We start from the raw sequence: 72,089 nt of genomic DNA, 5'->3' as shown, positions 1-72,089 counted from the left end.
ATCTATCATATACTCCATATATAATTCCATTTTCTATCTAAATACTTATCTAGTTGTATCATCAAGACAATATCATAATATCCAATTTACTATCTATGTAAAAAAATCATCATATCTCATTTCTAATAAATAAATCACCTAAACCTGATAACCACTCAAAAGTTTTAATTTACTATTCTATTACATCCTCCGAACAAAGTCCACCATATATACTAAACAATTTAATCAAAATCCTTCTATAACATCATTAATATCACCTAATAATCATAATAAAATTAAGTTTGTATATTTTGTAACTAAAATTCATCACCCAAAATACACGATCGTCATGCTATAATATTTTTATCTAAATAAATACTCAAAACTAAATCAATAGTCAAATATATATTTTCACTGTCATACAAGATATGTCATGAGGCTATCAACTTAATGACTATCATCACTCTATATAATTCATTTTGTATCATTTTTTCCATCTAATCATATTCACATAATTAGCAACTTCTAAACTAAACATACTATCATGTCATCCAAAAATACATACAATAAGTCTCAGCTACTGAAATAATTCATAATCTAATAATTGTATCCATGTCATATTTCATATGCTTATTACTCTATTTGATAATCATCAACTTAAAGATTTAAAAGAGACGTTAATCTTCTAGCAATATTATTGGACAAATATATCCCTATTAAATTATCCATCTTGCCGTACACTCAAATTTTTTACCTACCAACACAAGTATCTTGCAAACATAATTTATCATACTAGTCATCCCAAAAATTCTTTTCAATATACAATCTACAATTATCTATATCACATCACCTAATATCTCTTCCACTATACAAAATCATCGTATGTGTAATAACCCAAGTAGTGTTAAAAAAAAATTGCTAGGCATGACACGACCGGCCACACTATGGCTGGCCTCATGCCCAGCATGTTATGCATGCCATCGCAGCGATGTGGCACCTCCACCGAGCCACTTTTCTCCACATCGCAGCGACGCGTGGAGGTGGGACCCAGCCCACCGGCCACTCCACCGTCGCCACATGACCATCTCTCTCTCTAATTTTTTCTCTTTCTCTTCCCCTCATTCTCTCTCTCTCTCCCTCTAGTTCCCTAACAGTCATCAACCGCCGGGAAGAGCTGTCGTCAACTCTTCTATCCATCGGTGAGCCTTCCTCTCTCTCCCTCTCTCTCTCTCGATTTAGTCTTGGGAACGCCGAAGGTTTGAGCCACCGGCAAGAGGTCGGCCACTGAGTGGCCACTAGCGGCCATTCCCCTCCCATGCGACCCACCCCTCTTTCCTTTTTCTCCTTCCTCTTCTTCTTCTTCTTCTTCTTCTTCTTCTTCTTCTTCTTCTTCTTCTTCTTCTTCGTCTCGTCCTCCTCTTTCCCTTCTTTCCTCCTCTCGGGTAGCACCCTACAACATGGTGAGCCCAGCACCGTGTTTACAGCTTCTTTTAAAAAAAATGTAAATATATAAATATATATATATATATATGCATATTATTGATTACTATTTAAATTATATCTGAATATGTTATTTGTTATTTAATTAGTTTACTTAATCTAATGTATATAATATATATGAATTAAATCTAATTATATCATAATTAGTAAATAAATCTAATTATATCATGTTTAGCAAAATACCTGCAACATAAATTACTATATTAATCCTAGATAGGTATGGTAATTATTAGGGTTATGTGCGTATATTCTTGCGTAATTATTTGCAGTAACTTAATTCTATTTTCTTAATTATCAAAGAGAATAATAGGCAGATAATTATGTTTTAAATATACTATTAGATAATATAATTATGGTTAATAAATAACAAAACAAATATAGGAATGAAGAGTATATAATTACAATGAGAAATTATCTTTTAGCCAGGTTAATTTTAATTAATAGAAAGACTGACATTATATGTTATAAATAATTTCAGATTCTGACCTCCCTTTCAAGACCCCGTGGACTTAGCTATCGAGGCTTGATCGTTGTTGTAGCAGTGTAAACGAGTGGTTGTTTAGTAATTATAGTGGTGGTGAGTAGTCTTATTCCCTAGACGCATTTCTCAAATTAGGATATATTATATAATTATGTATATGCATGGTTTGGCCTCCAGCATGGTTATATGACTTTATCTAAAGATGATTTTAGTCGAGCTTATTTTATCATGCATCTGATTAGGCTGATCTGGGATATGAGTATATTGGTGATATATAGAGATGATTGGAGATGACTATACTGTTATGGTTTTATGTCGAGATAATTTCTATTATGAGTGTGCATGTGATAAACTAGCAGGAGTATGTATGTGTTAGATACATGGTTGGAGACTACATTGTATCACTTTTCTCTTGATTCCTATTCTACCTAAATTCTTATTATGCAATGACTTATTATCATACTAGATATATGCATATAATTTGTCATTTAAAAGGAAAGCATAAAATCTGATTAATAGGATAGTTGATAGAAAACGTGAGGATACCCAAGTGAGGGCAAGGGTTAAAACGCGCTTGGTGGATGATTGATCGCTCGACATAGTCGCGATCCTGTGGCCTCACGAGATTTCTATTAGCTAGAAGGGTGCCCGGTCTGGATAGATGTTGATACCCTTAGCAGAAGGCAGGGTATGATTTTCTTTTGGGATACTCCTTACGCATTGTAGAGTATACTTTGAGTCTTCAGGCATGATATTGAGACCGAGTACCGAGTATTGACTGTGCATAGTGGTCTAATATGATGGTGGTATATCGAGAAATCAGTGATGATTGTGATATAGAGAGTTTCATATGATTAGTAATTATCATAATTTATATACCATTGCCTTTGACATCATGACATAGTTGGCATGCATCATATGTGTTATATTTGAGAATGATACGATGATAGTATGACATAGATGTTTATTTATACATTGTCAAGAGTTTGTGTTCTTGATCAGTTATAACATGACATTTACTATAGATCTGGGATTATCAAGGACTTGCTTATTGATATATTTAGTTAGGATATTTTCTTATTTTATTAGTTATTTATTTTTATTTAAATAAAATTCTTGTATGTCGTATTCGAATGTAGGAGGGGTCGCGTTCGAATGCCCTTACGAACGCCTGTATAAGATTCGCAAATATAGAGGACCCAAAAAGTACGTTCGAACGCAGTCAAGCGCGTTCGAACGCCTGCATCGCGTTCGCACATAAAGAGAACGTCTTTTGTGCATTCAAACGCGATCGAGCATGTTCGAACGCAATCTGTAGGGTTGCACTAGGATTAGGGTTAGTTATTGTATTACGGCTTGTTGGCTAGCCTCTATAAAGGTGTGGATGGTAGCTAAATTCATAATGCTATTGGATTATTAATTTCTTGCTTCCTATCTTCTCTCTATTCTCTCTCCTTCCTCCCTCTTCACCATCCTTCCACTTCTACCATTGGCAAGGTCTCTCCTAACTTCTAATCTCCCTCGTCTGTCGAGTACTCCCTCTTCTTTGGGATCTCGACTACTTCGTCCCTCTCATCTACATCCCTTAACCACACCCTACCATCCACTCCACCCATCACCACCACCATCACCCACGTTATTTCATGTTTTCGTCCCAGTTTCAGTTCGAATCTACGAAGGGCGTAAATACAAAAATTGTAGATCAGAGTTATGAATCTAATCCAATTGGTGTCGTAATTTTTTGACTACCACAAAATATTTGGTGAATATTTTCCCACGGTTGCACGAACTGATTCCTATAATAAATCCATATCTTAAAGGAATCATTCTGTAGCCAATCTTTTGGTACCGTAACCCATCAATTTGGTATCAGAGCCAGGCGAACCTCAGAGCTCCATTAATGGTTGAAACAAGGAAGATGACATCAACAAGGAAACCAATGAAGAGCATACCGATAAGAGAAGACTCAACCAATGATAACCCTAACCGTGAGGCCGATTCCTTTGAAGCCACCACGGTATGACTGAGTCAACCAACGTCCATGGGTGTGAATATAGACTTGGTGGATGAACTTAGGGGCATAATCCAAACATTGCTGCATAGAGTTGATGCAATGCAAAGGATCACAATGATTTAAAGGAATATGTCATGAACCAATCGGCTTTGTCATCTCCTCGACGACGATTGGTGCCTTAAAAAAGACCAGCAGTGGGACCTCATCGAACCGATACCCCACAAGTCCAGGTGTGATATATGAGTGTCAATGATCCCCTCTTACCCATGATTACACATCATCCCCCACCTTCGTTACAAAACCCAAGACCAGCGGTGGAGGTAGGGGGTTTACATGCAGATTTGGGACAGCGGCATATGAAGATTTTGCTGCCACATTAAGCAAGATGGTTTAGAGGACGACCGTATTAGAGTACCAAGCAGAATTTGAAAGAATTAGTAGTCGTTGTGAGCCACCTTGGTCTGAATCGACATTGATGAGCACATTTATTTTAGTGCTACAGGATGGGATACAAGTGGATGTTCGTACTCAATGTCCAGCCACTCTTGAGGAGACCTTTGAGAAGGCCGTGAGGACGGAGCAAAACCATAAGGGCAACAAAAACAAGTTGGGGCAACCAAGATGGGCGGTTTGCATCTAGAACGCCAGCTAAAAATTCTGCGAGTTCAAAAGCAGCGGCTACGAGCACTAGACCACGACCACTTTTGAGACCTTCTTTCGATGTTAGAGGAGGCACAAGACCCCCCCGTTCGAACTCTCACACCTTCCCAGGTGGAGGAGCGAAGAGCGAAAGGCCTTTGCTTTTGATGCGATGAACATTTCACCCCCGGTCATCGGTGTTCCAAACTGATTATGAGTGTGATGCTCATCAACAGTCTCGAGAAGGGTGATGAGGTTGTTGATGATGGTGAGTGTCCAGAGGAGCTCTATGAGGAGGCCGTTAAGGAGGGTGCGGAGGAAGATATCCAAGCTGAAATATCGATGCATGCATATTCGGGTACTTCCATGCTGAGGACGTTACGGGTAGACGGACTCGTTAGAAAGTATTGTGTGTGCACATCCTCATCGATTCGGGGAGTATACACAACTTTCTAGACGAGAGGTTAGTGAGGAGATTTGATTTGGATGCTGAACCGACCACGGGGTTTGACGTTGCTATTGGAGACGACATGAAGCTTAAGGCGGAGAGCTTGTGTCGCCGGGTCGGTATTCGGGTGCGAGGACACGACATAGTTGTGGACTTGTATCTGTTGGCGCTGTGAGAAGTGGACATATTCCTTGGCACTCAGTGGTTACAAAGCTTGGGACCCGTCACTTTTGATTTCCGGAGCATGTGGATGAAATTTAAGCAAAGAAACAAAGATGTGCAGCTTGATGGCGTTCGATCTCCGTCGATTCCTTTGATGCAGCCTATGGTGGGGCTGCCATGTGTGAGTGATTTGGCTTATCTTCTTCAATTAGGACCAGCAAGAGATGAGCTTCAAATGAGTCTAGATACTACCATTGAGTTGTCTAATTTATTAGATAAATTTGCTGGACTATTTGAGGAACTAAAGGAGTTGCCACCAAAGAGAACGGCGAACCATCGCATTGAGATTGTTGCCGGGGCTGCACCGGCGAATGTGAGGCTATATTAATATCCATATGTGTAAAAGGAAGTTATCTCCAATATGGTAACCGAGATGTTGGAGAAAGGCCTCATTCAACCAAGTCATAGCTCATACTCATCGCCCGTACTATTAGTGCAAAAGGACGGGACATGGCATTTTTATGTTGACTATTGGGCACTAAATGCTATCACCGTCAAGGACCGGTATCCCATTCTGGTTATAGAGGAGCTGCTGGATGAGATTGCAAGGGCGACTATATTCAGCAAGCTTGACTTGAGGGCTGAGTATCATCAAATTAGAGTTCACCCGGTGGATGTACACAAAACTATATTTCGAACTCCGGACGGGCATTACGAGTTCCGGGTGATGCCTTTTGGTCTCACCAATGCTCCAGCTACCTTTCAAGGCCTCATGAATGATATTTTTCTGCCTCTACTGCGAAGGTATGTCTTGGTATTCTTTGACTACATTTTGGTGTATAGCATAATTGAATTATAGCATTAGTGGCATTTGGAGGATGTGCTGAATTTGTTGAAGCAAAACCAGTTGAAAATCAAGAAGTCCAAGTGCTTATGGAGAGTACCACAAGTGGAGTATGTAGGCCACATCATCTCAGCGGAAGGTGTAGCGGTGGACCCTCAAAAGGTAGCATGCATGACCGCTTGGCCTATTCCTTCTACCACCACAAGATTGCAAGGATTTCTAGGGCTGACCGGATATTATCGCTGCTTCATCGTCGGGTATGGTAAGATCGCTGCTCCTCTCACTTCTTTGTTGAAGAAGGACTCTTTTAGATAGACGGATGAAATCCTATAACCTTTGAAAAATTGAAAACAGCAATGACGACAACGCCCATTTTAACGCTACCAGACTTCACTAAAGAGTTCATTGTGGAATGTGATGAGTCGGGAGTTGGTGTAGGAGTTGTACTAATGCAAGGAGGACGTTCCATTGCCTTTCTTAGTAAGACTTTATCACAAAAATCTCAGCAATTATCGACTTACAAGAGAGACATATTGGCAATTCTGCATGCGGTGACAAAGTGGAGACCTTATTTAATTGATAGGTGATTCATTATCCGAACCGATCAAAAGAAACTTCCATACTTTATGGGACAGCGTATACACACTCCGACACAGCAGAGATGGGTCATAAAATTGCTAGGGTATAATTATGAAATCCAATACAACAAGGGAACGAAAAATATAGCGACGAATGCACTATCGCGCCAACCCAATACCGCTGAGCTTGCAGCCTATTCTTCTCCCACTTTTTCTTTCCTTGATGAGCTGAGGTATGCATGTACATCTGACCCAGATGTTTTGAGATTGTTGCTGGAAGTGTTGAATGATCCGGAGCGCCATCTAGAGTTGGAGAATCGAGGCGGTTTGTTGCTGGACTGTGGATGCATTCGGGTGCCCACAAATGATGGATTGCGACAAAAATTATTAGAGCACTTCCACCATACTCCAGAGGGTGGTCATAAGGGTGTCTTGAGGACTTATAGGAGGATATCTCAGAGTTGCACGTGGTCAGGATTGAGGCGAAATGTGAGGAGTTTTGTCCGTGCTTGCGAAGTCTGTCAAAGAGCTAAAGCAACCACATTGAAACAGGCCGGATTACTTCAGCCTTTACCTATATCAGACTGTGTTTGGGAAGACATTTCTATGGATTTGATATAGGGTCTTCCACTGGTACATGGTTATTCCGTTATCTTTGTAGTAGTTGACAAATTGGGCAAGTATGCATATTTTTCGGCATTGTCACATCCATTTTCAGCCAAGTCGGTAGCTGAAATTTTTGTTAGAGATGTTGCTCGATTATATGGCATCACGCACAATTGTCTCGGATCGTGATCGTGTATTTATGAGCGACTTTTGGACTGAGTTTTTCATATTACAAGAGACTCGATTGAAGCAAGTTTATGATCACAGTCGTAGGGAGCAGGAGTTCGATATCGGCAGTTGGATATTTGTGATGGTGCAATCGTATCGACAAGTGACCCTACGTCTGATGCGAAACCAAAAGTTAGCACATCGTTACTTTGGTCCGTTTTGTGTGTTAGAGCGTATTGGTCTTATTGCATATCGTTTGGAGCTACTGAAGGAGTCAAGAGTGTATCCTATCTTCCATGTTTCATTGCTGAGGGAGCAGATTGGAGATCATGAGGTCGTTGGTAATTCTACTAAAGCCGTTAGAGGAGACCGAGATCGTAAAGCCAGTTTGTGTACTTGCTAGGTGCCAACGACGACATGGTACTAGATTAGAGATGGAGATTCTAGTTGAGTGGCTTGGCAAGCTATCCGATGAGGTGACATGGGAGTTAGAGACTAATATCTTCGAGCGTTTCCCTGACTTTACACCTTGAGGGCAAGGTGGGGGAAGTGTGGTGGGCTGATACATTTAGTTAGGATCTTTTCTTATTGCATTAGTTGTTTATTTTCATTAAAATTAAATTCCTGTAGGTTACGTTCGAATGTAGGAGGAGTCACATTTGAACACCTTTGCGAACGCCAACATTAGGTTCGCAAATACATAGGACACGAAAAGTGCGTTCAGGTGCATTCGAACGCCTGCGTCGCATTCGCACATACAGAGAACGTCGTTTGTGCATTCAAATACAATCGGGCACGTTCAAATGCAATTAGCGGGATTGCATTAGGATTAGGGTTAGTTATTGTATTAAGGCTTGTTGGCTAGCCTCTATAAAGATGTGGATAGCAGCCAAATTCAGAATGCTATTGGATTATTAATTTCTTGCCTCCTATCTTCTCTCTATTCTCTCTCCTTCCTCCCTCTTCACTATCCTTCCACTTCTATCGTTGGCAAGGTCTCTCCTAATTTCTAATATTTCTCGTCTATTGTGTCCTCCCCCTTCTTTGGGATCTCGACCACTTCGTCCCCTTCGTTAATATCCCTTAACCACATCCACCATCCACCTTCATCTCCATACCCATCCATAACCGAAGCATCCACTCCACTCGTCACCACCACTATCACCCATGTTATTTCGTATCGTAACCCATCACTTATATGTTCATTCACAGCATAATGCTTCTTTCTGATTCATATTATTCAGTACTTGATTTACTCTTTGTTTGGCTTCACTAATTCGGGGTAAGATCTATTCACTAAGCATTTAGCTCATGACTCTCTTTGTTTTCTCCTTTCCAAAAACCCAAGTGAACAAGTGGAGTAGGATACTCCCTTAGTGGTTTTGCCAGTGGGTGAAGAGTATGGTTAGTGTTATACGCTAAATGAGTTATATTATCTGATGTATCAGTTGACATCTTTCAAAGTGTCTTTATCCTTGTCTTATATTCTAGCAGGTGACTTTGTACTTGTATAATTATGTATATACCACCACTGTGTATATGTAGTTGTGAAAAGCTCTTAATGATGTGTTGTGACCTGTGTGGGGCCTAAGTAGGGTTATCTGTATGCTGTTGATAGTCAGACTTGAATTATTCTTAGTTTAGATGTTGTGGATAAAATTATGATGTTGATATAGGTTTATTTGATTGTCAGTAACTAACCAAATGGTCAGGTGCCACGCACGTGCCATGTGGGCTCGTGCCATGCACATGTTTAGGGTTTGGCTATTACAATATGTCTTACTCATTTATCCACAATCAATAATTATAACCCTCATAGAGACACAAAATATTTGCACATATATCTTTTTATATCAATCTCCTAATCTTAAGTGTATCCATAAAAAGATCAAAATTCCAAAAATATGCTATATTTGATCAGAATAACCTCAAATTTACTAATATTAATCCTTCTACATAAAATAAATATCTCCACATGTTTACGAATTTCTATACTTTACCACATCCACATGTTTAGAGATGTATACATCTCTAATATTATGCTCCACAGACTATAACGCCTTAACATCAATAATATCAATACATGATTTAGTAATATTTCTTCCTATTCATTAGTAGCCTAGATAAATTCTCAATATACTAATATCTCAAATTATTTCTATCAATATCGTCAAGCATCAAAATTTAATAACCTCAACATTATAAATTAGGCATCTAACTCAATCAATTGATATCAAACTCGTAGAGATCGACTACTAGCGTAATCCTAAACAAAATCGACAACTACTACACTTGATAGTTTGTCAGATTCTCCTTAAACCTGACTTTGATACCACATGAATTGTAATGCCCCCGCCCAGCACGGGCACGTGCACACCCACACCCGACGCACGCTACAAAATAGGCGGGGCCCGTCACGCACAGTTACACCTCTGCTCACATAATCCATCACAAAATAAATCATGACATTATCAAGATAAACTTGTAACATATCCATATCTAAATCCACAACAATCATACTATGCTGCTACATAATCTGACAGGGCTCACACAGGCATGACAAACCATCAAGATACAACTTAAAATCACTTATATAAGAGTACACTACAATTCAACCTGTATTATACAATTTATCGTCTATACGATGGATTACAAATATTAAATAATGGTATAACTCAATAACTAGATAAACTATCTTCTATGCCATTTTACGTCTATAGCTCACCTTATCTTTGTTCTAAAATATTTTTTCAGGATATCTCAAGTCGCTATCACATATTATAGCAATCTGGGGAGGGGTTAGAAAAAAAATAAAGAGTCATGAGTTAAATACTCGAATCAGTAATTTCAAACAATAAGTAAATCATGTACTAAATAATATGAATCACTTAGGAGTATCATGTCATGAATGAGTATATAAATATATCCTAAAAAATTTATAAATGAAATGTAGATATCATGTCATAACTGATCAAAGTATATAATTCTCGGCAATGTATAAATAATCTCCATGTCATACCATCATTATAACTCCCCCTCAAATATGACACATATGATACATGCCGACCATGACCAAATGCAACCACATATTATGCATATTAACCACTCGATAATTAGGTATATTCGATAATAAAATTATATGCATTCATCTCAATCATTAATGTCATCTCTGAATATCATCAATCATTGTGCATCAATACTCGGTACCCGGTTTCAACATCATGCCCGAAGGCTCAAAACATACTACAAAGAGTATCTCAAACATAACCATACCCTGCCATCCGGTAAGGGTATTAACATCCTTCTAGACTGAGCACCTTTCTAGCTGATTGAAATATGTGAGGATAACTCGCCACATGTGCCCTAGCGAACCTGTGTTTGAATGTTTGTTGTGCACACAGACTAACTACTTTAGATGTAAGGCTATAGGATCGCGACTACGTCGAATAATCAATCATCCACCAAGCGCGTCTTAACCCTCACGCCCGCTTGGGTATCCTCACGCTTTCTATCAACTATCCTATCAATTAGGTTTCATGCTTTCCTTCTAAATGATAAATTATATCCATTTTATCTAGTACTACAACAGATCATGCAACTCAGAAATTTAGGTGGTAAAGAGGCTAAAAGAATAATGCAATATAGTCTCTAACCCTATATCTAACATATGCATCCCCATACTAGTTTATCACATGTATACTCATGCTAGAGATCATCTAAATATAAAATCATAACAGTATAGTCATCTCTAATCATCCTATATATCACCAGCATACTTATATCCCAGATCAGTCTAGTTAAATAAATGATAAAATATGTTCAACTAGAATCATCTTTAGATAAAGTTATATAATCATGTTAGAGGCCGAAACATGCATATACATAATTATATTATATAACATAATTTGAGAAAGGCGTATAGGGGATAAGACTATTCACCTCAAATTAAAAGATGCAACACACGTATCTCTCACATCCATCAATCAATCGTCACTCATCACTAATAAAGTCCACAGGGTCTCATATAAGGGGTTCGGGATTTGAAAAATTTAGGTAATATAAAATTAGTTGTTTATTAAGTTAAAATTCGTTCGTGTAAAATATGATGATTTATTAGGTTTTAGAATTTCTACTTATCTTTATAACTAGTTAGATTTACATTATAAATAAACTTTTAGTGTTAAGAATATACTATTATTATAAAAGGTCAATAATGAAATAAGAATAAAAGGGTTGCTCCTTTTCAGATAAAAAAGATAGTTTCTAAGTATGACATTATAAAATAAAATATAATAAAAGGCTAAATACATAAATATATATATATATATATAATTATAAATAAACATTTAAATATAGATAAAAATCTAATTATAACTAAGTTGTGGTTCTCAATCTAGCCTGATTAATTAGGAATTATGTAGTCTTTACTTTATAAATAATAAATAAATAAAATAAATAAATAAGCCTAGTATTTCATATGTTACAAAAAAATATATATAATAAATTATTAGAATTGCATAAAATGTATATCATATGAATATTAGTATACATCTATAAATCTAATGATTATAATTTACAAATCTATCTATTAATCTAATACAAACATAAATAAAAAATAATTAATCATTAATTATACTAATTATAATTAATAAAAATCATATTGATGAATATATATATATATTATTAAAATAATATATTGCATTAAATAAGAAAAGAGATAGCTAAATAAAATAAAATAAAAATATAAAGAAGACCACTACGGCCCAGCACTGCCACATTACTAGCCTCGGCCCAGCACTAACAGCTATAGTGTTGGGCCAAGCCCAGCATTATAGTAGTTAGGGGGAGAAGAATCCAGGAAGAAGAAGAAAAGATGAAGAAAGAGAAGAGAAGGAGAAAGAGGAGGGGAGGGAAGGAGGAGCCAGGCCAATGAGGAGGGGCTTGGCCACTGCTGGCCAGTCAACGGCCAACCTCGCGCCGGCAGCTCAATTCTAGCAAACCCGAGAGAGAGAGAGAGAGAGAGGAGCTCACCTCGGTGGCGATGGCTAGAGGGGAAGAGAGGGGAAGAGAGGAGACTAAGAGAGAGAGAGACCAAAGAAAGAAAAATCGAGAAAGAGATAAAGAAAGAGAGAGAGAAACGTTAAGGAGGGAGGCTACGACGGTGGTGGGGCCCACTACGACCAGCTGGCTGGGCCTGCGCTGCGTGGCGCCCCCATAGCCTGCCATGGCAGGTGACAAAATTTTCGCACATGCTAGGCTTTGGCTTGGGCACTAGGCCGACCACAACTAGTCGCATATGCCCAAAATATAATTTTTTTTAGGGCTAGGTTGTTACAGTATTATAGTAATTCTTTCCATCATTTCATTCTACTTTATATCACATTAAAAATAATTGTTACACTATTATTCTAGAATACAAGTAAACATAGGAATAATTCCTAGAATACAACCATCATTTTATAATAATAATTTTGTTTTTGCTCTCTATTCCTCCCTATTCCTCCATATTCTTGATGTCAACAAGGTGGAATAAGGGTGGAAAAGCATAATTATTCTAATTTTAATACTAGAAGTATATGTTATTCTAATATGTAGTTCAATACTATTATAAGGAGTAATAATTATATTTAATGTAACGTCACCGCTCGGCACGGGCACATGCATGCCCACGCACCAACACGGCACACGCGACTCACGCGACAGGACGGGTGGGGCTCATCATGCATAGATACGCTCCTGTGCATATATAATCATGACATCATGAAATAATACATGCTAACATATCCATGCTCACATAATCTAACACCAAATAAATCATACTATCAACTAAATAAACCTGTTAACATATGAATAGCTAAGTCCACAATAATATACACTAGACCACTACATAATCTGGCAGGACCCACACAGACCACGACAAACCATCAAGATACAACTAAACAATTGATACACGAGTACATTATAATCTGACATGTATTATACAAATTATTATCTAATACAATAAATTACAAATATAACAAACAACGATATAACTTAATTTCTATACAAATAATCTATACCGTTTCGCACCTATAACTCACCTCATCAATCTAAAATATCTTCTCATGATATCTCAAGTTGCTATCACGTATCACATATTTGAGAGGGTTAGAAAAAAAATAAAGAGAATCATGAGTAAAAGGCTTAGTGAATAGACCTTACCCCGAATAAGTGATGCCAAACAGAGAATAAATCATGTACTAGATAATATGAATCAGAAAGAGCATCATGTTATGAATGAGTATATAAATGTATCCTCAATAATATATAAATGAAAAGTAGATAACATGTCATAACTAATAAAAGTATATAACCCTCGACAATGAATAAACAAATTATTATATCATATTATCATCATAACTCTCTCTCATATATGACACATGATGCATGCCAACCATGACCATGCTATTGTACCAAATGCAACCATATATGATGTATATTGACCACTCGATAATTAAGTAATCAGATGATAATGAATCATATGCATTTTTCAACATCTTAGTCATCAATATCAACTCTATATGTCATCATCATACTAGACCACTATGCATAGTCAACACCCGGTACCCAGTCTCAACATCATGTCCAAAGGCTCAGAACATACTTTGCCACTCACAAAAAGTATCTCAAATATAACTATATCGCACCACCCGCTAGGGTATCAACATCCATCCAGACTGGGCACCTTCCTAACTAATAGAAACCTTATGAGGATAACTCGCCACATATGCCCTAGCGAACGACATGTGTCCGAATGTCTATTACGCACACAGACTAACGACCTCATACGTAAGACTAATAGGATTGAGACTATGTCGAGCGATCAATCATCTCCAGGCCTGCCCTAACCTTCGCACCCACTTGGGTATCCTCACGCTTTCTATCAACTATCCTATTAATCATATTTCATGCTATTCTTCTAAATGACAAATCATATGCATATATCTAGTACGATAACAAGTCAATGCATAACAGGAATTTAGGTGGAATAGGAATCAAGAGAAAAATGATGTAATGTAGTCTCTAACCATGTAGTCAACACATGTATACCCATGCCAATTTATTACATACATACTCATGCTACAAATCAACTAGACATAAAATTATAACAATATAATCATCTCTCATTATCTCTATTTATCATCATCATACTCATATATAAGATCAGCCTAATAATATGCATGATAAAAATATGCTTGATTGTAATCATCTCTAGATAAAATCATATAATCATATTGGAGGCCAAAAAACATGCACATACATAATATATAATATAACCTAATTTGAGAAAGGTGTCTAGGGGATAAGACTGCTCATCTCTGATCAGAAAACCCAACACATGTATCTCTCACGTCCATCAATCAACCGTCATACATCACTAGCAAGATCCACGAGGTCTCAAATAAGGGGGTTCGGAGTCTGAAAATATTTAAGTAACATAAAGTTAGTTGTTTATCCGATTATAATCCGTTTGAGTAAAATATGATATTTTATTAGGTTTAAAATTGATTAGATTCATAGGATAAATTTAATTGTGATAATATTAATATGCTATTACCATAATTCATATTTATTTAATAAAAATCCTAGTTTGCTAATTATAGAATACGAAATAAGTATATAATAATTTATCTCTTTTTTGTAAATAACCAAAGACGACTATATATATGATTTAATAAAGATATAATTTAAAAAAACAATATTATTAATACTTATTTTGTAATACCTACTCTTATTTAATTAATCATAAATTATATGCAAAATAGCCATTATCCTATTATACAAAAATAATATGCAAGTCTAGTATTTCATTTTATACAAACTATTAGACAACAATAACATACTAAAAATAGTTATATAAAATATAAATATAAATGTAAGATTATTATCAACAAGACTACATATATTAATCTAATAAATAATAACTAAACTATAAATAAATTTATAGGCAATATTTATAATTATAATTAATAAATTATTATACTAAAAATACTTAGTAAAATTATATTAGTGAGTGTAAATTATCAAAATAATTAATTATCTAAATAGACTAATTTTAGGCACATTAGAAAATAATTTAATTAACATTAAAAAAACAATAATCCTCTTTTCTACAATGTTGGGCTGAGCCCAGCATTGTTGCAGCAAGAGGAGGAGGGATCGAGAATGGAGAAGAAGAAGAAAGGAAGAAGAAGAGAAAGAAAGAAGAAAGAAGAAGAAAGGAAAAGAAGATTAGGGAAGAAAAGAAAGGAAGGGAGGAGGACTTGGCGCCGATGGGGAGGGCATCGATCGCTAGTGGCTAGCTAGCGGCCAGCCTCTCGCCAGCAACTCGACTCCGGTGAGCCCGAGCCCAAGAGTGCAAGAGAGAGAGAGAGAGAGAGAAAGAGAGAGAGAGAGAGAGAGAAAGAGAGAGAGAAGAGAGGAGAGGAGAGAGGAGGCTCACTGTGTCAGTGGCGGCGGCGGCGGCTGCATGCCGACGTTGGCATAGGAAAAGAGAGAGAGAGACCAAAAATGAGAGAGAGAGAGAGAGAGAGAGAGAGAAGAGAGAGAAAGAAAGAGAGATTTAGAGGGAGAGAGAGAGGTGGTGGGGGGTTGGCGGCGACACTACGGCCGATCGTGACTAGCTGGACATAGCCGGTTGGCTGCGGCGACGCTAGGGGGTGCATGGCACCCCAATGCCGCACCCATTTGCATGGGCACGAGGCCGGCCATAGTGTGGCCGGCCACGTCGTGCCCATAACACATTTTGATTTTGATTTTTTTAAGGATAGGTTGTTACATTTAATGTGACATAAAGTTGATATTAAATTATTAAAGAATAATAAAATTGTATTGAGAATTTGGATGTTTTAAACTTAATGATGAAAATATTTTTGAGTACATGTTAAAATAGTAATAATAAATAGTATTAATATTATGGACTAGATCTAGGCTGATCTGAACATAAGAAAATTGTGAAAATCTATGTGGTGGTAGCCACATAAGTTAGGGTTCTAATAGCTCTAATTTCGTGTGACTATGACATTAGGATGAAAAGTTAAAGAAAAGAGTGGATGAAGGTCAGAATGTGCCAACTAGTAAATATCTAATGTTGCAGCAGTCATCGAAGGATGGTAGGTGGCCAAAGGTCGTAGTGAACGACTATAAGATAGCGTAGCTACTGAAGATAGTGGCTAGGGTTTGGAAGATCATAAGGCTTCTATGGTTATGATCTACTTTTAGAAAGATAAGGATGCTTTAACCGCTAATATGAAAAGATAAATACAAGCCGACTTATACCACCTAATCACCACGCCCTCTAAGTGGAATGAAGGTAACTAGACCTTCTTGTAGTTGGGCGTGCCATAGTACGTGAAAAATTGCTCCACTAGATAGGTCTAGTCAACGAGTCTCCTTTAGAAAATTTTGGAAAGTCAAGCTTGACAGTCTAAGCTTGAATCCTAAAATATGGTCTATCGTCAAGGGCCAAGTGACCTCGTGGTCGAGGCTGGTCAGGTGGGTCATAGGCCCACGGGTCCAGCTCATGCGGGTTCGGTTTAGCCAGATGGTGCGGGCCCATTGGGTTGTTCTATAAGCCATCCTAACTCATACACAGGTTTGGGGTCATACACATAGGTCCCAAACTAGTTTGCATGAGAAAGTCAAACTAGTTCATGAAAATCTGGTCAGCCTAAAAAATAGTACACTTTATCATCCCATGTAAGTGTCGTAGTTCCAATCGTAAGGCTAAAATTTGATTTTGGCCTAAGAGCACTACCATAGGTAGCTGGCAAGGTGGTTGGTCGTTGATAATCGCCATTCAGTGGGTCTTCGTGACAGCAAATAACAATGGAAGGTCAAAATAAAGCTCGAGCACATGCTAGTTCCATGGCGGCCAGCGCATCGTCGATGGGTCCACCGACTCCTAGGTGTTGCAAAAGGGACCGATGGCCCCCACTATAGGGGAGCAATGGTAGAGGGAAGCCCTGACGAAGCCACCCCAACATTAGGGTAGCTTCATGTGGTGGTGGTTATTGGATTCGGCCACCCGACGATTGCTAGTGACTATAGTGGCCACCACAAGCTGGCAGTCGACTCGAGGAAGTTAGCCGTGGTTGTCAATGGAAGTGGGAGCGTTGGACTCACGACCACCGGCCATAAGTTGACTGCAGCAGTAGTGGCTATCGACAGCGATCTTCTGATCGCCTCCTGCTGCTAACCTAGCTCTAGTGTGCGGATCCCATGGAAGGGACTACATGTCAAAATCGTTGCCGATGGAGGCTGGATTGCTATTAGTGGAAAGCGCTAGGGTTTTCGCCCCTATGTGCAAGTGGGGAAGACAACCACATCCCTTATGGTGGCAGCTGTTCCGACACAACAACAACAGTTGTGAGGCTCTACTATGGTGGAAGGACTCCACCACGATCGGAGGATGGGTTGAGGCCGCGAATTGGACCGACTCTTCCTCTCTTTCAAGGCTCGGTTTTCTTATCGCAAGAGGGCTTGCTTCGTGGTGGCCGATAATGTTGGCAATGTGGGTTGGCCGTGTTGGGCTAGGAGAACCATCGTCAAAGGCCTAGATCAAATCCTTGATTATAGTTTGGATCTCCTTCGATGATTATCTCAACGAGTCAATGAACTCTATCAATGTCTTCACCCATGCTGGTGGCTCGTTGCTGGTAGTTACCAATGGTGGTGGTGCCGCTAAGCAGTTTCTGGTCCTCTATAGTTGCACCTTCCTCGTGCATCTTCTTCGATCTCGTGCAAATTATTGGCTAAGGAACTGTTACGGACCAGATCTGAAACATATGAAAATTGTAAATATTTATTGGTGGTAGTCTCGTGAATTAAAGTCCTAATGGCTCTAATTTCACATGAATCCAACATTAGGATTAAAAGTTAAAATAAAAGATTGGATGAAAATCAGGACGAGGCAAATTAATAAATATCCAACGTTACAACAGTGGGTGGCAAACGACCAAGGGTGGTGGTGGACTGTCGTAAGGTGAGGTGGCTGGTGGAGGAAGATGGTGGCTAAGGTTTGAAAGATCAGAAGGCTTCTACACTGACGATCTACTCCTAGAAAGATGAGGATGATTTAACAGCTATATGAAAAGATAAAACAAAAGGAATAATTTGGCTAAAATCCATTCAATGATTCTAATCAACACATACCTATTGCTATTTACAAGAGTAAAAACCCTAATGAATTGAATCACATGTGGATTTTTTGGTTTATTTAACATTTAAAGCAATAAGTAACTATTCTAAATAACTTGACTCTGATTTAATCCACGTAGTCGAATCATAACATCTATCTTATCCGATTTGAACATCCCAATCCAATACCTCTCTATGTTGTTCCATTGCAACACGATACGTTCTAGTTCATCCGATACAACATAATATCTCTCAAATTTTATCTAATTCCAACTTATTAAGCATGGTTTTACTTCTAGAATAAAGGTGAAATAGGCGTAACTATTCTAATTTTTAATACCAAAAGAAAAAACTAATACTAATATGTGCTATTCTAATATTTAATTCAATACTAGTAATAAGAAGTAATAATTATATTTGATGTGACATAAAATTAATATTAAAATATTTAAAAAAATTGTATTGGAAATTTGTAATGTTTTAAACCAAATAACAAAAATATCCTTAAGTATATGTTAAATAGTAATAGTAAATACTATTTTTTAAAATAATATTATTTTTTATTATAACTATGGATTTAAAATACTCTATATACCCCCCACTATGAGAAAATAACATACACTAGGAGGTAATACAAGGTTATAAGTCTGCATTACCCTATAGCACTTCTTTATATCCTCTAGTGCATGATTATTTTACATAGAGTGTGAGGTTATAAATGCATATTCTATGTAAAAATAATTATGCATTAGAGGAAATAAAAAGGCATTGGAGGGTAACACAGAGTTATAAGCTCGCACTCTATATAAAATAATTATACACTAGAGAATATACAGAGGCACTATGAGAGTAATACGAGATTATAAGCTCACACTCTATGTTAAACAACTATACACTAGAAAATATAAATGGAGACTCTAAGGTAGCCCACATTCTATGTAAAATAATTAGACACTATAGGACATAATAAGACATTGTCGGATAATACAGGGTTATAACCCCCACATTATATAAAATAACCATACACTAGAGGATATAAAATGGCACTACAAAATAATATAGGTTATAAGTTCACACTCTATATAAAATAGTTATGCATTAGAGGAAATAAAAAAACATTGCAAGGTAAAACAAGGTTATAGACCTGCACTCTATATTAAATATCCATGTTATAAAGAAAAAATAAAGAGGAATTACGGAGTAATACAATATTATAAGCCCACACTACAAGGTATTGTGGGATTATAAACTCACACCACGGGAAAGTGTGCAAGCTTAATACTTTTAATTTTAACAAAATTTACTAGCAAAAAAAAAAGATAGAATCTCAACCGTAGGTGAGATGACTAATGTTTAAAAGAAGAGATAGATGAGATATTAAATCTAAATTATAATGAGATGACTAGTATTTAAGAGAAGAGATAGTGGAGAAAGAGAATCTTAACTATAACTAAGGCGATATGTAATTAAATGTTGTCTAATCAAAATACAAAATAATAATTATAGGTTATTATAATATAAAAAAATTTAAGTTGTATAAAATAAGATGAGAGTGTATTGAATTATTATACCAGAATAATGTAAGTTATTGTTAGTTACTTATACTAGAATAAGAAGGATTATTCTAGAATAAACATATTCTCATTCCACAAATGGACAAGACTGAGCATTGATTCTGCCAGTGTTCATTAGCACTTCACATCTAACGTAAAATCCTGCGTTACCAGTTTTCTACCAAGTCAATGAGTTAGCATCTTACGTCTTAAAACGTAACCTATTTGAGCAGTAAGTTTGGGGGTCGACCTACTCAAGTATTTTAGTTTTTAAGGAGGCCACTTTAAAGAGGCCTAGTTTGGTCATAAAATCTGTATTGAAGATAGTCAAGATAGCTGAATGTGAAATTTAACCATATGAGTACAAGTTACCACTTTTTGACGGTGCATACTGTTACACTGCTATACTTGTGATATCCATTTTCAACTATGCATACATTTTACAATTTACTATAATATATATTATACATCCAGAAAAGAATTCTTCAGCATTATACTATGAATTTAACTCGCAGCTTGCTTGTCATGCAACTTGGGAGGTGAAATGCATATCACTATGAACATGTCTGTTCTGTTGTCATTATTCTGTGACAGTAACAGCCTGTTGGGGAATTCATCTTATGACAATGTACAAATAGAAGCAGAAGTTATGCTTTTGGAATGCCCTCCAAGTTGGAGTATTAAGGATAAGAATTATTGCCAAGGGAAGGATCAACCAGTGCACTCATGAACAAATCAATATGATTTTGCAAGCTATCATAACTTAGTTTCACATGCGCAAATTTTTTGATGTATGTGGGCTTTTAGTTGTTAGGTTGGCTTCATCATCAGTAATATGCTCATCTTAGAGGAATAACCTATGAGATCTCACCACACTACTCCATATGGTGCTAGTTTAGGTTCTCAGCAACTGAACCATTTCCAACACTAGTGGAGGAGCTCTCCAGCCCACCACTGGAAGAACACCCGCATGAACTGCTCGGATCTGTAAAACTGCTCTCTTTCTTTTGTTGCGACCATTGCTTTTCTTTCTTCCTGGTTGATGAAGAATCCTGAAATTATGATACTATGATATGTTAGTTTCTTCATTGTTCTCTGATCTATTGGTGGACTTGTTCTGTACAAGATTATCAGAGCCACAACTCTATTTGAGTAGGAATGGCACTAATGTCTGAAGTTAAAGAAGTACATCTTTCAGTCGTTTAACTTTTCTTCTCATGTTGGTCTTAAGTTTATGCAATCAAGAATATGAGTGCCAGGTGACCTTCATATATCTTATCCACAAGTGAAATTTGTACCTTATCATGTACTACTTTTGAATGAGAAGAGACCATAGATCCAGGAGTCTTTAGTTCCAATTCCGTTGCAACATCACCGTAATCCTCGCATCTCTCTCCTAAGGTTGGCAGCTGATGAGTAGATGTATTGCTTCTCGAATCTTGTACACTAGCAGGGTGAGACATATTGCTGCTTGGACATAGCAGTGGATTGTGTTGGGTAGATGGCTGATCAAGATTGCAAGGCTGAGAATATGGCATATAAGTAGAACACTGATTGGGAATGGACCCAGATCTCTGATTTTGGAAGAAAGGGTAAGGACGAAGATGTATAGGGACCGGACCTGAGGGAATCGGAACTGGTACTGGAAATGGATAGGCAGGAGGTGGAGCCATTAGCACTGAAGGTTCCACCGCAGCCCAAGGGTACAACACCCTAAGCCTTTGCTGATATTGGACATTCAAACTGTCAATCTCAGATTTTATAGAGGCTTTCTCCTCTCTGAGCTCGTTCTTCTCTTGTGTCAACTACATGGTTACAGATTATTTGTAAGAATTGTGTTATCAAAATATTTAAGAACTTATGCAGCTTAGAAGTTGTATTCTAAGCTTAAGATGAGTTAACCTCATGTGATTCCCCAGAAAGTGTAGCATATTCAGCTTTTAATCTGTTCACTTGACTAGTCAAGTCTTTGAGCATCTGGACAGTATCAGCAAGGATGGTTGCTTTGTCATTCTTGGGTCTCTCTGGATCTGTTTCATTTCAGAAGTATAGCAAACTACATTAGCTCATAATACAAAGGTATTTTTTTATGCAGTATTATTAAATTGACATATTGAAAAACAATGCAATACAACATTTAAAAATAGGGAATAGTATGTACAAGTGAGAATTTCCATAAGTTTTGGTAATCAATATAAATTAACAGTAACGAGCAGGAAGTCAGGAAGACAAAGATACCAACATTACACTAAGATTGAGATTTTAATTGTAATGCACTTCTTCAATTCACTAATAAAAATCTCTCCAACTTATTCATATATTTAGAATGCACATAAACAAGTGTCCTAGATAAATGAGAAAGTAAAATGAACTTATTGACATCATCAAGTTCATAAAGAACAATAAAATTGCAATCCTTTCCGTCTATTTAGCTCCATCTAATAAAAGGTTTTATGTTAAATAAAGTATTAACATTTGGTTTAGTACTATTTCTATGCCACATTTGGTCTTTCTCTCCCTCTTTAAGGCACCTTCTTCAATAAGGTAGTTCATCCTTGGTTTCCTTTGAACTTATCTGAAGTAACTCAAATTGATTCTTATGTAACTTGCCATCTACAGATGCTACATCTAATATGTGCAGGATATATACTCAATTCATTATTCTATATATTCTAGTAACCCCACTCATCCATCCCATTCTCCTCTGGACTCACAGCTGCTGCATTTTCTTTTTGTTCCTTAGTTGCTAAATATTACTTTTCATGGTTTTCTTTCAATCTACATAAACCAACCTCACATCCCTCATTTTCTTACCCAAGCTTGAGAGCAGCCTCTGAAAATATATTTAGGTGCCATTTGGGTTCATGTGTGTAAAAAAAAACTGCATCTATGCATGTAAAGTGCAATATTAAATCAGTTTTTAATGGGAAGAAAGAAGAAATAAGATTTTAGTTAAGTTGGTTTTCACTTAATACTATAGATGGTACATCTATAAACACATGAAAGCAAATGGACCTTGGTGCATTAAAATAAGATCATTTACCTGTTCTTCCCAATATAGAAGACCATGTAAGCACAAAACTAGATCCATATGTAATGTTTGCCACCGCTTAGCATACTCATCATTGTCCAGACATTAACTTCCAAAATATAAGGTCACTAGATCGCAACTCTGACATTAATGCTCCAAAAAACAGAATTTTTTGACTGACCGTCAACCTTATATCAAGCTTGCAGATATTGGCTTTAGCTAAAGGTTGGTTGGCAATAATAGTAGCTACTTCTTGATTGTGGGGTTTAGGTCCATGCAACAGAGGAAAAGCTGTACATAAAGTTCTTTAGATATGGCGTTGCAGAATGAATTGCATTAATTAAGGATTGCCAGGCCAATATGCTTGCTATCAGCATGGCATGTGTCGGTTGGCATGCCTCAATGTGCCACTGGGACACTGCCACATCTCTAGATAAGTTCCTTCATATTTTTATACATATTGTAGATTCTAATATATGCATTAAAAACTACCTTAGAGTTTTTATCGCTAGATAATATTGTAAAAGACCTATTTTTTAAAAGTATAGCAATAGTCATGTGGATATAGATTTAACATTCATTAATTGATAATAGTTTATTACTTAAAAGCAAAAGCTAGAGCAAACTGGGGTTCAAATTGAATCATGTGGAGTTAATTTAATAGGTTTCTACACCAATTTTGACCCAATTTGCATAAATTTGACATAATAATTTTAATTTTTTTAAATTTAGGGAAAACAATATTATCAAATAATTTCTAATAATGCTAAGATTTGAGCTCAAAATTATAACATTTGAGTTCAAATTAGCTCATATGTTGTTAATCTAAAGCTTTGGTACTCCCTACACCAATTTTGACTCAACTCCTGAAACTTATAATTTAGGTTTTCTAGATAATTGGAAATGACCATTATTATGTGCTAAGCTACATCTGAACCTTTCGTTTAACTATATGGTGGGGACATCACTTTTCGTCACGTTTACTCTCGTAAGCACAAAAGAGCTACACCAGTGGCCCTTTGACTTAACGAGAGTTGTGACTAGCCACCTTCTAAGGCTATTTTATTCTTTTTGTCTTTTACTTTACTTTGCCTATATAAAGGCTTGTGTAATCATCTTTTACTAATTAATGAACATTTTGAGAGTTTTCACATATTGAGTATTTGTTGGTGGATTCCAACATCAGTAGATTCTGACATCTCGATTGGTGGATTCTTCGAGTTTAATTATTTTTTCTACTTCTCAAATATTCAGTCGAGACGTTGTCCTACATTAGCTTTGGTATCAGAGAAGATCGTTTCTCGATTTATGGACACTCCACTGCTTGGATTCTACGTCGCGCCACATCTTTTCTTTGTTAGATCAATCGCCCCACGAACACTGGAGCGCTACGAGATCCGTTGCCCGACAATATCAAGATTTGGATCCAACTTACGCGAAGAAATCACCCTCAACGAGGAAAACAAGAAACCATTACCATCACCAAATCTCTACACAAAGTTATTATTTTCGTCCTTATCTTTTATTTAGCCATTAGATAGCTATATCTTCTAGGAGTAGATCATAATCGTAGAAACATCCAACTTTTCAAACCCTAGCTACCTCCTACCTCCAGCAGCCACCCTACAATATGGCCATCTATTAAGGATCGGACCGATATGGGGATGGGTTGGTTATTTGGATTGAATGGAGATCTTGATAGTGGTGGAAAGGAAGGAAAAGATAATACGTGGATGGAATTATTGGCAAATAGAGATGAGAATAGGATGAAGGGAAAGAAAAAGTCGCTCCTAAAAGAAATAGGGCCGCGACAGACGAGGAGGAAGGTCTAACTAATGAAGGTTAGGGGACAATGAGAAGTTGGGCAAAAAGGATGAAGGGAAAGAGAGATATGAGAAGAAAATATGATTTCATAACATAACTCAATTAGGGTGCACTTAACAATACTTAGAGACTATCCTTTGGACTAAAACAATAAAAATGAAATCCTAAAAACAAAGTGTTCTCGCCGCGGTGCGTTCAAACGCGCCCGAGGCCGTTCGAATGCGAATATTCCGTTCTCTATAATTGCAAACGTGTGCAAGCGTTCGAACGGGCTCGAGGCCATTCGAATACACAATTCCCATTCTCTGTTTTTATGAACGTCTGTAGGCGTCTACACAGTGCATTCGAACACAATCCCCGACATTCGAACGCCCCTCGACAAAAATTTATTTTTCTTTCAAAACAAATTTATTTCTTTTGATACAACCTGATCCAACTCTAGTTGTATCAATCCACCACACTTCTGTCACCTTGACCACAATGTGAGAAGTCCGGAAAGTGTTCCATGATGTCCTCCTCAAACTCCCATATCGCCTCGTTGGAATGCCGTCTAAGCCACTCCACCAAGATCTCAGTCTCTAGTCGACCTTCTCGATGGCGCCTTCGTCTTGCCGACACACGCACCGGCTCGTATGCATGTATCTCCTCCATTGGATCGGGTACCTGTGTGCTCTTTGTTTGATCCACCTCTACTCTCGCCCGTAATAGCAATACATGAAATACAGGATGAACCCAAGATCCTTCCAGCAGCTCCAATCTGTACGCAACAAGTCCCACTTGCTCCAACACGTGGAACGGTCCAAAATACTGATGTGCTAACTTGAGGTTGCATATAGGTCATAGGGTAACTTGCCAGTATGGCTAGGCTGATACAAATATAAGGTCCTCGATCTCAAACTCCAACTCCCGATGCCAGCGATCATACACTTACTTCATGGTAGTTCTTGGCCGTTGTCATGTGCTCCCGTAACCTCCTCCGTAGAACCACATCCCGATCTGCTAGTTCCATCTCTGTCTCCGTCCTCACAGCTGATGCTTCAAGGTCATATGTCCTCAAGGTAGGTGGTGATCTTGATGCGGACATCACTAATAGGACTTGATGGCATGTGTACCAACGCAGGAGGCGCCAACAGTTAATGATCTCTCCTATAAGGATTTGGTTATGATTCTGATTTATTTAGGGTGTCTTTTGTTTATTTCCTATATAGAGTGTTTTGTGCTTAATTCCATTGTCGGTCTATATATAGACCTGTTATATTTTCTTTGGAAGTTAATGAAAGTTTATGTGATTTTGCTCTTTAGAGAATTTTGGTGTGAAACCGTATCTTAGGGTGGAGTGTGAAACCCCATTCCTTCCCTTCTTATTTTCCTCTCCCATCTTTCTCCACCACGTTTTGCATCATTTTGGTATCAGAACGAAGGATCCTAGTTTATGGATGTTCCTCTTCCCGGGTTCTACGCCGCTCCACAATTATTCTTCGCACGACCAATCGCTCCACGAACACCGAAACGTCAAGAAATCTGACGCACGACAAGCAAGGAAATTACTGTCGACGAGGAACAAAAAGAGTCCGTTGTCATAACAGAATCACCACCACGTAAGATTCTAAGTCCTTCAAAAAATTAATTGTTGTTGCATTATTCAGTGATCTACTGCCTAGGTCCATCTTTATCATTATATATTGAAAACAAAAATCAAATCGAATTTTCAGTGTTTCAAAATTTTGAAATTTCCATTTTTGGGTCTTAATTTTTGTTAGAATCCCAACCAATTCCTTCTTTCTCTAAACTTCCCACCAAATTTTCTTTTTCTTCTCAACATCCCAACAAATCCCATCTTTCCTAAACCTCTACCAAACCGTCTTTTTTTTCTTCTCCCTCCAATATTTCCAATTTTCAAAATTTTCCCTCCCTAACTTAAAAGCCAACCTCTTCCCGTTAGCCACCCAATCCAAACTCACTCAAACCCATTAACCCAAATACTTCCAACCCAACCCAACCCCATTAAACCCATCAAACTTTAATCCAAAACCCATTAATCCAAAACTCAAAACCTATTAAACTAACTCCTCAATCTGTTACTCATTATCATCTCAACTCGTTAGCCATCTTCATCCCCAACCTCCCCTTCACCTCACACCGAGCCCTAGCCCAATTCCTCGTCGCTGCTACCTCGACACTGTCAAGTCCCTGACAACGCCGCCCCGATTCTGCCCCGCCCCGACGACGCCGCCCCAACACCGTCGCTTCACCCAACGACGCCGCCTCGACGCCATTGCTCCACGACGGCACTGCCTCGACCCATCTGCTCCACCCGACGACGGTGACACCGCATTAATGCCTTCCATCGACAACGCCGCTACTAGGGCTTCTCGATAGCGTTGCCCTCCTCCACCATCGACGACTACATTCTTCACCGACGACACCCTCCCTCTTGATGCCTGCAACCATCACTAACGACACTGACGCCGACGCCTGTGCCTTGATCTCTCGTCACCTTCACTAAGATTGATCGCTATTGCTAGAGGGAGTGATCGCCATGCCTTGTTCTGCACCGTAGCTGACTGTGACCATCACCGCCGGACCGTCCGATCTCTCCACTATCTTAGGCATTGCTGCCGACGTTGCCAACATTGTTGTTGGCCATTCATTGATGCTGATGGAAGGGACCTGCACCACAAGTAATTGTGGACAAAGAGAGGAGATAGAACGGTGAAAAGAAATATAATTAAATTCCAATTTTTTTCAGATGGTCAAGTACACGCTCTTTTCATCGTATGAAATACTTTTGGGCCATTCTTTTCTAGTATCATCTCTAAACTTTTATCAGTTCCTACTGTCCACATATAGTGAGGGAGAGATTATATAAAAACCTTATATACTTTAGTCCTGATATTAAGAGCTAAACTGTGCTGAATAGAATATTAGTATTATGTTAATTTTTGGAAAGAAATTTAAAGGGCTTGGCATTTATTAAATGTGACTTTTGTTTAAAAACTATTAAATCTTGACATTAGTCTTTGAATCTTCTAATTAGAAATCTAAATTCAATTAAGTATTCACTTTTAAGATTTTCTTGACTGCATAGCATATCATCTCATATCATTTAGATAAAGATATTTGCATTTGGATTAAATTTAGGAGACATCTGCATTCCATTAGGTTAGAACAATATTTAATTTTGTTTAAATTAGCAAGCATAAAATAAAATAAAAGCAACACTTAACCCATTCGTTGCATATTAGTGTATGCCAACACGTAGAGGTAAGACTTATCTCCTCAGTGATTCTAGTGAGTCCAGCGGTAACAGTATGGATCCCGAGCTTATTAAGAAGCTCGACGATATTATGAGTTTAACAAGCTCGACGATATTATGGATCAACTAGGTACCTTAGCTCAACAAGTCAGAGATACTCAGGATACTTTGCTTGAGTTGAGTATCAACGGGTGACAGATAAACGACTACATACGGTAGAAAGACCCTGTGAGCACATCGCTTCTCAAAATAATTACCGTCTTGACCTCAAACATGGTGAATCTCTCACTCATTTACCTCGTCAACACTTTCAAGGGAATGAGCAAGATCCTCATGAACGGTACCTTCGAAGCATTAAAGTTGATGCTCTAATGTTTGATAGTCGTTTAGATCCGCAGTACTTCTTGGACTGGATCAAAGACATGGACCATTACTTTAAATGGTATGATATGTCGAAAATCTGAAAGGTCAGGTTTGCTGCCATGAAATTGACTGGGCAAGCAAATCAATACTGGACCAACGTTGAGACTCTTCGTGAGATTAGGGGTGAACTTCCAATTGAAATTTGGGTTGACATGAAAAATGAGCTAAAATGTAAATATCTCCCACCTTCTTATTACCCTAAACTTCTAGACAGATGGAACTGACTTACCTAAGGGAGTAAGTCAGCTAAGGATTACATTGTGGCTTTTGATGAATTACTAGTTCGGTGTAGCGTGATCATTCACCCCTATGCAAATCTTGTCCAGATTTAGGACTAGCCTGCACGAAGATTTGAGAAGTGAACTTTTTGCCTATAACATTGATACTTTTTATCTAAACCGAATCAGATTAGATTTGATCCTCTCTTAATCTATAAATTAAACCCTAAAAATTTGTCTCTGCTTAATCACCTCAGCCACTTCTCTCTCTCTCTTCTTCCTTCTCTCTTTCGCTCTCTCCTTTTACACCGTCGGAGTCACGCCGTGGAATCGGCCTGCCGAAGTGTCGCCGGAGACCACCACGTGACTCTTTGGTAAGCCCTCTCCCACCCCTCAAGTCTAATTTCAATTTAATAAAGTAAATTAAAAATACCTAATTTGGGGGGTTCTTCGGCTTCGCCGGCAAATTAGGCCGACCGGCAGCTTCAGGTCGTTGCCGCTCTATCTGGAAGCGTCTTGCCATTGGCCTTATGCCGTGGGCATTCGCCATTGGAGCCTTTGTGGCTCCGATCGCTGTCGGCCATGAGATCGATCGCCGTTCGCGGGTTCTCCTCCACCTCGCGAGGACGACGACACCGTGAGGATGTTGGGGAGCTAAGGGCGCGACCGGCAAACCGTCGCCACAATGGCCATCGGCGTCTCCCTTTCTCTTTTCCTCTCTTTTTCCTTTCTTTTTCTCTCTCTCTCTCTTCGATTTGGAGAAAGCCAGACTCGTTTGGATTCGGGTCGGGTTGGATTCGAATCCAAGGAACCCGATCCGGTTCCATTAGCTAATTAGATTGGGCCTTGGGCCCAATCCATTTAAAGAGTTAGTCGGGTGGGCTGCGGTGCGGGCCAACTGAAGCCCAACCCAACTGATTTGGGCTTATTTTGGCCCAAAATTAATAATTATTGAGTTAAATTGTAGAAAAAATTTAATATATTTTATATTAAAAATGTTATTATTATTTATTATTAAAGGTAGTGATTTTTAGCACGTGAGCTAGGGATTTAAGATTCAGTTGTCTTGCCTAGACTCAGGTGAGTGGGTTCACTCACACATTTATTTTATTATATTTCGTACCTTTGTCAGACCATGTAAATTTTTTATGTGCAAATTATTTATTTCACCCTTACGTGCAAAAATTTAATTGTTACAATTTCTGTGTAAATCTATTTATTTCATCTGTATGTGCAAAAATTTAATTGATATATTTTCTGTGCGCATCTAATCATTATACTCAGTGCATCACCATACTTCGTGCAAATATTAAAATTTGTGAAAAGAAAAATGAGACTAGTATTGGTACGACTTAGAGAACAGTCCCAATATAAATCGCTTGCGATTTTTCCGTGATGACTCAAGTCTATTTGGAAGTTCAGGGGAAAATCCTAAATCAGATCACTGCGGTGACTTTTTAGGTGACTCTGGCAGAGTTAGGAAACAATCCTAGGATGAATAAGAAATTTCCTATGTGACTTTAACTTCTCTCAATGGTTAGAGGAAAAGACAGTGTGTTGATCATATGGTGATACCATCTGATGACCCTAACCGGATTAGCTATGAAGAAAAGTCCCGAGTGTCATCTCGAGATGATTTCTAGTTGATGTTGATCCACAGGGTTTAAACCCATTGAAACATGACAGTATAAATATTGAAAAGATGTTAATATGTTGAAACTGTGCAAGGTTACAAGTTGTGACTCTCTCTATTGTTATCATTGTTATTACTTAAAAAGCATGTCTATTGCATATTGTTATGGATATTGTTGCTTCTAGTTTAATTTTATTCAGCATTATTATGATTAAAAATTTATTTGGTTTTCGAGTGGATTCCACTCACTAAGCTATAGTTGTTGACTCATGGATTCTTTTTTTTGTATTTATTTATCTATCTCAGGTAATAGTCAACGGGACGACTGAGCGAGATGTACCCGGACTCCACCTCCACTTAGGATTCACCTATTTACTTTTCCGCTCTTTTAGATTTTATGCTTTAGATTAGAAGTTTTATTTATTTAGTTTAGAGACTCAAAAACATTAACATTGTTTTATGTTTATTGCAATTAGTTTTAAAATTTAATAAAGCAGATTTTTATTTTATTTATTTATTTTAACATCGTACACGTAGAGAGTATTAATAAGGCTTCGTGTATCTCAAGTATATTGAGATGCATGGCCGGTCATGATTCCTATTTTGAGTCGTGACAAAAGAGCTCAAATTTCTTTCACATCCTAAGGAGATACATGTTAAATTAAGAATCTCAACCGCTATACATTTCAAATAGAGGGCACCGACTCCATATACACTCCACCAATGAGTTATAACCATAAAAATTAAAAAGTAACTTAATAGCATACAAAGAATAAAACTGTAAAAGACATGTTTTACACTTTTACAACATATACTAATTAATAATTATTACCTGGGTTGAATTCATCATTGTTAACTTCTCTTGACTAGCGGTCTCCCAAATATCCTAGTGGCATCTTTATATACTTTCATCTCTACATTTGAAATGTAAATTTGAATGGCTTGATCTGGATAAAAGTTCTCAATACAACTAAGAACACCATCTATTGCATTAAAGTCAGTCTCCATCTCATCCAAATCTCTATAAAAATAGTATGGATTTAAGTAATATGCAGCAGCATGGAGATGTGTATCAAGCTTTCCATTTGTGTAGTGATCAATTGCATCTAGAAAATGCTTGAAAGATGTCTCATTATTATTGAAAATATTCTTTATTTCTTTCTTGACATCTTTCAACCCACCATATATGAATCCAATGGGCGGCTTTCTTTTACCATCAACAACTCGTAGCAACTTCACCAAAGGAGTGAACACTTTAACCGCTAATGACACTTACCTCCAAAATTGGTTATTGAAGATAGTAGAATAAACCCTCTTTCCTTTCGTAGTTTTTGACCATTTGCAACTTAAAAATCCATCGGAAGTAAACATAAACCTTAATTTCTTTCTTCTCCAAAAGAATTTGTAATGTGAGAAATGAAGTGGCAAATCTTATAGCCCTGGGTCTCATGATCTCTCTTTTTTGTGTAAACTGACGCATCAAACTCAACGTTTTGTGATATCTATAAATGAACACAATGATTTCCCTTCCACGTTCAATTGAACCTTTAATCCTTTCTTTCTTTGATATCATCTCTAACATCAAATCTATACAATGGGCAGCACAAGATATCCAATATATACGAGAATTGTTTTGCTTTAGCAACCGTGCAGCTACTAAATTAGCAGCAGCATTATCAGTCACAACTTTAAGTACATTTTCCTCTCCCACTTCCTTAATACCCTCAACAACAATATTATGGATATATTCACCTGTATGTGAATCTTTAGAACAATCAACTGAACGTAGAAAACTAACCCCCAGCTCACAATTGACACATAAACTCATAATGCTTCTTCCTTTCCGATCTGTCCAAGCGTCAGTTAAAATAGAGCAGCCATTTTTCTTCTATGTAGCTCTATGGTTCTCCAAATCATCATTTGTTTTAGTCACTTACTTCTACAAAAGTGGCTCACGTAACTCATGCATAGTTGTCGGCTTGAACCCCGTACCATACTGACCGACTGCTTCCATCAATACATGAAATGATTTAGCAGTAACAGCATTAAAGGGAATGCCACACTTATAAACCCAATGAGCTAAGTACATTAACACTCTATCTCTTTGTTTTTTTGTAAAAGTATCTTTTATACTTGTCTGTACCATCTTCCCCCACTCTCTAATTGAAACTTCTGGATCAATAAATGTGTATTTGTCTAAAGGACCTCTACTTCTTGGCCTTTTACTTCCAACTTCTAAAATTTCTGGATCTTCCCTTTCTCCAAATATGTTTACTTTTGCTCTCAATTTTGCTTCCACTTTTGATTTATCCTCCTTTCTCCTTTTGTTCCCCTTTATATGCTCTTTAATAACTTTTTTTGCCTCATCTGTAGCTTTTGGACAAGGCGCAACATCACCTGTAACATGAGCAATATGCTTCTTAAATCTACTAATTCCTCCCTTAGTAACATTCCCATAAAATCTATATTTCACCGTGTTGGCATCAATTTTATTTGGAAGGTATCCATATTGTCACCCTGAATCATTGGAGCCAACAGGCACAAAAAATTCAGATAAAATTGATCCAACCATAAACGGTGTTTGAGAGAAATTAGTGGTCATATCTAACTACCTGTATTCTGTAATGAAATTAAACAAAAAACAAATATGATTGATAATTCACATTTCAGATTTAAAAACAGATAGTCAGATATTTACTAATTATTGATTACTATTTACTCATTTACTCTCTAATTAATACTTAATAACTTAAGCCAGTAATTCACTAATTCAAGAGAAATGTTATATACAGAATAACACTAAAAGTTTAACTCACTATTAAATTTTAATCAATAATCTTAATTTCTGAATTAATTAGAGGAATTAAGTAATAAGAAACAGATAAAAACATATTATCAGACAATTACTAAATTAATTTCTGAATCAAGTAATTAACAATCTTAATTAACTGAATCAGAGAAAAAATAGAAGAAATGAGGAATTAAGAAATAAGAATAGAGAAAAACTGAAAAACATATTATCAAATAATTACTAAATTAATTTATGAATTAAGTAATTAACAATCATTAACAGATTAAAAGAATAGCAGATAACTACTTCAATTAATTTCTAAATTAACTAGAGGAATTAAGTAATAAGAAACACTGAAACAAAGAAAAACTGAAAACATATTATCAGATAATTACTAAATTAATTTCTGAATTAAGTAATTAACAATCATTAACAGATTAAGTGATTAACTAATTAACGAACATATTATCATTATTATCAAATAATCACTAAGTCACTAACAGATTAAGATTTAACTACTTTAGACAGAATTGAAAATTAAAAAAAAATTAAAAATACTTTGGTGTGAGACAGAGTGAAACTATGAGAGAGGAGTGAGAGAAAGAAAGGGAGAGAGTGAAAGAGAGTGAGATTGCGAGAGAGTGAGCGACAGAGAGGCCCATACCTCTGTAGTCAGCCGTGGAGCGAATGTTGCCGCAAGCCAAAGAGAGAGGTGCAGCGAGAGAGAGAGGGCACACCGAGAGAGGGCGCAGCGAAAGAGGGATTAGGGATTTAGGGATTTTAGCGAGAGAGAGAGGCAGCGAGTAGCGAGAGAGAGAGAACATTTTATATTAATAGTTAATGATTAGTTTTTTTAGTGGATATTGGATAATCCAATCCGCTATAGAAAAACTCGATAAGGCAGGTTTAGCGGGCCAAAATGCCAACCCGCCTTATTGCGCCGCGCGGCCCGCTAGCGCCTTTTGGCACTCGGGCGACCTGCCAAGGCGACAAACCGCCTTCTATGAGCGCCAAGCAGAATGGTCAATACACTGGTCATGAGTTCTGAACACCGTTTAGTGGACGTCCTTTGCACACACTCGGATATGGTGGTACCCTACACGAAGGTCCAGCTTGTTGAAGTATGATGCTCCGGTTAACTCGTCCAGCAACTCCTCGATGACTGAGATCGGGTACCTATCCTTGACAGTTATGGCGTTCAGCACGCGATAATCCACGTAGAAACGCCAGATGCCATCTTTATTTCTCACCAACAAAACTGGGGATAAATAAGAACTCCGACTTGGTTGAATGATGCCCTACTCCAACATCCCTGCAACTAGCCTCAATATCTCTTCCTTTTGGATGTGTAGATAGCGGTAGGGTCGTACATTTGCAGGTTCGGCCTCCGGTACAATCTCGATCCTATGATCATGCCTGGCAAATGGCAGCCCTCGTGGAGCCTCAAAGAGTCCAGAAAAGTCAGCTAATAAGCAATCCAAATCAGAACGAGTACCTAAGTCAGAGACGGCTCCAGGTTCTGTGGGAGCCAGCTGTATGATAGGTTATGAAACAATTCCTTAAGATCTGAATTTATTGCAAGAAGCAATCCGCACAACCGAGAAAAAATATTTACCAAATATTCTCCCATAATCATAAAATTAAGAAACCAAGTGAAATCAATCCGTAACTCCCTGATTTACGTTTTTCGTATTTACACCCTTAGCAGATTTGAACTACAATTTGGACGAAAGTATGATTTATTGCGGATGATGGTGGTGGTGTCGGGTGGAGTGAAAGTTAGGGTTATGGATGTTAATAGAGATGAGGGTGGATGGTAGAGGTTGTTAAGGATATAGACGAAGGAGAAGAAGTGGTCGAAAACCCAAAGGACTTGACAGACGAGGGAGATTAAAAGTTAGGAGAGACCTTGCCAATGGTAAAGGTAATAGATTGGTGAAGAGAGAGGAGGAAGATTAGGATAGAGAGAATTGAGAGAAAATAGGAGGCAAGAAATCAATAATCCAATAACATAATTATTTTGGCTGCTATCTACACCTTTATAGAGGCTAGTCAACAAACCAAAATACAATTATTAACCCTAATTCTAGAAGATTCCTGCCGATCGTGTTTGAACGCGCCCGATTGCGTTCAAACGCACAAAAGGCGTTCTTTGTATGTGCGAACGCGATGCAGGCGTTCGAACGCACATTTTGCGTTCTCCGTATTTATGAACCTGATGCAAGCATTCGCAAAGGCGTTCAAACGCGACCCCTTCCGCATTCAAACGCAACTTACAGGAATTTTATTTTAATGAAAATAAACTAATTGAATAAAAAAAGACTCTAACAAGGTGTATCACTGTAAGAAGTAGGTAACATCACCTATCCGTGGAGTGCCAACCAACGGCTGCAAAGAGGGGCTCGTTTGCATGCAAACTCCCTCAAGTCGTACCACACATCCATCTCTTCGAAATGTGAGCCTTATCTGTGAGAAATCAAATGTGACGGGGCCGAGACTCTATAGCCACTGGGTGCCTAGCACAAATCTAAGGTGAAGCTATGTCCCTGCACTCATACCACTATTCCTCGGCAAACACTGTCGGCTCTAAAGCAAGTACCATCACCAATGGTCACGTCAAACCCAATAGTAGGCTTGGCCTCCTCCGTACCAATCTTTCGTCCAAAAAGTTGTGTGCTCCCCGTGTCAATAAGGATGTGTACACATTGCTTTTGGACAAGCCCATCCACCCGTAGGGTCTTTAGGGCACTAGTGCCAGAGTACGCATGCATCGAGATCTATCTCCTCTGTGATGTCTCCCTCCGTCTTTTTGTCACACCCATCGATCAACATAACGCTGCCCGTAGCCTTGGCGCATCGATGTCCCAGAGTGTAGCGCTCGTCATACCAAAAACACAAGCCCTTTGCTAGTTTCTCATCCACCTGTGCTTTGGATAGGGACCGGCCTTTGGGTTGCATGCCTTCTCTGAATCAAGTCGTCGATCTTGGGATACCGCACTGTCCAAAAGAGGGCGCCAATAACTTCGTCATGGAACTAGAACCGCCGGTTGTGGATGTCGTCCGTGCATATACCGGCTGTCCTTCGGTGTCCAATTTATCCTCATAACTCCCTTCAAAGCAGTGAACTTCTGTTCCATTCTTGTGGCAATCTCAAAAACCTCCATCAAAGTTCGTGGTTGCATTGAATAGACGTTGGTTATCTCCTCGTATAGCCCTGCCAAAAATGTGCTCTTCAATGCTTCTTATGGCCACCTTGGAAAATAACGTCTGTTAGAGGCTCTTAAAGTCTTCTAAATATGCTGCCACAGTAGTCTTTTGTGTAAGCTTAGAGAGTGTAGCCCCATAATCTTTATATCCAACAGTCCCAAACCGTCGAGCTAATGCAAATGTGAATGCCGTCCAATTGTCGAACGGTTGGTGGGCATGCATTGATTGGTACCAATGTAAAGCCGCATCTTTCAAATGAAAGCTTGCAATAGGTACCTCAGTCTCTTTCGGTGTGCCATGACAAGAAAAGTATTGTTCGACACGAAAAATCTAATCAATAGGGTTACCTCCGTTAAACTTTGGGAATTCCAGCCTAACGAATCATCCGCGAAGGCCATAATCGTGCCCATTATCCATTAGAGGATCCATCCTCATTATTAGCGGATGAAGGATGTGGATCTCTGGTCCACAACGTCTTCTTTCCTCTTCCTCGCAAGCAATCACATGTTCATCATCATATGGCCATGCTGCTCCCAGTTCACCCCAGCCTTGATGGGGTTCATTCCTTCCTACATCTACACTATGGTTCACTCCTGGTGGGGCCGGATAAGGTATCCTTGGTCTTGGTGGGTTGGACAGTAATGTATCCGTCAGCCCTAAAAAAACTCTCGTCGACAGCGGAGTTTGATTGCTCACTGGTGTAAGTTACGACAAGTGCTTCCGGTGTCAACCCTCCACGCGATATCATACAAATCTCTTCACGTAGGAACTACACAAGGGCTTCTTGCATTCGTTGTTGGTGGTCGATCATTCTTTGTTGTTGCTCCATCATTTCCTGAATGGCCGCTGCCACATTAGGATTGAGGGGCATGGAAAGAGGCGCACTCGGCGTGGCGTTGTTGCTAGCTTCGCTATTGCCGCCCACGGTGGTCGGAGCGTTTGGTTCCGGTTCCGAGTTGGCATCCGTCGTCCCATGCTTCACCATCGATCTTGTGTTAGTCATAGTCCAAGAACCTAGCTCTAATACCACTGTTAAGGACCAGACCGATATATGGATGGGTTGGTTATTTGGATTGAAGGGGGATCTTAATAGTGATGGAAAGGAAGGAGAAGATATGTGGATAGGATTATTGGAGAATAGAGATGGGAATAGAATGAAGGGAAAGAAGAGGTCGCTCCTAGAAGTAGGGCTGCGACAGACGAGGAGGAAGGTCTAACCAATGAAGGTTAGGGGACGATGAGAAGCTAGGGCAAAAAGGAAGAAGAAGAGATGGAGAGAGAGATGGAAGAAGAAAATATGATTTCATAACATAACTCAACTAGAGTGCACTCAACAATACTTATAGGCGCTACCCTTTGGACTCAAACAATAGAAATAAAACCTTAAAAACAAAGTGTTCTCGCCACGATGCGTTCGAACGTGCCCGAGGCCGTTCCAATGCAGATATTTAGTTCTCTGTAATTGCGAACGTGTGCAGGCGTTCGAACAAGCGTGTTTGAACGAAAGAGCTCGAGGCCGTTCGAACGCACAATTTCCGTTTTCTGTATTTATGAACGTCAGACGCGATCCTCGGCATTAGAACGCTCCCCGACAAAAACTTATTTTTCTTCCAAAACAACTTTATTTCTTTTGATACAACATGATCCAGCTTCAGTTATTTCACCATCCATGATGCAAATCTAGTATGAATGCAATGTTTTGGAGAACAATCGACCCAAATAAGTAACTTAAGTAAAATATAGTAAGCAATAACTAATAAGAAGTTAATTGATTAAAAGGATCATTACTAGATGGAAGGAGAGAAAACCACTCAGATAAGGCAGTAGCTTTCTCAACTCTCAGATAGGTACGTTGATAGTAGAAAAGCCTAAAATATGGTGTAAGGAAAGACTTTAGAGTTTAGGTTTACCAATAAATGGAATAGTAGTGCTTTTACTTTGAAAACCAAGTCCTCCTCTTCACGTTCGGGGACCCATTTGGACAGCAACAATAACCAACGAAAAAAGTAGAGGTTGAAGAAGAAGAGAGGTTTAGAGAGGAAGTAGAAGAGATTAGAGAAGGATCTTAAGACAGAGTAGAAAAAAAGAGAAAAAGAAAGAGAGAGAGAGAGAGAGAGAGAGAGAAGAAGAAGACCACAGAGGAGAAAGTGAGATATCTCACATAAATCTTATTCCAACTTGTCCTTCTTTCTCATGCAATAACCCTTAAATAGGTTAACAACTTTAATTCTAGTTGATTCTAATAGAAACTTATTTCCTAATAGGACTCTAATTGATCATCTTACCTAAATTGATTGATCCAATTTAGGTAATAAATCAATGTGGACACCCCTCACATATAAGCTTACCATAACTATCAATTGAGATTCTAATAGGAATTCATTTCCTAAAAGAATCCTAATTGATTAAATCTTATTTAAATTGACTAACCCAATTTAGGTAATAACTCAAAACGGATATCCCCTGCATATAGGCTACCATATTTGTCAATTGACTAATTCAATTGATTATTTGAATTAAAAAAGCAACAATTAGACCAAAATTAGGCTCGAGTAATTCTATTTTAGTCAAATTGAAGATGGTGCCCACATCAATCCACCACCACCCTTAGCTGTCCGCCCCCTCTGGCAACCGCCGTAAAGTTAGATATTTACCGTTCTGCCCTCTCTGACCTTGCTCCACTGTTTTATTTTTAACTTTTCATCGAACCTCCGATTTACGTTAAACTAGAGCCATTAGAACCCTAACTCATGAGCCCTAACTCACGAGGCTACTACCATTAAAAATTTCATAATTTTCTTACGTCCGAATTAGTTCAAATCTGGTTCATAATATTGGTATCAAAGCTGACGTTCCTCGAACAATGGTTAACACGCGATCCAAGACGAACAAGAAGGGATTGAACATGGAGGACCAGGATCTCATCTCTATTCCTGTGGGAGTTCATCTGGTGCCCCCGCCACCACTACCAACAGTCAACAACGAGTCACCGACATGGGCGAAGGCAATTTTTAAAGATTTTTCTAACAAGGTCACTAGATCCATCGTGGAGAGCGCCAAGAGGATGGTAAAGGCTATTCAAGCCTTGGTGACAGCCCTCCTGACTCAGCACGCCACGACGTAACCAGGCCAGCCATGGCCACTAATACCAACCTATGAGGAAGGGGATGAGCCGACCCAAACTGCGGCCTTAACCCCTCCTCCGGCAACGGTGGAGACTCCTCTGGCCCTACAGACCCTCTTAGACCTGGCCTGCAGGGTCATCTTCCCCATCCGCGGTGGGAGTTGGGGTCGAAAACCCTAGCTTCCCACTGGCAACCATCTAGATGCTCCCGACCCCCGCCGCCACGTCCGGTCCCTTCCACGGGACCTCTCGCTAGCACCGGTTAGAAGACCACCGGTGACGACAGTTATGCTGCAGCAAACCTGCAGCTGATGGATGTAGGTCCGACGCTCCCACGACCACCGACAGCCACAGCTAGCTTCCTTGGGCCGACTGCCAGGCAGTGGTGGCCGCCGCAGCCACTGGTGACCGTCAAGTGGCTAAACTCGACAGCCACCACCGCAAGAAACTATCGCTACGTCGGGGTGGCTCCACCGCAACTTTTCACCGCCACCGCTCCCCTACAATGGGGCCACAGGCTCCTTCCGTATCCGCCGAGGGCCGGTGGACCCGCCAGCGATGTGCCATGGCCGCCATTGTAGCCCCTCAAGCTCGAGCTCAATAATTTGGCTTCCTCCGCCACTCATCACCGTTCCACCGCCACGAGGACCAGCCAGGGATCGACTGCCGGCGACCCACGACCAAACCCAGCCGTCGCCGCCTCCGATGCAACCTGTGGCGACGCCCCTAAGCCGAATTCCAAATTCAACCTAGAGTTAGGGTTAGGTTATTTGAATGAAGGAGATGAAGCGCATAATTTTTGAGGCAGGCCAAATTTTCACGAACCGGTTCGATCACCTTGTGCGAACCAGTTTGGAACACATGAATATGACCCCGAGCACGCATACGAGCCCGATTATGAATTGTGGAATGATCCGGTGAGCCCGCGTCATCAGACTAAGCCGAACCAGCGTGCAGCCCGGGGTCGACATGAGTTGAACCTATGGGCCTATAACCCAGGAGACCATCCTCGACCCGCGATGATAAACCACATTTTGGGATCCAAGCTCGGACCGTCAAGCTTGATTTTCCAAATTTCTCAAGAGGAGACGCACTAGATTGGACCTATCTAGCGAAGCAATTTTTCACATACCATGGCATGCCCGACCACCAGAAAGTCGGGCTAGCCTCATTCCACTTAGAAGGCGTGGCGATTAGGTGGTACCGGTCGGCTGAGTGGACTCAACCATTCGAGTCTTAGCAAGACTTTGTGGATGCGATTTGTGTTCGGTTCGGTCTGACCGAGTACGAGGACTTTCAGGCCATGTTGATTAAGTTGACTCAGTCAACAACAATTCGAGCTTACCGTGAGGAGTTCGAGCGGATATGCAACCGAGTCACTAACTGGTCTGACTCAGCCCTGAAGAGTACCTTCATTAGTGAGCTCAGGACTAAGCCTACAGCCCACTAGAGACGGCATCTGCCCCGACTCAGCCTACACCAATAGCTCAACCTAACTGACAGATGATCACGCGCCGCTTTGTGCCCAACGACTTGGAAAAGCGGCGAAGAAAAGGCTTGTGTTTTTTCCTGTGATGACCGATTTGCCCCCGGTAATAAATGCAAGCGACAGCCAGCCCACGTCATATTCCTAGGCGAACTCGAGAAAGACGAACCCGAATCCACTGATGAACCCGAATCCACTGATTGACACGACAAGTTGTATGAGTACAAGAACGTGAGAGACTAGTCACCTTAAGGACAAAGTGTCGAAAGCGTAATAGATTGTTACGATCCGACACATGGATTAAGTCGAGTCAAATCGAGTAGAGTCAAGTTAGTTACTTAGCGTTATCTTATTGTTTTGAATTTTAAATAGATCAAATAATCCGCATGTGGATCCGATTCGCTATAGATTTTACTCCTATAAATAGAGGTGGACATGTGTTGATAATTATCAATGGAAGAAATCTGAGTTTAGCCATGTTATTATTTTCATCCTTATCTTTTATCTAGCCATTAGATCGCTATATCTTTCTAGGAGTAGATTATAGTCGTAAAAACATCCCAACTTTCCAAACCCTAGCCACCTCCTACCTCCAGCAGTCACCTTACAATACGGCCATCCACCATCACCTTTGGCCGTCCGCCACCCTCCGACAATTGATGCAACGTCAGATATTTACCGTTCTGCCCTCTCTAACCTTGCTCCACTGTTTTATTTTTAACTTTTTATCTCGACCTCCAATTTAGGTGAAATTAGAGTCATTAGAATCCTAACTCACGAGACTACTACCTCTTAAAATTTCATAAATTTCTTATGCTCGGATCAGTCCAGATCTAGTTGGTAACACAAAGAGTTGGTGGCCAGAGGAGTTAATCACCTCAACACCGCCATCTCTATTGCTGAAAAACTTTCTGAGTATGAGCGAAGAAGCAATCATGTTGCCAAGCCAAAACCGTTGACATTTGGCAATAGCAATGGCAATAGCAATGGCAATGGCCACGGCAATGGCAGCCAAGAAGTCCACAAAGAAGGTGCCAAGAAGACCTTCAAGGAATGGAACCAAGGGTCGACATACCAACCCCAAAATGCAAATATTTCATGCTATGTTTGCAAAGATAACCATTTGGGCACGCAACTGCCCAAATTGAAAGAAATTGCACGCTATCTGACTCGCGGAGGAAGAGGATAGCGACGATGACAAGATGATTAGAGCCATTCAACTCATCAATGACATCCAATGACAGACTTGGGATGGCAAGCCCCTTGAGGAGAAGGATCTAATGTACTTTGATATAAAGGTAAAAGGTGAAGCCACTCAAGTGATGATCAACACTTGCTCAATCCACAACTTCATGCCACTCGCGGAGGCCAAATGACTTGGCCTCAAGCTAGAGAAGTAAAATAACCAAGTAAAGGCTATAAACTCTAAGTCTTGCTCAATCTTAGACATCCAAAGACATCGAAATCCAGCTTGGCGCATGGAGAGGGCAGACTAACATAACAGTGACAAACCTCGATGACTTCCAATTCATTGTCGATTTGGAGTTCCTTATTGCTACCAAAGTCATGCCAATGCCACATCTTGGAGCGGTGAGGATTTTGAACAAAGTTATGCCATGTGTTAGGCGAAACAACGAATGTCAAATTGCACAATACATTAATGGCAAGAAGCAACGAGGGCGCAGCTGAAGAACTACGAGCGCACGACCAAGCCGGTCGCACATTAGATAGGGGAGAATGTGATGCCCCATCAAAATTTTAGTCGAAACTAAAGTACTATGGCAATTCAAAGGCATCAGCAATGTAGTAGCAAAACCTAACTCAAAGAACACTATAGTATTTTGGTCAAACTCGATCTTATCCAATGCTGGACAGGCCTCAAGCTTATCCATTATTGGATCGATAAGGGCAAAAGACGACACCTCTTTGATCTTATCAATTTCCTTCTAAATATTTAGGAAAGATATTTGTTATGATAACTTAGTAACTAAGTTTTCTTTCCTATATAAAGGGCTTGAATGCACTACTTGTATTTTATCTAAATTTGAGTAAATAAAAAAAAGTGAGACTTCATCAAGATTAAGGGTATAAACGAGCCAAGCCTGAGCGAGTCGGCTCTGGCTCAGGCTCAACTCGAAGTTACTTTCAAGCCTTATAATTCTGCTCAGGCTCGGCTTAGCTCAACTCAAGCCGAGCTCGACCTGAGCCTAACCAAGCCCGAGTAGAGCTCGAGCTTGATTAGAGGATAAGGCGATGGCGGCGTGGACGACGGCTTGCCAAAGGACTAGAAGAAGGATGGAGTAGGAGGTGACGGCGAGGAGATGGTCAATGAAGGAGGAGGAAGAAGAGGAGACCGATACCAAGGAGATAGTCGATGGAGGAGGTGGAGCCGTGGCGGCGGCTTGCCGATGGAGGCCGACGGAGCGGGAGGAGGTGGTGGCGCATGGGATGAGGCTATAGGTGGTGGTCTGATGGATGAGGGTGAGGGTGGGGTAGGTGACAAGTGATGGGTGAGAATGGGATAGGGTGAGGGACACGTGTCGATATTCATTTATGTCACATGTCTTTAGTTGTAGTTAGTCAGGCTATCGAGCCTATCGAACAGAGCCTAAGCAAGCCGGCTCTAGCTTAAGGTTCGGCTCAATATTAATTTCGAGCCAGTTTCAACGGCTTGGGCTTAACTTGGCTCTGACTGAGCCGAGCCGGACTCAAGTTTCAGCCAAGCCAAGCCGAACTCAAGCTTCAGCCGAGCCGAGCCGCTCGTCAAGCTTGACAACCCTAATCAAGATACCTCTTCTCTAAGTGTTAATAAAGGCTTTCTCTCTTTCTTTCTTCTATACTGACTTCAGTTCAAGGTGCAAAGAAATTAGAGTGTCATGCAGACTTGCCAAAACGCTCAAAAACGTTAAGTCTGTGACAATAGTCAGAGTTTGAAACTATCAATCCACAATGGATATCTAGCAATATACGAAGATAAAGCTAAGTAGCCTATTTACAAAAAATTAATCTTTTTAATGTTCTAGTGCATGTAAAGTATTCCACTTTATTCTTTTGTAGGACTGTAAATTGCAATACCTAGTGCCTTTCCCAACTCAACAAACTGTTCATTGAGTCGATCCCTCCTCATTTTTTCACGATCAGCTTTCTGAATCTTCCGAGCAGCAATGGAGTTCCGTGGTTGGCATTCAATGGAGTTCCGTGGTTGGCATTCCACCCTTTGGCTAGAAAAGTTAGAAGTAAAGAAACAGTACAACAATGCTAAAGGGTTAACTAAAGGGTTAAACCAAAAGTGAAGTACAAAATGGAAACAATATCCATTCAGATCAGCAAATAAAAGATAACAAAGAAACAACCATAATAATTTTCCTTTTTGGTTCCTCCATATGTAGGAAAGAATTCAAAGTAGAAATAACAAATATATGCTGATTGTTTAAGTTGAGAAAAGAAGCCTTATGCAGTGTTATGCAGCACTGAGTAAGCCCCATTAGCATCTACCCTGTACTTTTGGAGGGTGACATGGGAAAATACATTTTACCCTGTTTTAGTTAGGTCATCCAAATTGTCTCCCTAAATATTCATTTATGTCACTTGAACCCACTTAAATAACCTATGTGCAACCATTAATTTTTTCCAGCCAAATTTAATGGTGAAGAAAATTTTTGTTAAAACTATCAACTTTTAACCATTTTGCCCTTTATATTATCTCAGTTTGGAATATTTGCAATGTCCAATGTAAAAGTAAAGTGAATGTCTGGAATGGAAGAAGAATATGACAAGGACTTCCACCCAAAAAAAGTTTCCAACTAATTGTTGTAAAACAAGAAGGGTATTTTGGTCTTTTAATATTAAAATTACCATCTCTGAGGCGGTTGCATATAGGTTAAAACTATAAAGGGTTTATATGGCACAAACAAAAAATAGGCACTCTGAATTTTGGTCTAACCAGTGTAAGTTGTATTCCCCCTAATAATATAAAATACTAATAGAGGTCGGCAGGTAGATGCACCCTAAAACGTAACATTAGATCAATGTTAAGCGGTAGTCAAGCTATGTATAGTGCATATGCAGTAGATGGGGATATGTATGCAGGCAAATATGCATCTCATATAGGTACATAAGTTCATAACTATATGTGAAGAAACTCAAGTAAATGAACAACTTCAAAGAACATGGAAGATAGATATTTGGATGTATTTGGTGACCAACTATTATGCAGTATAAGAGATTTTCCTAGAAAATGCAACCCTGTGAGGTTTGGCACTATGCGGATAGCCAAGTGATTACACAGGCACATGCAAACATAGATTGCATTACAAGATAGAGTCCCAAATTAGTTTGCAATTCTTGGTTTCTTAGTCTATAAGATGCAAAAAGAAATTGGAATAAATTCAAGAAATTAATTTTGGTTTTCCCACACTTTGTATCAACAGATAATAAACACAAAAATATATCAGTTGTTGCATTACATACCAGGAGAGGACCCTCTACTATCCATTTCTTGCCCTCTACCTTGTTTCATTCACCGACCAACATCATTAGCCCAACCTACTTTTGTCTACCAAACACAGTTAAATGGAAAGGAAGCTCATGATATCTAGCACAATTGAAAAGGGAGGGCAATTAGGACTTCTGATATGATTATCACTTCTCATTAGACTGATAAGTTTCTTAGGTTATAAACAATTATTAATTACCCCAGCCTAAGATGCAGAGGTTATCATCACCATTTTGTATTCACACCAATTTGCTAGGAGGTTAGATCGATTATTAAATTAATCAATCAATTCAAGCTAAATTTGCTAGAGAAAGCTCCTATCATGACTTGACTGAGTTTTTTTAGAACCCTTGTTGTTCTTGGTCAGATGTAGCTCCAGGTAGAACTGGCTCAACCTGATAAAAGGTTGCAAAACAATATTGGAGAACACATGATTGATCAGGTAGACTAAATGGCAGTGTAGCAATGCAATCAATTGAAGCACTAAACAATCACATTGTATTCTATTCAACAGTAAGCATGATAGAACCAAAGTTATTTTGAATTTGTTTAACCAGTAAATCTGTACTTTTTCAGTTGTAAAATGAGGCTAAGCTTGTTGGACTTTCAATGAAAAATGTGCCAAATAAATTCCCGAGCTTCGAGAAAAAATGCTTTTGGTTGCAGAGATTTCAAGAATATGAAAAGAATTAATAGAAAACAGTGGGAAAGTTATGTTGGATCCTACCGATGTGATGGATAGTGTCTTAGCTTTTAACCTTGCTTTCTTATTCAACTCAGACACCAATAGCTTTCTTTCTAATGCAGGAATGATATTTCACAAGACAACAACAAATACTTGGAAATAAGGTGGAGGGAAAAAACCAACTGTCTTCTCTCTCACTCACTGATCTCTCTCGTTTCTCTCTCACTACACACCGGCAAACCCTAGAACTTTCCTTCCACAGCCGGCAGCAGAGAAGGCGGCGACCAGTCTTTCCAACAGTGAAGCGGCAAACAACTGACGCCACTGTCTCTCTCTCTCTTTCCCGAGCTTAAATGTTCCCGATTTTCCCTAGCTTAATTTTTCAATTATATCTGCTACAGTATGCAGATATAGGAATTAATTAGAAATTTAGAGTTAATTGCTACTGAATTAACATTACTGATTTTTATAAATTTTTTATCAGTCTTGTATTATTAATTGGGGAATTACTAATTTCCTGCTCATTAAGTATATAATTTCTCATTAGAGGATTTTAAAATGTGATTCTAATTCATGTGAATAAACTAGAGTTATCACTAATCAGCAATTACTATTTCTAACGATTACTCTCTCCCTATTCAATGCAGTAAGTCAGTAATCTTAGTTTTTAAAATGTGAGTAATTACTAATTAGTTACTAATGGAGGAAGTAAAAGTGTAAATTGTAGAACAGTAATTACCAATTACTAATTAGTTACTGATTATTGTCTTAGTGTTTTACTTTTTTTACTTTTTAGTTTTAGAGGAACTGATTCTATACAGTAATTTTAGTTTTTTAAATGCGAGTTAATTAAAGGAATTAAAAATGTGAAATATGAATTATGTTTGTGTTTTACCTTTTTTTGCCGATTCGCAAATAGTCAAATATGGCTACTAATTCCTCTCAAACAACATCTATGACTGAGTCAACATCATTTGAGTTTTTTGTGCCTATTAACTCTAATAATCCAAGGTGGCAAAATGATATATTTAGTTAGGATTTTTTCTTATTGCATTAGTTGTTTATTTTCATTAAAATAAAATTCATGTAAGTCGCGTTCGAACGCGGAAGAGGTCGCGTTCGAACGCCCTTGCGAATGCCTGTATCGAGTTCGCAAAAACAGAGAACGCAAAAGATGCGTTCAAACGCGGTCGGATGCATTCGAATGCCTGCATCGTGTTCACACATACAGAGAACGTCTTTTGTGCGTTCAAACGCAATCGACGAGAATCTTCTAGAAATTTATGCGTTCGAACGCGATCGGCAAGAATCTTCTAGAATTAAGATTAATAGTTATATTTTGGCTTGTTAGCTAAACTTTATAAAGATGTGAATGACAGCCAAAATCATTATGCTATTGGATTATTAATTTCTTGCCTCCTATCTTCTCTCTATTCTCTCTACCCTAATCTCCCTCCTTCCTCTTCACCAACCTACCACCTCTACTCTTGGTAAAGTCTCTCCTAACTTCTAATCTCCCTCGTCTGTTGTGTCCTCCCTCTTCTTTGGGATCTCGACCACTTCTTCCCCTTCGTCTTTATTCCTTAACAACATCAACCATCCACCCTCATCTTCATTATCATCCACAACCCTAACATCCACTCCACCCGTCACCACCACCATCATCCACACTATATCGTATTTTCATCCCAGTTGCAGTTCGAATCTGCGAAAGGAAAATCGTAGATCATGGAGTTACGGATCGATTCCACTTAGTTTTGTAATTTTCTAACTATAGGAGAATATTTGGTGAATATTTTTCCTCGGTTACACAGACTGGTTCCTGCAATAAATTCAGATATTGAAGGAATCGTTCTGTAGCCTTATTATTTGGTATCACAGCTATGCGAACCTCAGACTTCCATTAATGGTTGAAACAAGAAAGATGACGTCGATAAGGAGACCAATAGAGAGCACACCGATAAGGGAAGACTCAACCCATGATAGCCCTAACCGTGATGCCAATTCCTTTGGAGCGACCACGACAGGACCGAATCAACCAATGTCCATAGGTGTGAATATGAGCTTGGCGGATGAACTTAGAGGCATGTTCCAAACATTGCTGCATAAAGTTGACGCAATGCAGAACGATCATAATGCTTTAAAGGAATATGTCATGAATCGATCGGCTTCGTCATCTCCTCAATGACGATCGGTGCCTCAAGAAGAACCAGCGGTGGGACCACATCGAACCGACACCTCCACAAATCCAGGTGCGACATATAAGTGTCAATGATCCTCTTTTACCTATGCCTACACATCTCCCCCACCTCCATTACAAAACCCAAGACTGGCGGTGGTGGAACCCAAAAGGCAAGCGGCACCAGTGCGCTTCGTCAAAGAGGAGGATTGGCACTTTGAGGGTGAGGTTGATCCTTTCAAAGATGGTGATGGACGTGCTCGAGGATTTAAAGAAGGAGATCAACATGCACAAAGGTTCAGACCTGAACCAACGATCTTTCGCGAACCCGACAATGTTATTCGGGGAGAACCAAACGCTTCGACTTTCTAAAATTCCAACGCGGTGATCCAACGGATTGGATGTTTTAAGTTAAGCAATATTTTGATTGTCAAGGGACAGCGGAGAACACAAAGGTCCAAATAGCAAACTTTCACCTCTAAGAAACGGCATTACATTAGTATAGATCGGTTATTCGTGGTAGAAAATTTACCGATTGGGCTTACTTTTGTAGGAGGATTACACGCAGATTTGGGACAGCGGCATATGAAGATTTTGCTGCCACATTAAGCAAGATGGTTCAAAAAAAGACCGTATTGGAGTACCAAGCTGAATTTGAAAAAATTAGTAGTCGTTATGAGTCACCTTGGCTGAAACCGACATTGATGAACACATTCATTTCAAGGTTACGAGATAAGATATAGGCGGATGTTCGTGCTCTTTATCCTACCACTCTTGAAAAAGTCATTAAAAAGGCCGTAAGGATGGAGCAAAAATATAAGGCTCTCAAGATGGCAGTAAAAACAAGTTAGGGCAACCGAGATAGGCGGTTTGCGCCTAGAACGCCGGCTGAAAATTTTGTGGATTCAAAGACGGCGGCTACGAGTACTAGACCACGACCACCTTTGAAACCTTCCGACGTTAGAGGAGGCACAAGACCCCCCGTTCGAACTCTCACACCTGCCTAGGTGGAGGAGCGAAGAGCGAAGGGCCTTTGCTTTTAATGCAATGAACGTTTCACCCCCGGTCACCGGTATTCCAAACTGATCGGGAGTCTGATGCTCATCGACGGTCTCAAGGAGGATGATGAGGTTGATGATGTTGGAGAGTGTTCAGAGGAGGTCCATGAGGAGGCCGTTGAGGAGGGCGCAGAAGAAGATATTCAAGCTAAAATATCGATGCATACATATTCGGGTACTTCCGCGCCGAGAACGTTATGGATAGACGGACTCGTTAGAAAACATTATGTGCACATCCTCAATGATTCTAGGAGTACACAAATTTCTAGATGAGAGGTTAGTGAGGAGATTGGGCTTGAATGTTGAATCGACCACGAAATTTGATGTTGCTATTAGAGACGGCACAAAACTTAAGGCGGAGAGCTTGTGTCGCCGGGTCGGTAATCGGGTGCAAGGACACGACATCATTATGGACTTGTATCCGTTAGCGTTGCGAGGAGCGGACTTTCTACTTGGCACTCGATGGTTACAAAGCTTGAAACCTGTCACTTTTGATTTTCGGAGCATGTGATGAAATTTAAGGAAACAAAGATGTGCGGCTTGATAGCGTTAGATCTTCACCGATTTCTGCGATGCAACCGATGGTGGGGCTGCTATGTGCAAGTGATTTGGCATATCTTCTACAGTTAGGACCAACAAGAGACGAGCCTCAAATGAGTCCAGATACTACCATCGAGTTGTCTAATTTATTAGACAAATTTGCGTGCCTAGGGCTGCACCAGCGAATGTGAGACCATATCGGTATCCACATGTGCAAAAGGAAGTTATCTCCAAGATGGTAGTCGAGATGTTGGAGCAAGGCCTCATTCAACCAAGTCATAGCTCATACTCATCGTCCGTGCTATTAGTGCAAAAAAAGATCGGGACATGGCGTTTTTGTATACGCTGCTAGTAAGCATGTTTTTAAGTTTTAAATTTTAATTTACTTTTATTTATGAATATTTAAAAATTTGAATGCTTACAAATTTTAAATTTCTGCAAGGTATTTTCTTAATCCAAGATTTTAATTCTCTAAAAATGTTAATAATGATAGTGAAATCTTGTTGGGGGTTAGAAAGATAATCAGCAAGCTTGAGCCCGATATTCATAAACAAATCTTGTGCAATAAAGAAGTGAGTTATGATTCAATTAAATAATTTTATTATTATTTGTTTCAAGTTTTAACTTTTAATATAATCAATAAGCTAATAATATATTTCTGATTTCAGATGGAGAGATATAAATTGAGAGCTGAGCAATTCAATACTACTAAAATTGTTGCAGTTATATCTCATAACAGTTCAGCTGAATGGTGGTCTATTTATGGATGGGAGGAGGCACCAAATTTGACACCAATAACAAAGAAAATTTTAAGTCAATTGTGTCTTCATCACAGTGTGAAATAAATTGGACTACTTTCTCCTTAATTCACATAAAAATACGCAACCGATTGACAATGAAAAGATTGGAGAAGTTAGTTTTTTGTCATTATAATATGAGATTGAGGGAGAGAAATTTAAGAAGAAAGACAGAAAATAAACAACTGATTGATTTAAATCATGTTTTTGACGAAGACCCCTTGACTCCATGGATCAGAGAAATAGATGACAGATTATTAAATGACAGAGATAACCCATGGTTAGATGAAATATTGGGAGAGACCACGACGACGGCAGAGGTATGAGTCATTCAGCAGCGAGAGATAGTATACCTACTAGTACCAGTCATAATCTTGATGATACATATAGTGGTGAGATCGTTCCATCTACATTTGTTAAGAAAAGTCAAGGAGGCATAAAAAAGTGAAGACAGAGAAACTGAGAATATATATACATATCAGCGACGTCATGAGATGCATTTTGGTTGCTATGATTATGGTACATCGAGTATTTATTGTTTGGAGCCATCATAAGATCCATATGCTAGTTATTATCGTCAGTATCTTCAGTATTCTTAGGCACAAGATCCAAATACTAATTATTATCTTCCTCAAACGCAAGTTACACAATAAGATCCATACAATATGACTAGTATAATGGAATCACTTTTTGGAACATCAGGTCCCAGACATCAATATTTACAAACTTATGATGATTATGATGATGAAAACTATAGAAATTTACGAAAACCAGCTCGGTATTCATCAAAGTTTTAAATTTTAAGTAAGTTAATACATTTTTTAAGTTTTTAGACTTCATATGTGAGTAATTTTTGTTTTCTTATTTTTTATCATTTTTTCTAAATTTTTCTACATTTTTCTATATTTTTAAATAATATTTAGAATTTTATATAATTAAAAATTAGTCTGATCCGATACGAACGGCCGATACCGATCCCGATCCCGATACTGGGAACCTTGCTTTCATCAAAAGTTGATGCATTTTGGATTATCCAAAATGACTAGTGCACACGAATTGTTGTTTCAACTCAAGAAAAAGAAAGAAAATTAGTTGATGCTTAAGTTTGACGTTGAAAAAGCTTATGATAACATTTGTGGGACTATTTAGAAGATGTAATGAGGTAAAAAGGATTTGGTAAGAAGTGGGATCAGTTGGGTCAAGATGGCAGTTAATTCTAGTTCCATTTCTTTTATTTTAATGGATCTCTCGGTAATTATTTCAAGTGTAAGATAGGATTGTGGCAGGGAGATCCTATGGTCCATTTCCTTTTAGTAATTGTTGTAGATAGGCTGAATAGACCGTTGGAATAGGCAAAAGTGCAAGGTCTGATTTTGGTTTAAGTGCTGATATCATCAACGGTTAGGTGATTAACTTGCAATATGCTGATGAACTTTGGATTTTCTCAAGGCAGATGATAAGGACTGGCTATTTTGAAGTTCCTTTTGTACTGTTTTGAGAGCATTACAGGGTTGAAAATTAATTTCGGTAAGAATTCTCTGGATTATCTTGGAAGTGATGAAGGGAATGATAAGAGGTTTGCATATATGCTTAATTATAAATTGAAGAATTTACCGGTGGAGTATCTTGGGTAGGGGTGGCAATCGGGTCGGGTTAAGCGGGTTCGGGTCGGGTCAGATTCGGGTCGGGTCAACATTACCTTGACACGAACACGACCCGATTAATAAACGGGTTGCATTTAGTAAACACGAACACGACCCGATTGATAAACGGGTAACACGACACGACCCGCCTAACTCGTTTAATAAACGGGTCAAGTTAACACGACACGCTAACACGATCCGTCTAACCCGTATACTTAAACAGGTCGTGTTAACTCGACACGTTAACACGACCCGTCTAACCCATTTAATACAATTATATATAAAATTTAATATTTACTGATTTATTATATATAAATTGTGTATTACACAAATACAATCCTAATAATTCATACAATATTAAAATTAAACGGGTTAAACGGGTCACCCGACCCACCCGACCCGCCCGACCCGTTTACTTAAACGGGTTAAACGGGTCAAACGGGTCAGAGGCATAAACCCGAACACGACCCAATTAATAATCGGGTTAGGCGGGTTGACCCGTTTATGACCCGAACCCGATTAATCTAAACCCAAACCCGATTAACAGTCGAGTTATCATGTCGGGTTATCGGGTCGGGTCAAGTTTTGCCACCCCTAATCTTGGGTTACCACTGCACAACAAAAATCTGAGAAAGTAGGAGTGGTTTCTAGTGATTGAAAAAGTGAAGTCCTCTGGATAGAAAGGGAAACTTCTTTCATTAGGGGTAGATTAACATCACTTAATGTTGTCCTTTGCTCGATTCCATTATAGTATTTGTCCCTTTCTACCATAAGTAAGTAGGTGATCAAAAGGATAGACTAGCTGAGTAAATTCTGCAGAAAGGTGCTGGTGAGACTACTCATGGGTATTATCTAGCCAATTGAAGAGGGTATGTAAGAAGACAATATCTTAATGAGATGAATATGGCTTTAGCCAGGTGGTGGTGGAAATTGTTAGCCACCATCAACTAGAACTGGGCAGAAAATATCTGCCAAGGATATTACAGAAGGACCAGAAGAGATGACTTCAAATTGATGAGCTCTAATAGAATCTCACCCTTTTAAAAATGTTGTTTGCTTTTTTTCCTGTTGTTTTGTTCATTTCGTAGTTGTTGTGAGATAATACAATTCCTCACTTTTGTATACTTGCTTTGTTGAGGGTGTATAGGGTTTGTATATGCTGTACATTTTTGGGCTGCTTCTTAGTGAAACTGAGCCAGGTTTTGGCTTTGGTCAAAAGGAAAAGGAAAAAATTTCAAGAATTGTCGAAGCAAAAAATTTCCTTTCGAAATTCCACTTGATTCAGTCCATGACTCAAACTATGCCAAAAAAGACCACATTGAATCGGTTCATCGTGTTGAAAATTTTATTAGAACAGAGATTAATATTGCACAAACCTCGAATTAGGGCACGAACTCTGAGACAGGTTTGAGATATCAGCAGAGGACTGATGGGTCTGGAAGAAGCCCTCCGGGGGCTTCCATTGATCCATACAAGGAAGAGAGAGAATGTGAGGGATGAAGAGCCTTGACTTCGCAGCGCGTATTGCTTCCTTTGAGAACCGAAAGGCAACGGAGACGGAGTTCGCCGAGAATCTAGGGCTTTCTATCAGGATACGCCGACGAAGAAAGAGCCAAACCAGAGAAGGGAAAGAAGCTGGTGCATTATACGCGGTGTACTAGAAGTAGAAGAAAATGTTCTAAGGAATAAGTGCAGTAATTTCCTACAGCCCATGTATTGGCATGTCTCAAGAGGCTCGTATAAATTAAAATTTTAGTGTGTGAATAGAGTACCAATTAGACGTGCCCAAAGCCCGATGCAAGAAATTCCTACATTATGAAATTCAAAGAATCCTGTCCTTTGAGGGAATAGTGCTATGATGCGAGAACTAGAGCCAAAGAGTTGATATGTATTTTACTCATGACCAGGAAAGTCATGAATTTAACTCCAACTCCAAACAACATTGTAGAAAAATTGTTTCGTGGTTAATAGTTTGGTGGCTTGAATAGCGACGCATATAACTTAAAGCCTAAACTAAATAGTTAAAAACTCGGTGAGGCCTAAAATATCTATGTATCTAGAGAGGTTCGGCCCTTTATCTAGCTCATATCTAGCCTTCGAGCTCATGAACGATCATAAAACAAAACTCGTTAAAAAAAAGGTTATGTTAACTTGTGAAGGCCCTTTTTTTTTTGGCCATAACCATATAATTTAGCGGATTAAACGACGACCACTTGATTGATGGAAACAATATGAATAAGCGAGAGGCATTAACGAATGAGTGCAGATTGTTCGCCATTAATTAAATTAAAAGAACTCTTTTCATCTCGGAGTTAGATCTGTGAGTGCTGCCTCCACATTTTTCGTGGAGAGAGGCAACGGAATATGTGCAAGTGGTAATCTTGACTATAGGTTAAACCCAAAAAAAAAACTATGATGTTTTTTTAAGTAACAGAATGGGGTAGAGGGCTCCAAAAAAAGATACATAGTTAGGATTAACATCCGAAAAAAACAAAACAATAGGAAATATCAACAGGAACCAAAGACAAATTTTGGTGGAGTAGAGCCATCATAAACAAAAAAAGAGGTTGGATTTGGCAAAGTTTACTATAACACCCCCACTCGGCATAAGCATGTGTACGCCCATGCGCCCACACTGCACGAGCGGCTCATGCGACAGGATGGGCGGGGCCCGTCACGCACACATACACTCCTGTGCATATATAATCATAACATCATCAAATAATACCTGTTAATATATTTATGCTCACATAATACAACACCAAACAAATCATATTATCAACCAAATAAATCTGTTAACATATAAATATTCAAGTCCACAATAATATACACTATACCACTACCTAATCTGGCAGGACCCACACAAGCCACATGATACGATCACGCCTCGAGCTATGGAGCTCTGATACCAAATTGATACGATCTCCCCTTAGGCTAAGGTTCGATCTCTTCCAATTTCCTAATTTGGACTAGATCTGGCACGGAACTTTGAAATAAGATCCCAAAATATGCCACCATCGGATCGATGTGAAACTTTGATATGTTGTAGCCTCGTAAAAGAGTTTTCCAACAAATTAAGTTTCAGGCAAATCGGAGTTGGGGATCTCGAGATATCGTTCGTTTAGTGGACGAATGTTAGGATGGTCTATTTTGGATCCGTGGATGGAGGCACGAGATCCTAGGTAATAGTGATTGGTGGAGGACCGGCGTTAATGGGGTGGCACCGGTGAAAAAGATGGTGGTGGAAGGGTTATGGGTGATGGAAAGGTTAGGGCAAGTGTTGGATAGATTGGAAGAAGGGGGAGGAGAAGGCCACTTCTAAGGGACTAGGGTGATTGGCCGGTCGAGGGAGACTAGAAGCGGCATCGCCGGGGATTGAGAGAATGGGAATGAAGAAGATGAAGGAGGCAAGACAAAACTCAATCTCAATATTCAATAATCAATCCTGACTTTGGTTGCCTTCCACATCCTTTTATAGGCTAACCAACAACTCAAATTAACCCTAAAAACATAATTTTCGCCGACCGCGTTCAAACTCGCCCGACCGCGTTCGAACGCACCGCGTTCGAACGTACGATCGAACGCGCCTCTCGGTATTTGCAAACGTGATGTAGGCGTTCACAATGCGTTCGAACGCACCGTGTTCGAACGCACAGTGTACTCTCTTCACCCACGTTCACAACCCCGTTCACAAACCGCGTTCGAACTCACTCCACCCACGTTCGAACGCGACTTATAGAAAACTTATTTTAATGGAAATTAAACACTAAAACATGAAACAAAAACACTCCTAAAGTGAATCCATGCTCGAGACGACGTCGGTGAAGTCCGAATCGTATCACCATAACAAACCATCAAGATATAACTAAACAACTAATACTCGAGTGCACTATAATCTCACATATACTATATAAATCATTGTCTGATATATAAAGTACAAATATAATAAATAACGATACAACTCAATTTCTATACAAACTATCATCTATACCGTATCGCACCTATAGCTCACCTCATCAATCTAAAATATCTTTTCGTGATATCTCAAGTCGATATCACGTACCACATATCTGAGAGAGTTAGAAAAGAAATAAAGAGAGTCATAAGCAAAATGCTTAGTGAATAGACCTTATCCAGAATTAGTGATGCCAAACAGAGAGTAAATCATATACTAGATAATATGAATCAAAAAGAGAATTATGTCATGAATGAGTTTATGAATGTATCCTTAATAATATATAAATAAAAAGTAGATAACATATCATAACTGATATATATAATCCTCGACAATGAGTAAACAAATATCCATGTCATACTATCATCATAACTCTCTCTCAAATATGACACATGATGCATGCCGACCATGATCATGTTATAATATCAAATGCAACCATATATGATGTATATTGACCACTCGATAATCAGGTAATCAAATGATAATAAAATCATATGCATTTCTTAACATCTCAGTCATCAATGTCATCTCTATATGTCATCATACGAAACTACTATGCATAGTCAACACCTAGTACCCGGTCTCAACATCATGTTTGAAGGCTCAGAGCATACTCTGTCACCCGCAAAAAGTATCTCAAAGATAACCATACCCCACCACCCGCTAGGGTATCAACATCCATCAAGACCGATCACCCTTCTAGCTAATAGAAATCTCGTGAGGATAACTCGCCAAATATGCCCTAGCGAACGGCATTTGTCCGAATGTCTACTGCGCACACAGACTAACGACCTCGGACGTAAAGCCAATAGAATCGCAACTATGTCGAGCAATCAATCATCCACTAAGCGCGTCCTAACCCTCACGCCTACTTTGGTATCCTCACGCTTTCTATCAACTATCATAGCAGTTACATTTCATGCTTTCTTTCTAAATGACAGATCACATGCATATATCCAGTATGATAATAAGTCAATGCATAACAAAAATTTAGGTAGAATATGAATCAAGAGAGAAATGATGCAACGCAGACTCCAACCATGTATTTAACATATGCATACTCCTGCTAGTCTATCACATGCACACTCATATTAGAGATCATCTTGATATAAAATCATAACAGTATAATCATCTCTATTTATCATCATTATACTCATATCTAAGATCAACCTAATCACATGCATGATAAAAATAAGCTCGTCTATAATCATCTCTAGATAAAGTCACATAATCATGTTGGAGGCTAAAACATGCATATACATAATATATAATATAACCTAATTTGAGAAAGACATCTAAGGGATAAGACTACTCACAGTCTGATAAGAAGATATAAACCACGCATCTCTCACGTCTATCAGTCAAACATTAACTCATCGTTAGGGTCCATGGGGTCTCACATAAGGAGGTTCGGGGTTTGAAAATATTTAAGTATCATGAAGTTAGTCGTTTATCTAATTAGAATTAATTCAAGTAAAATTTAACTGTTTATTAGGTTTAGAATCACTTCTCTTTTATTTTTTATTACATAACTAAATCTATATTATAGATACGATTCAAATACTATAATTATATTATTATCATAAAATGCTAATTATAACATAAGGAGAAAGGTTTGTTTCTTTTTATTTATAATATTCTAAATATATAATTATAAAGTAAAAGCTAAATAAATAAGATATAAGTATATATAATATTTATTTTATAATAAATTTATAATTCTTAGTCTATTTTGATTAATCAGAAATTATATATAGTATTTACTTAATTATGCCAAATAATAAATAAATAAATAAATTAACAAGACTAAGTATTTTATTCTACACACAATAGTATACAATAAATTGTTAAAATTACTTAAAATTCATAAATCTAATATAAATAAATAAATATAAGTATTACCTATATTTATGCGTAATAGTTATAACCTCATTAATCATTAATTATACTAATTAAAATTAATAATCATCATGTTGAAGAATATATATATTATTATGAGCATAATTAATGTCTAAATAATTTATCTGCATTAAATAAGGAAGTAATACCTAATTAAATAAATAAACAAACATAAAATAAAGTAGATAATAGAATAATGTCACCAGTACTAGGCTCGGCCCAGCACTATTGTAGAAGTAGAAGAAGGAGCTAAAAGAGAAGAAGAATGGCAAAAGAAGGAAGAAAGAAAAGAAGAAAGAGAAAGGAGAAAGAAGGAAGAAGAAGAAGAGGAGGAGAGAAAGAAAGCAAGGGAGGGGACTGCGCAGGCGGGGAGGGGCTCGGCCACTGCTGGCTAGCCAGCGATCGGCCTCTCGCCGACAGTTCTGCTCCGACGAACCCAAGAGAGATAGAGAGAAAAGGAGAGAGAGAAAAGGGGAGAGAGAGAGAGAGAAGAGGAAAGAGGCTCACCGGCGTTAGTGGAGGTGGCGACGGCAGCGATAGGCCGGCGGAGTGGCGGCAATAGTAGATAGAGAGAGAGAGAGAAAAAGTGTTTGTACTCTCTCTACTACTACTGGCCTGCCGTCGTCATCGCCACCTCCACTGACGCCGGTGAGCCTCTTTCCTCCTCCTCCTCTCTCTCTCCCTCTCTCTCTCCCCCCCTTTCTCTTTTTCTCTCCCTTTCTTTCTCTTTCTCTCTTGGGTTCACCGGAACCGAGACGCCAGCAAGAGGTCGGTCGGTGGCTGGCCAGCAATGACCGAGCCCCTCCCCGTTGGCCCATCTCCTCCCCTCCCTTCTCTTATTCTTCTCTTCTTCTTCTTTCTTTCTTCTTTTTCCTTTCTTCTTCTTCCTTTCTTCTTCTCCTCCCACCTCGGTTGCTATCTCTTGGCTGCAACAATGCTGGGCTTGACCCAGCACTGTGTCACTTTGTCAGGGGGTCGGCCCAGCACTATGTTAGGGGGTTTTATTTTAGCTTTGTTTCTTTTTCCCTTTATCTAAGTATTTTATGTAGTTAATACAATTTGTTTAAATAGAAAATTAATTATATTGATATATATATATATATTCAGTAATATATTTATTAGCTAATTATAGTTAGTAGAATTAATAGTTTATTATATTATAGACACCCAATTGTACATATTACTTACATATAATATTACTTGCATATAATAGATTAATAGTTAGCTTCATTGATTATAGTCATGAGATTTATAAATGTACCATTCATTATATATATATATAATGTATTTCTAGCACCTTATTATTATATACTTTTTTTATAAAAATAAAATACAAGATAATGATTATTGTACATGTAATTAGCGATTAATAAAGTAAAGAGTAAGAATTTAAAAAAAATTAACTATAATTAGATTTTCTCTATACTTATATTTTTATAATTATATATAAGCCTCTTATTATTATTATTTTTATAATTATATACTTAAACTATTTTATATGAAAAGAACAACCATTTTATTCTTAACTATTTCATAGTAATGGTATATTTATATTACCAAAATTATATCTATAATTAAATCTAGATATTTAATAAAATATAAAAAAAGGAATTTTAAACCAAATAAATCATCATATTTCATATGAATTAGTTCTAATTAGATAAATGACTAACTTTATGCTACATAAATATTTTCAGATCCCGAACCCCTTATGTAAGATCTCGTGGTTCTAGTTAGCGATGAGTTAATCTTTGGTTGATAGATGTGAGGGATATGTGGTTTGTGTTTTTTGAACAGACCATGAGTAGTCTTATCCCTTAGACACCTTTCTTAAATTATGTTATATTATATATTATGTACATGTATGTTTTGTCCTCCCACATGATTATATGACTTTCTCTAGAAATGATTACAGTCGAGTATATTTTATCATGCATGTAATTAGGCTGATCTTGAATATGAGTATGATGGTGATATATAGAGATAATTAGATATGACTATATATTGAGATGATCTCTAGCATGAGTTATATGTGATAGACTAGCATGAGTACACATGTGATACATGTATTATTAATGATTTCATTGCATTATATACTTCTTTTAACTTTCTTACTACCTAAATTCTTGATTTGCATGACTTGTTATGGTGTTGAATATATGCACATGATCTATCATATAGATAAAAAATGCATTAATCTCATTGATAAAGAAGTTAATAGAAAAAACATGAGAGTACTCAAGTAAGCGCTAGGGTTAAGGATATTTGAAGTGATGATTATAACCGCTGATATACGACAGGTTCATGTTCGAGGTTAATTGAGTTTATGCACACAGACAGTCGGACACCTACTGTTCGCAATGGCATGCGTGTGACGAGTTACCCTCATGTAATCTCTATTAACTAGTAGGGTACCCGATCTGGATAGATTTTGATATACCCTTAGCATATGACAGGATATGCTTTGAGCCTACGAGCAGAATGTTGAGATCGGATACTGGGTGTTGACTATGCATAATGGTCTAGTATGATGATAATATTTAGAGATGACATTGATGATTGAGAAATTGAGAAATGCATATGATTTAATTATCATCTAATATGACTGATTATTGGATGCTTCAGCATCCCGTAGGGTCATAGCAAAAACTCGACCGGTACGTCCGTTTCCCACTCCTGATGCTGTGAGCGCTCCTCAAGTAAGTCCCTCTCCTCTATCCCCGCACTCTCTACTAGCTCTGCATATGTCAGGTTCTTCACCATGTTCACCTGCTTGCGGATCTCGATTCGGAGGCCCATCTTGAACTGGTCAGCCCTAGCAGTATCGTCAAGTATAACTCTAGGGCAGAAGTGGGACAAGGCATTGAATCTGTCCTCGTACTATGCCACTATCATATCCCCCTGCCTCAACTGGGTAAACTCCCTCATCAGCTCGAAACGCAGGGATGCCGGAAAATATTTCTGATCGAATGAGTCCGAAAAAGCCCTCCAAGTAATGTACTCCCTAGCCAGGCGATCCAGCATTATGCGCTCAGTGGCTCTCCACCACTCTTTTGCCTCCCCATGGAGAAGGAAAGTGGCAATTGTCACCTCACAACTCTCCGAGCACTCAAAAGCGGTCAGGATCTTCCGCACATCCACCATCCACCTATTAGCCTCCATGAGGTCCGTCGTGCCGTTGAACAAAGAGGGGTTAAGCTGCATGAACCGGTTCAGCGACCAAGCGGACCCACCTCCAGTCTGCTCGGCTGGAGTAAAATGCCCTGACGGTTCCCTCGGTATGTGCATCCCAGACATGGCCACCGCGCGCTCGCGAACTAACTCTTCGATGAACCTCTCTTGTTGTCTGACAAGCTGTCCCAAAGCCTCAATGCTAACTGAAGTACCGACAGTTGGTTCGTCAACGGGGGCTGAAGCCCGTCCACGACCAGTCACACGAATAGACCGAGCGCGTCTAGGCGGCATTCCTGGTAAGTTCAACGCAGTTTAGTTCTTAATTCACAAGTATATCACAAGTCATGTGTGACTCTATTATTCATTACTCCTAGTTATTCATTATTATTATTCATTTCCTATGTATTTGGATGATATCTAGGAAGACTTGCCGGATTTATGGTGAACCTAGGCTCTGATACCAAGTTGAAACACCCAAACCTCTAAATACACGTGTAAACCGCGTGGGTAAATCCCCCCACGCTGTGCATCACATGACCTGTCAGTACAAAGATTTCACAAGGCACACAACAACACAATTTCACCATAAATAAACTCAACTAAAATAGTCCGGATACAAGTTCCACAGGCCACAACAAGCCTTCCAAATATACATCCAAAATATAATGCTAAAGTCCAAAATACATTATCATCACGCCCTCGTAGGGGCTTAATACAACTAACATACATATTGAAAAGGAAAAGCAGCTACTCCTCGCTACCCGCACCTGCGTCCCCTAGCTCTGAAATAATACCACCACGAGTTGGTGAGTTTACAGCCCAGCGAGTAGGATCCATACAATCTAAAATAATGAAATCACATGTGTATATCCAATGTATGCCTATATTTGCTAACGATAACGATATGCTTATTGAAATGACTTATCATAATTTACTAAATCAATGCAATTGATAAAGATTACCAGTCACTATCTTGGAACATGCTAGTTCCTAAACGTATCATGATAAGTTCATAAAGATATAAAGCTTGATACAATCTCTTATTCGTACACATCTCAATCATAGGTTTCACATGTTATGCATAGGAATAAAATAGCAGTTTAGTCATCTTATGCCTACCAAAGCATTAATCATACTTATCATCGCTCACCGAGCTATCCACCACATAGGGTAAATACTCTCAAGAAACAACCATCCATCACATAATCATCCATCATCTCATACATCGAAGGGGGATATATACACGTCTAGCGGTAATGCCACCTACACGTGTATGGCGACACTACATGTGACCGGTTGTCTGTGGCCATTAGACTAAGGACCCCCGGTCGTAAGCCCATATCTCACTCCCTCTAAATCATCACCGCCCTCAGCGAGAGAATCGGGAGCCCTCGGCTCATCAATAGACGTCCTAACCCTGTGTCGTCGGGTACCGCTAGAGTTATATCCCCGCCTCACAATCATATTCTTCTATCATCATAATCTAGTCCTGACTGTGTAGTATAACTACCTGAATGTCACACAGGCTTCCCGACCTTAGGTGTAGGCCGCTAATAGTATAGACATATAAGATACACTCTACCCTTAACCCTGGACTGAGTGAGTAAGGGTACTGCCTAGTCAGAATTCGACTACTAATGATAGGTGAAAGTGGTGTAGTGTCTATGAGTGTATAAAGCATGTCATAGTCATCATGATCGTTACATTCTATATTCGCGGCAATCATACTTTTATGCAATGGTATACCATACAAGATACATGTAAAGCATTATCACACTAATGTTTATGCTACATTGACATTCTCATAATATTATGATGAGCAAGTTATCAATAACTGCATATGCCAAAATATAACATGGTGTACTAACTACATGCATTAATACCGACATTTCCTACAGTGTCATGACAGGTATAATGACTGTAATTATATTATTCTAGGTTTGTATAACTCTACTCGCCTTGGGGGGATCTCCACAGTAGGGTAAATCTCGTCATCTAGCCGGCTCCTCCGGAATCCCAAAATCCTCTTCACGCGGTGTCAATCCTATTAATTCACGCAAGTAAGCCATACGTAAGATTAGCGAACTAATAGAACTAATTATCTTATTAGCGCATTTATGGTTGGCAATTACATAAGTCAAGGGTCTCGTAGGGCGAGTCTTATGTTATCCTAAAATTCACATGATACTAAATTGTTATTACGAGGGATCAGGCTAATTAAATCAGGTGAAAAAGATAAACAGGGTTATATAGCCCAAATGGTCCTAAATGGACTAGGCTAGAGGTATTGGGTTAGGCTCAAACCTAACCCAATAGGCAAAGGGGGCCAAGGTGGGCTGCAATTGGACTGCAGCCCACAAGTTTGGCTGAAGTGGGCTGGGGTCCAACCACAGCCCACCAAAGGCTTGGTTGGTGGGCTGCGATCTACAGTCCACCCAACTCAAGCCTAGTGGGCTGCGGTCTGGACCGCAGCCCACCAAGGGGCTCAGTGGACTGCGGTATGACTGCAGCCCACTAACGGGGCGGTATGGGGGGTTTAACAACCCCCCACCCTCCCTCGGTATTTCTCTTCTGAGGGAGGAGACGAAGGGAGAGCAGAAAGCCCGAGGGGCTGCGACGCTAGCGGTGCGGCACGAGGCCAATGGTGCCGGCGGCATAGCACGGGGACGGCAGCGGCATAGCACGAGGCCGAGGAGAGAAGTAACAGGGGAAAAAAAAGGGAAAGGGGAGGAGGGCTTACCGAAAAAGGGGGTTGGTCAGCAAGCTCGGCGGCTCCGGCGTCGGCAACCCACGAGAAGAGATGGAGAGAGGTATTTGAGGTGGAGAAATGGTGCGATCGAGGAGGGGAAGATGGTGTTTAATGGAGGTGGGAGTAGGGTAGCGTGCACGGCAAGGGAAAGGGAAGAAGAAGGAGAAGAGAGGACGGGGGGGGGGGCGGGTGGGGGTGGCAGGTGCCTGTGACGCACATGCTCGGCGCGTGCGTCACAGGATTTTTTTATTTATTTTTTTTATACTTTTGGGGTGTTACAGTTTTTTCCTTCAACAATCCCGTTCTGTTGCGGAGTTATAGGAGCTGAAAACTCATGTTGAATACCAAGAGAATTGCAAAATATAGAAAAAATTTCATTTTCAAATTCTCTACCATGATCAGAACGAATTCTAACTAGGGTTGTAGATTTTTCATTCTGCAATTTTAAGCATAGTGATTTAAAAACTTCAAAGGTTTTAGACTTCTCACGTAGAAAGGCAACCCAGGTATATCTAGAGTAATCATCGACCATTAAGAATATATAGCATTTACCTTGAAGACTTTCCGTTTTTGTTGGACCCATCAAGTCCATGTGAACTAATTGAAGCACACGGTCGGTGGTAGCTGAATTTACCTTCTTGTGTGAGATCCGAATTTGTTTTTCAATTTGACACGAACCGCACACTCTTTTTGACATTTTTTTCATCTTAGGTATTCCTCTTACCACTTCTTGTTTGGACAGAGTAAATAATTCCTTGTGATTCACATGTCCAACACATTGATGCCAAAGATCTGCAATGTTGAAAGAGGCACTATTACATTTCAGTTTATGTGATGTTCCAACAACATAGTAATTATCAGATGTTCTAGATCCATAGCATATAATATTACCATCATGATCTAGAATAGTACAATCATTTTCGGAGAATTTTACCTCATAATCTTCATCACAAAATTAACTGATGCTTAGTAGATTTGCTTTCAAGCCCTTAACATAAAGAACATTTTTGAGACTAGGAATCCCTAGAGTACATACCTTTCCTTTACCTATTACCTTGGATGAATTACCATCTCCGAATGTCACAACTCCCCCTTCATGTTTTTCAAGATTAGAAAATAACGACTTGTCACTCGACATATGTCTTGAACAGCCACTGTCTAAATACCACAAATCAGAATTTAAAGCTTTCAAGGCTGTATGCACAATATAACATTTCAAATCACTTTTCTTGACCCATATGACCTTTGTTTTCATCTCATAAATAAAAGAAGTTCTAGGTTTTTGCAAAAATTTGCAATGAGGTCGAATATGCCCTAGAATGCCGCAATGATAGCATGTCGGAATAAACCCTTTTCTACTCACCTGTTGAGGAGTGTGACTAAAATTTACCTTCGGTACCGTCGAAGATTCACTAGTTTGTAGATTCAACTTCAGTTTAGAAGGATTCATCCAAGATTGCTTTGAAAATGCGATTGATGGCTTTAGGTATTCTTCCTTTTGTATACCTGCAGAAATAAAAATAGTTTTATTATTATTTGAGTTACCAGTGTATCCAACACTATACCTATCTTTTATAGAGATCTGAGCTTTTAGAATCTCGTCAAGTTTGTACTTCCCTTTTAAATATGTAACTTCCTTATGCAATCGCTCTAGTTCAATTTCAAATTTCATCAGCCTTCATTTTATTTTTCGCATTGTCAAGTTGTTCAGAAGGTCTTTAACACGTTCAAGCTCCAATTTGTACTTCTCCTCAAATTGAATTCTTTCTGGTTCAATTACCTTGAGTCGTTGAAGTAATCTAAGATAGCTTTTCTTGAGTTTAAACGACTCTAGGTACAAGTCATTATATGCCTTTTGAATTTCAGATTCATCTTCCTCAGCTGGTAGCATATCATGATCATCTGTACTATCAGTATCAACAACAGAGTTAATATTAAGCAAAGAGGAGGCAAAGGCTACAAAGTTTTCTTCGTCTTTTTTAGAATCATCATTAGACTCATCTGAGTCATCCCAAGTAACTTTCATAGCTTTACCCTTTCTCTTAAGACGATTAGGGCATTCTTGTGCGATGTGTTTAAAACCAGAACATCCAAAACATTAAACTTTATTCTCAGAATTCTTATTTTTCTGTTTGACATTGTTGTTGCTACCACTTGTATTCGAACTCACAGTATTCTTCTTTTTCACAAAAGCTTTGCTTTTTTCAAAATTTTCAGCATTGCTTCCGAAATAATTTATTGAACTTTTTGACAAACATAGCCAACATCTCAACATCTAAATCACCTTCATCATCAGACTCTAAATTTTGTTCAATAGTGGATAGAGCCATCCCTTTGGACTTCCTCGGTTTTGAAAGACGACTCAAATGTTTGTAGATTTCCTACCAATTGTTTAACTTTCATAGAGTCGATGTCCTTACTTTCCTCAATAGCTGTAACTTTTGCCTGAAACCTTTCTAGAAGAGACCTAAAGATCTTACGGACAATTCTGTTTTCAGGAATTTTCTCTCCTAGGTTGAAACTGGAGTTGACTATATCGCTCAGCTTTGCATAGAACTCATCAAATGTTTCATTCTCCTCAATACATAGGGTTTCAAAACTAGTAGTCAACCTCTGAAGTTTCGAAAGTTTTACAGCCATAGTTCCTTTATGAGTTGTTTCTAAGATTGTCCAGGCTTCTTTTGCTATTTCACAAGTAGAAATTCTTCTAAATTCTTCCAAGGAAACACAACACAACTAAAAATTACATTTATTGCTTTGCTATTCCAGCCAACTTTTTCATAATCTGTCTTATCCCATGACTCAATTGGTTTCTCAATAAACTCATCATTTACCATGTATATTAGTGGACTCCAACCGTTCACAATGCCCATCCAATAAATTGCAAACTTCATAGGTGCGTTTGAACGCGGCCCGGGTGCGTTCGAACAGCCTGAGTTAATCTTAGGTGCGTTCAAACGGGCCTAAGTGCATTCGAACGCGACAGCTTGAATTCTTCAGGTTGCGTTCGAACGCGTTTGTGAACGCAGCTCTCGGTCTGTGTGAACGCAGTTCCCACATTCGAATGCGTTTGTGAACGCAGCTCTCTGTTTATGTGAACACAGTACCCGCGTTCGAACGCGTTTGTGAACGTGGCTTTCTGTCTGTGTGAACGCAATACCCACGTTCGAACGCATTTGTGAACGTGGCTCTCTGTCTGTGTGAACGCCGATTCCGCGTTCGAACGCGTTTGTGAACGCAGTGTGAATTCAACGGCTTTTCTCTAATAATCTTGCAATTCTTCAAACCAGAGATATTCTAGACTTGTGTAAAACTCATATATATGAAAAAATACACTTAGAATATTTTGTACACAATTGCCAACAAATAAAACCCTAACAGGTTGATGATATGATTCGGACTTTACCGATGTTGTCTCGAGCATGAATACACTTTAGGGGTGTCTTTGTTTCTTATTTTAGTGTTTAATTCTTAAAAAAATAACTTTTATCTATGTCACGTTTGAACGCGGGTGGAGTGCGTTCGAACGCAGTTGTGAATGCCTACATCAGGTCGCACATCTAGAGAGTACGAATTGTGCATTCGAACATGCTTGCGAATGCCTGCATCGCATTCGCAAATCCAGAGAAGTGAGAAATATAGAAATATGTGCGTTCGAATGTGCTACGAACGCCTGCATCACGTTTGCAAATCCAAAAAAGTGAGAAATATGTGCGTTTGAATCTGATCGGGCAAGAATGTATTATTTAGGGTTATTTTTGAATTGTTTGGTTAGCCTCTAAAGCTGTGGATAGCAACTTTGGAGTCATTATTGATGAATTGAGTATTTTGCCTTTTCTCCTTCATCTTCTTCACTCCTATTCTCTTGATCCCCGGGGACACTGCTTCTAACCTCCATCGATCGGCCAATCACCCTATTCCCTTAGGGGCGGTCTACTTCTCCCCCTTCTTCCAATCTATCCAACACTTGCCCTAACACTTCCATTACCCATAACCCTTCCACTACCACTTATTCACCACCATCATCCGCCAAGCCCATATTCACACCCATGGGCGTTGATTGACTCAGTTCTACCATAGTCGCTCCAAAGGAATCGGTCTTACGATTAGGGTCATCGTGGATTGAGTCCCCCCTTGTCGGTGTGCTCTCCATAGGTCTCCATGTTGATGTCATCTTCTTTGTTTCAACCATTAATGGAGGTCTAAGGTTCGCCTGCTCTAATACCAATTGATAGGCTCTGATACCAAATTGATAGGCTCTAATATCAAATCGACTACGGAACAAATCTTTAAGATCTGAATTTATTGTAGGAATCGGTCCACGTAACTATGAGAAAATATTTATCAGATATTCTTCGATAGTTCTAAAATTATAAAACTAATTTGGATAGGTCCGTAACTTCCTGATCTACAATTTTCCTATTTATGCCTTTCGCTGATTCAAACTGTAGCAGGGCTAAAAACACAGAATAATGTGGGTGATGGTGGTGGTGATGGGTGGAGTGGATGTTAGGTTATGGATGGGTATGGAGATGAGGATGGATTGCGAAAGTGATTAACGGAAGTAGACGAAGGGAACGAAGTGGTCAAGATCACAAAGAAGAAGGGTGGCTCAACGATCGAGGGAGATTAGAAGTTAGGAGAAATCTTACCAAAGGTAGAGGTGGAAGGATGGTGAAGAGGGAGAAAGGAGAAGTCTAGAGAGAAGATAGGAGGCAAGAAATCAATAATCCAATTGGATTATCATCCAAATCATACTCTAATTAGGGTTTCCTCCACATATATATAGAGGCTCGCCCTAGGGACTCATCAACTAAATTAAACAATTCTAGCAAATCCAAACAAATTAATAACTAAGTTAAAACCCTCACAAACCAGCTAACCAGTCTTCCTTATCTTCTCCAATTAGAAGTCATGAATATTAAAGTTGTAGATTTGGAGGTTGGTGACCTTATCCAACTAGTTTGATATTTTTTGGATACGCGTAGAATATTCCACAAATATTTTTCCAAAATTGCAAAGAGTTGGATTTAGCCAATTAATTAAAATCCTAACCTACTAAGACTCTAACTAAACCAAATAACCAAATAAGATAATTAGACTCAATCCATTGAGCCTAATCTCCCTTTGATGTGATTCGATTTGACTCGATTCGTATCATGCACACTATGAATTGCCTTTCGATCAGATATGGGCGCCACTTGCTAACAGCAGTGACCATGGTTAACATCTCTCGCTCATACGTCGACAAATGGCATGATCGTTGCTAGAGAGCCTTGCTCATGTAGGCTAGGGGTTGCCCTTCTTGCATTATAATTGCGCTTATCCCTGACCTAGATGCGTCACACTCGACAACAAAGGTCTTAGTGAAATCTAGTACGGCTAACACGGGCGCCTCGGTCATGACTTGCTTGAGTTCTTCAAATGCGTGTTCCACCTTGTCGTCCTACTCGAACCCGTCTTTGCGGAGTAGGGCGTTCAGCGGAACTGCTCTTTCCATAGCCCTAGATGAATATACAGTAGTAGCCGGTGAGGCCGAGGAAACCTCGGAGCTCCTTGGATGTCTTCGGTTGTGGCCAATGCACCATGCTATCCATCTTCGTAGGATCAGCCTTCACATCTACAGAAGAGATGAAGTGCCCTAGGTACTCAACTCGTGGCTGCCCCCAAAGGCACTTGCTTTTCTTCACTTTTAGCCTGTGTGCCTATAATATCTCCATGACTATCCATAGGTGGTGTAGGTGCTCCTCTCTCGATCAACTATAAATGAGGATATCGTCAAAAAATACCAAAACATACCATTAAAGGAGTGGGCAAAATACATCATTCATCAGCCCTTGAAAAGTTGCTGCGGCATTGGTCAGGCCAAAGGGCATTATAAGGAACTCGTAATGCCTATCATGGGTTTGAAAGGCTGTCTTGTGAATTCGGTTGCCCATGCCCTAACCTGGTGATAGCTAGCCCACAAATCTAGCTTGGTGAAGATGGTGGCACCAGCTAACTCGTCCAATAATTCCTCAATAACCACTATCGAATATCACTCCCCGATGGTGATAGCATTTAGTGCTTGGTAATGCACGCAGATGAGTTGTCCTTCTTTCGTACTAGGAGCACTTGTGAAGAGTAAGCACTATAGCTTTGCTAGATGATGCCTTGGTCCAACATGTCTCGCACTAGTCATGTGATCTCATCCTTTTGGGCATGTGGATACTGGTAAGGCCTCACCTTTATTGGTCCAGCTCCCAGTGTGATCTCAATCCGATGATCGTGGTCACGGATCGGCGATAATCCATGCGGCTCTTCGAAGACTTAATCAAACCTTTGGAGAAGTGAGTTCAAATCAGTGGCTATTGGCTTACTTGGGTTCGATTCCTCCATTGTTGAGACCAACCGCATCAACAAGCATGGCAACCAGCTTGTGGTAACCTATTTAGGACTTGAAGCCTTGCCCTAGGGTTCGACTACAACCCTTCGAGTCGAATATGCCAAAATCAACTAGGATTGGGCCTAACCCCAGAAGCCATTGAACTCTTGGACCAAGTCGGCCCCCTTGAGCACCAAAGGGTGCCAGTCCAACTGGAACACCTCACCTTGGATCTGCACCTCAACTCCATCACACCTACTATTGGTCCGTAAGACTATGCCATCTCCGATGGCTACATCGAGTCCGATGGTTGGAGTCACCCCCAACCCAATTTGTCACACCTTCTCATCCATGAAATTATGTGTGCTGCACGAGTCAATTAGTATCTCATCTCGGTGCTTCTTGATTGAACCTTCTACCCATAAGGTTAGGGGTGTCGCGAGCCCGAATAGGCATGTAAGCTCAACTCAGCATGCACCTCATCCCTATGGTCTGCGACCTCCATATCTGCTACCTCCTCTTCATTGCCCCACGACACCATTTCGCCCTCCTCGTCTCCTCCGAGGAACATGATCGTTGCAGGTTGTTTACCACACTTGAGTCCTAGAGCAAACTTCTCATCACAGTAGAAGCATAAACCCTTAGCCCTCCTTTCTTTGATTTGTGCTAGGGTTAGCCTTCAGGAGAAGCTCTTCCGTTGCCCTCCGAAGTCGATGAGAGGAGCACTAGGTGGTAGGGACTTCCCCCTTGTGGTCGAGTGAGAGGACAAAATCCAGTATTGCTCAATGGAGTTGACCGGGATTCTCTCCAGCCCGTAGGGCTCCATGGCACCTTGGAGCTTCTTCGTAGCTCATTGACCTTCTCCTCCATCATGACCATTGTAGAAAAGGCCTCCAACAATGTCCTAAGCCTTATAGCTTTGACCTTCGCTTATATATCGGACCTAAGTCCACTGATGAAGGTGTTGCGGAGGGCTGCGTTTGACCAACTCAGTACGTGATTGAAAATTCTTTCAAACTCTTCTGCATAAGCTCAGACCATGGTCTATTGAGTTAGCTTAGTCAAGATTCCTTAAAAGTCTTCATACTCAGTCGAATCGAACCGAGTACATAGGGTGGGCGCAAACTCATCCCAAGACAGAGATAGTTGAGTTTATTGTGCCACTTGGAACCATCTGATCGCGACATCCTCTAAGTGGAATGAGGCTATTAGGACCTTCTAGTGGTCTAGGGTCCCTTGGTAGGTGAAGAACGCTCGATAGAGACAGTCTAGTGGCTCATCTCCCGCGAACTTGGGGAAATCGAGTCGTATGGTCCAAACTTGAACCCCTATAAATAGCCCATCTTCATGGATGGCATGTCCTTGTTCCTCGCGTGTGTCCCTTCTTCCACGTGGAGGGGGACCCTAC

General features: G+C 39.3%; 1 protein-coding gene across 2 annotated transcripts; it reads right to left on the bottom strand.

The window, feature by feature from the left end:
• Positions 1-20,701: 20,701 nt before the first annotated feature.
• LOC140763100 (transcription factor bHLH121) lies at positions 20,702-54,219 on the bottom strand. 2 transcript variants are annotated; one of them, XM_073101153.1, is made up of 5 exons: positions 53,917-54,219; positions 44,219-44,358; positions 22,053-22,180; positions 21,449-21,955; positions 20,702-21,202 (listed from the first exon to the last, which is right to left on the bottom strand). In XM_073101153.1, the coding sequence occupies exons 1-5, from the start codon at positions 54,009-54,011 to the stop codon at positions 21,041-21,043; spliced, it is 1,032 nt and encodes a 343-aa protein (XP_072957254.1). In that variant the 5' UTR covers positions 54,012-54,219; the 3' UTR covers positions 20,702-21,040. The 2 variants fall into 2 exon arrangements, with proteins under 2 accessions (XP_072957254.1, XP_072957253.1); XM_073101152.1 differs by having other exon boundaries at positions 44,219-44,364; positions 53,917-54,218.
• Positions 54,220-72,089: the final 17,870 nt, after the last annotated feature.

This window comes from Typha angustifolia, chromosome 7 (genome assembly GCF_048772165.1).
Source record: "Typha angustifolia cultivar Huaian chromosome 7, ASM4877216v1, whole genome shotgun sequence".
NCBI classification, from domain to species: domain Eukaryota; kingdom Viridiplantae; phylum Streptophyta; class Magnoliopsida; order Poales; family Typhaceae; genus Typha; species Typha angustifolia.
Note: the sequence above shows the minus strand (reverse complement) of the source record. Positions and strands in the feature narration are given on the sequence as shown.

Excerpts from the sequence above, each read along its gene's own strand:
- LOC140763100 (XM_073101152.1), bottom strand. The coding sequence starts at position 54,011 with ATGGATCAATGGAAGCCCCCGGAGGGCTTCTTCCAGACCCATCAGTCC. Across the intron at positions 21,956-22,052 it reads TTTCTGGGGAATCACATGAG|TTGACACAAGAGAAGAACGA; the intron begins GTTAACTCATCT and ends GTAACCATGTAG. Across the intron at positions 21,203-21,448 it reads CAAAAGTAGTACATGATAAG|GATTCTTCATCAACCAGGAA; the intron begins GTACAAATTTCA and ends TCATAATTTCAG.